A 64,943-nucleotide genomic window follows, 5' to 3' on the forward strand; every position below is an offset into this window, starting at 1 on the left:
TAACCGCGGAAAAAACCCTAGGTTAATCGAGGAAAAAGGAAGCACGTCAAATCGGGTACACAATTCACCAAGTTATCACTTCTTCGGATTAACTTTCGGAAGAACTCTAGATTACTCGCGGAAATAGAAGCACAGCAAATCAGGTTATCAATCCCCCATGGTTGTACCTCCTTCGAACATCTTTCAGAGAAACAAAGTTAAATTCTATAAATCACTCAAAAACTAAAACGACTGACGAAGACTAAACTAAGCAAAACGGGAGATCGTATCCCTCACTGCGAAAAAATTTTCTGAAACCTAAGATTTCGTAAGAATTCAATTATCACTTCTATAGTTACAAATTCCGCGAGTTGTCGATGTTTGTCACCTAAATAACCTTTACAAAATTAAGCTCGACAACATTTTGCGAAATAACCTTTACAAAATTAAGCTCGACAACATTTTACGAAACAACTTTCGTAAAATTAAAATCGATAACATTTTGCGGAATAACTTTCGTTAAATTAAACTCGATATTATTTTTTGTAATAACTTTCGTAAAACTAAAGTTGGCAACATTTTACGTTTCAAGACTGCTACTGATGGGCAGTGGTCGATGTCGCCTCTATATCTCAACCCTCTCTGAGAAGCTTCTGCATGTAGAGGATCATCAAGTATCCCAATGTAAGAACCCAAATACACACTTTATCTGGTGGGATAGGAAATTTAACTTCAGATACAGTGCATGGGACCACAATCTTCACAGGGTAATGTATCCTCTTCACTCTTTTGTGAAACCCAGTAGCTTCTTCTGCGCAGATAGGTGGTCTCAGATGTTCATGGACAGTAAAGTGTGAGACCTCAGACTTGTGCATCCTTTCCTCAATTGGTTCCATCTCAACTATGCAACCTGGTGGTTCTTCCAGCAATGGGCATCGATCGATATCAGGTGGGTGCTGTTGATCGGTAACTGGTTGGCGGTGTTGAATCCAAATCCAAATCTGATCTATATCTTCAAGCCATTCCTCCAGCTCAAAGAAGTCTTCTATAGTAACCTCTCTACTCGAATCCAAATCTCCAAGTTGTTCTCCATCCTCTAACTCCAAGAATTCTTCTAGCTCCAAGAAATCTTCCATGGTGATCTCTTTTTCTACATTTACGGCATGTAACAACTTGATACATCAATGCTCTTCTGTGTCGAGTCTGCAATGTCCTGAGAACAACTCGATCTTTCAGGGATTTCGATTGGTATCGATCGATGACAAAAATCTGTGTCGATCACTGCTGAGGTGCTGTGTTGACCGATGTTGAGGTAGTGGTGGTGGTCGATGCTGAGGTCGGATCATTAGTCTCAGCTTCTTCTGCTCTGCTCAGCTCTCCAGATCCATGTTGTTTATCACCCTCTACCATAATGTAGTCAAGCAACTGTCTCGGAATTTTATCTTCCCTCTTTATATGCAAACCTTCAACGAGCATGTCCCACTTATCATTCTTCTCCTTTTCTCGAGTTGCTTTAGCTTCATCAAGAAATTTGTAAGGGAATACTTTTTCAATGTCCCCCCAGCTGGTTTGAGATCTTGGCTGTAGTTGACTGAACCAACTGAATGCATCCCCAGAGATAGAATAGAGGAAGATCTTGCAGAGCATGTGGTATTCAAACACTTCATTCTGCTCACTCCTTGACACTAATCCTCAAGCTCTTCGAGGTGGTTTCTGGGATCTTGGTGAGGAAGACCTTGGAAAGGGTCCTGACCTACCCAATCATACCATTCTCGGCTCAGATCAAAGTAATTCATCTCAGCAACATCAATCACATCATTGATCATAGCACCCTGAGCATTAATCAATTGTCTTGCGCTGTTGTGAGTGCGACCTTCTTCGTTTTTTAACATCCCATTCTCATCAACTTTAAGTATGAGCACTCTGATCCTCTATGTCTTCCCGCAGGTGGTGACGTTTTTCACCGGATGAACAGTGTCACGGTAAACGGTGTCGTGGTGAACAGTGTAGCGATGAACAATGTCGCGATGAACAGTGTCGAACGACGCGGGATGAACAGTGTCGAACGACGCGGGATGAACAGTGTCGATCGACGTGGGATAAACAGTGTCGATCGATGCAGGATGAGCAGTGCCGATCGACGTGGGATGAACAGTTTCGATTGACGCAGGATGAACAGTGTCGATCGACGCGTGATGAACAGTGTCATTCGACGTAGAATGAACAGTGTCAAGATGAGCAATACCTCGATGAACAATACCAGGATGAACAGTACCTCGATGAACAGTACCGTGATGAACAATACCATGATAAACAGTGTTTTCGCCACAGGATGAATAGTGCCATTCGATGCTTGATTCACGCTGTCGATCGCTGCTGTTTGAAGGGTGTTGATCAATGCTTCCCTCGTAGGCTTACGGATCATCCGTGAATCATCAGGCTCCTCTTTGAAGAACCTATAAATCTTCTCTTCATTGTTGTTCCTAATACTAAGATGTATGTACCTGAAACAGAAGAAAAATATTTATCAGTTTTTGAACAATAGTAAAACCTAGACTAAATCTAACTAAATAAGATCTAATGGCGATCGAAGCTCTCTGGCAACAGCGTCAAATATGATATCACTCTAATTACCCTAAGGAGTGATTTGTACTCTCTCAAATAAGCGGTCGAGTTGTAGCACTTAGGGATCAAATTCACAGGGAGCTGGGGCACACAAAAGATCTAATAGTTATAAGATTAAGCAAGGTCGAATGATTTAAATGTAAATAGCAGTGGTGTGAGCAAAGTAATTGCTCGATTGATTGATTGGGGTTGGATAGAAGGATGGTTTGCTAGACTTAGAGTTTCTATTCAGGCAATCAGGATTATATTAGTATAGAGATTAAGGTTGGATATTCTATAACTCACACTAAGGAATAATATATCAACTCTCGCATGTTTAGATTATCTATTACTAGATCTAAGATCTCAACTCTCGCACGTCGATCTTGAGAAAGTGTCGATCGCCGATTCAATAGGAATGTCGATCGATATACCTTTTAAATCGTGATCGATACAACTAACGAATTGTCGATCAACGACCCTTCTAGCAAGATTTAGCGAGCGGGTTTGAACTATGTTCACTAGGTTCCTAGATCAACTCTCGTCTTTCTCTAGCAATTATAGCACAATATGAATGGTTCAGGCAATAGACCATGCTCTCGCTTGCGCCTAATTTTCCTAACAACATGATTCTAGTTAGCTACTCTTGAACACAAGAAGTAAGTTCAATTCAGTTGATGGATATCCCAACAACTTAGTAATTCTATATTTTGAGATAATTCCTCATCCTATCTGAACCCTAAACCTAACAGGTGGATCTATTCAGACATGAAGTTTGTCACAAAAATCATAGATGAATAGAAATAAAATAGAAAGCAACAGAATATAAAAACCAAAGAAGTTCCAGAAGGACTCTGAAGGAATCACTCCCTTCTCTCCTGATATCACTCAAATTACCCTAAGGAGTGATTTATATTCTCTCAAATAAGTGGTCGAGTTGTAGTACTTAGGGATCAAATTCACAGGGAGCTAGGGAACCTAAGAAATCTAATATGATTTGTTAAGCAAGAAGGTTTTAGAGATTTAAATGTAAATTGCAACTTTATATTGAACAAGTGTTTGTTCAATAGATTGGTTGAGGTTTTGGTGCTTAAAAGGAAATAGTTAGACTTATGGTTTTTATTCAGGAAACTTGAGATTATAATCCTACAGATGCCTAATGAGTTGCATGCATGATAATGTAAAGCTCAACTACTTGATCAACAAGTCAATCAGCTCTCGCATGTTTTGACTTGTCTATTAACTAGATCTAATGATCTCAACTCTCGTATGTCGATCACTAGAAAGTGTCGATCGATAATCCTATAGGGATATCGATCGATACACCTTTTTCTCCGTCGATCGATTATTCAATAATGATATCGATCGACGCGCTTCTAGTTAAGCTTTATGCGCGGGTTGAATGGTACCTTACTAAGCTCACTAGATCAGCTCTCGCCTTGCTCATAGCAAGAAACTTAGCTCAGTTAGAATGTTTTCAGGATGAGAATGAAGCTTCGCTTTTATCAATCAATCCTAGGGCAAGTTCTAGGTAGCTAATCTAGAAACAGACATTAATGAACAATCCTAACGATAATTATCACAACTCAACAATCTATAGTTGGGGTTAATCCCTCCTAACCTATTTAAACACTAAAATCTAACAATGGAACTACTCAGACATGGCCAAGCAATTCATAACAGCAATTAGGTAAGAAAACTTCATTAGAATAGTAAATAGATATTAATGGAGTTCCAATCACAAAATATAACTTTGGATCTTCTTTCCAATCTATCAAAATCCTAAAAACCTTTGCTGTGAAAATAATAAAACAAGAAAATCACACTTTGCCTCTAACATGGTGGCAAAACTTATATAATTAGATTAAAACTCGTCAGGGATAATCTTGTAAAATGGTGAAGACTTGAGCTTCAAGTCGGCTATGATCAAACGGGCTTTCTGCGCGCTTCGCTGTCGATCGATGTCAAGACATGAACATCGATCGATTATTCCTCTCCAATATCGAACGATGGTCGAGCTCGATGGTCATCTCGGGTGCTTACTCCAAATATCTCCAAAATGCTCCAAAATCATCACTTATCTCCAAATCACTCCATATCTTATAAATATAATAAATAGACTTTATAATATAATAATTATTAGTAAAAAAACCTATAAACTATTGATGAAAATGGGTCAAATCCATAGTCTATCAACTCCCTCAGACTTACCCTTTTGCTTGTCCTCAAGCAAAACAAACAGACAGTCTCTCCGAAAGAGGTTTAAAACAGCAGGGACTCACATGATTTAAAACTTAGAATCATCACCTCTACAATATTGCAATCCACATCTAAGAAGTCATAATCACAAAAGCATATTATACCATATCCTAACTTAGCAACCAAATTCATCTAGCCAACAACTTAACAAATATTGTCTGACATTCCCCTATACCAACCTCATTTCTTAGCATAAATAAAAGTGCATGCTTTACCTTGGGAGTATCGATCACAGGATGCAAGGATTTTCAAACAAGTATCTGGACCTGCAGGTAAACATTAGTTTATATCCTCTCTCTCTACTAATTTTCTCTCTTAGTCAAAGTCTGCTTATATGCAAGATCATTGACCAAGATTGGACAAGCATACATGAATCAAGCCTTAATGGTGGTTGCCACCAAGTCATGTTCACTTCTTTTTGACCTATATCCTAGGATTATTTGTGAAACAAGCCTTAATGGTTGTAGCCACCAAGTCATGTTCTAACCCTTTACCTATGGAATTCTTATGAAGCAAGCCTTAATGGTTGTAGCCACCAAATCCTGTTCGAATTCCTTCCTAATAAATCTCTATATATATTATAAAATATTTATATATATAATTCAAAAATAGAGAGAGAAAGGGTGATAAATATATCTACACAAGGCTTTACCTTCTAGACTTATTTGAAAAATATGATCCCATGTATACCAAGCCCCAAGACAAGCAGTTGTGTCAAGTTTAGTGTTGGAGGTCAGCTTTGGTTCCTTCAAAACAATCTCAGCAAGAGTGGATAGTTGACAGGTTGATCCACTTTAGTATCTTTAGTACTATATGCAATTAGTAACTCTAGAATGATGCGAATGAGTGGTTAGATATCAAGCAAATATCTAAAAGTTCATAATCCCCTTCTTGACTCAATAATAACTTATTTTTAAAAATATTTTAATAAGACTAATAAGTAAATAACCATCAGTAAACCTCCCCCAGACTTAAACTACACTGTCCCCAGTGTAAATTCAGTCGGAGTTATGGTTAGAACTAAATCATAAGGACTCAATGTAACAAGTAAGAACGATATACTAGACCGGAATGGATCTCGACCGATGTAAGGATGTTGATATCGGTCGCCGCATGTAAGGCTATGTCGATCGATGTCGACAGTTTCTCGTCGGTCGATACTCACGGCAATCGTCTACTCGGTTCTTTTTTTTTATGATCTGAAATAATTAAAAACCAATATAAATAGTATATTAATAAAAAATTAATAAATATTACCTAATAGTGGGTTGCCTCCCACTTAGCGCTTGTTATAGTCATTTAGCTTGACTTTGGAGGTGATTGGGCTAGTAGTGTTAAGAACTGGGACTTGTTGGAAAACAAGTATCCAGCTCTTCTTTGCGCTTGTTGAACCATGTACCAGTGAAGTCTCTCATTGCTTCATCCCCTCTGCGCCATTTTTCTTTCATTGTTGCAGTTGTGTTTTCCATCCTCTGCAATCTTTCACAAAGACTCTCAAGGTTGAACTGATGTCTTCTAATTGTGGCGTAAGTGTCAGATGAGATCTCCTCTTTATGGTAATGTGTGTCGGACATGTCTGATGTCACCTTTGGTACTAGCCGGCCTCGGTTTGTAGCGTCGTCGACCGATGTTCGATGATGAATGTCGATCGATTTGTTGTTGCGTCTGTCGATCGATGACGATGCTTCTGGTCGACGGGCAATGTAACTCTTAATCTCCACCAATTCCCCTTGTATAGCTTCAATCTTGGAAGTCAAAGCACTAATGTTAAGATCCATTGGGAAATAGATGTCATCACATCTCCCACCAAGCCTCTCTTCTGTAGTTTCCAGAGCTCTGTAGAGCCCTTCTACCAACTGATCTATTTCATCCCTGGTGTAAAAATTTTGTTGAGACATCATCGTATGTGGGCGTGGTGGATTGTCGTCGACCGATGCTGGCATGCGGTTGTCGATCGATGTGTGGTGATGCTTGTCGATCGATGTATGTTGTCTTCTGCCGATCGATGGAGGTCGAGCAACGTCGGTCGCGTGATGAATTCTGGCTATGTCTTGCTTCATCTCCTCCATGCAAGTAGTTAGCCAACTAATACTATCATTCAATGGATAGTAGACACCATCAAGTTTCATCTGGAAAGCTTCCTGGTTCTTCTCTTGTTCACCACAGACTCCATAGAACATCTCATTGATCTCATCCTTGGTGTAGATCTCTGGTACTAGTTTTGTCTGTGTGAATAGGCTAGCATGTTCCGGAAGACAGATATAGGCTGGCTCATCTCTTGAAGCTCTTTCCAGAAGTCTTCTGATATCCTTGTTGTGAACAGGAATGGTGTGTCCATCTAGATCTCTGGCGTATCTCTGATCATCTCTGTAAACTCCATACTTATCCTTCTCTTCCCAGTAGAATCGTCGGGTACTGTAGAAATCATAGGCTCTTCTGCCGAATTCTGGCTTTCTGTCGACCGATGTTGGGACGTCAATGTCGATCGATGGTTGAGTTGTATGGCGAGATCTTTGTATGAAGCCTTTGCTTATGCCACCAGTTGTATCATAGGACTCCTTTGTAGCCTTCTGTTCTGGATTGTTGCGTTGATGCATGAACAGATTGTGTGCTCCATTGGCTGTCTGAAGGATATCTGCGATATCTTCTCGAGATACGTATAGTGTGCGTCCGTATATTGCTTTTGCGTAGCCATCTGGGTCCCTGAAAATACCAAATTTGTCTGGAGTTAGATACTGGTTATCGAATTTATCTTTTTCGCTTACAGTGGTTTTCGGTATTGGACGGTTGTTGATCGATGTTGTATTGTTGATGTCGATCGATTGTGGACGACGGGTGTTGATCGATGGACGGATTGCCCTATCGATCGGATGGCTGAAAAGAGTTCTTTCCCAAGCACCTTCTGCTCGAATCTGATCTGTTTCATCGCGTCTTTGCATGTTGAGAAGCTCCTCGTCTGTGAAACCGTCTTGTAGTTTATCTCCTCCTGGTGCGTAGATTGATGTTTCTACTGCAAAGCTTTCGTGGTGGTGTTCATCTGCCCAACTGCCAATCGAGTAGTCTCCTTCTCGTGCACGGTTGATTTCAGTGTCGATCGATTTGTTGTAGGCAGTGTCGGTCGATGCTCGTTATCGGTTTTGTTGATGAGGTTGAGTGCCGATCGATGGCGATCTTGTCATGTCGATCGATGGTGCATTCCTTTTCCAGGAGGAATGATGTAGGAGTTTCTCTTCTCCATCAAGGATGGCTCTGTACTCAGTAGCTCGTTCCTCCTCATAGTCTTCATCATACTCGTCTGTATGCATATTTTGTTAGGTGTAGCAATAGTGGGGTTGTATTATTCGTTCTCCCAATCATCTGGACAAGTGTCGACCGATTCTTCCTTTATTGTATCGGTCGATTTTCTATTGGTACTGTCGATCGATGTTGCACTGTGAGTTTCGATCGACGCTGAGTAGTTCGTCTCGTACTCGGCTCCACCTTGGCAAGCTGCAATGATTCCTGGATCATTGATTCTTCTGGAGATCGTCTGTGGCTTCTTGACTGGAATAGGGTCGTAGTGGGCATTAGGATCGATGAGTGTTAGACACAACTGGTTGGTTTGCAAGTTGCACACTGCTCCCACTGTTGACAAGAAAGCTCTCGCAAGTAGTAGAGATGAGTTCCATTTTAACTTGATGTCCAAGACATGGAAATCAACTGAAACTAGGGCATTACCAATCTGCACCTCTAGGTCTCTTACAATTCCTCCTGAGTTCCTCTGGGAACAATTCGTGCAAAAGCTCGACCTGCAGACCTAGATAGTCTGCCATAACCCTAGGTAGGATGCTGACTGATGCTCATGTGTCGCACAAGGCATGTGGGAACTCAATACCCTTCACCGTGCATGGTATTGCAAATTGCTCAGGATCACTCTTCTTCTCCAATGTAATCCTCATCCTCATCTTTTCTCTAGCTTCACATAACATTCTCTTGATGTCTTCTTATTTCTCTCTAGTTTCTCTGAAGAACATCCACAATATGTGGGTATAATAAGCCTCTTCGAATGGCTTATGTAGAGGAATCCAAAAGACTCTCTTTCGGAAATTTTCCTTTTCCTTTTCATTAGCCCCCCTCTTCAGATGTTTCTCCACTTTTTCCTTTCTTCATCTTAGGGTTCTTCCAGTATGAACCCTATTCTCTTCCATAGGATCCTCTCCATCATCTGAAGGTGTCCTGGCGGTCTATGCTGGGTTTTCTGAAGGTTCGTGTTTGGGCCTGAGTGCATTAAGACGTGCAACATCTATCTTTGGCATATGCACTCGGTAGGTAATAGGTGCTCGTCGATCAATAGGCGCTGGAGGTTGTCGATCGATGGTTGCCGCTGTTTGTCGATCGATGGGGGTGTCAGCATGTCGATCGATTCGTACGTAAACATGGCTGGGAGGATGTGGTTGTTTTGCTGCAAACTCCTCGTGAGTTAGAATCTTCACGGCATTGCAAGACGCGGTTGACTCCGTAGGCGTCGTCGATCGATGCTCTGGAGTTCCTGTCGATCGATTAGGACTGGTGTGTGTCGATCGATGTTCGATGTCTGGCGTCGATTGAACCAATGCAATCCGCCAAAACTCATCAAACTTTCTACTTCGAAATCTCCTTCTTGCAGCTTCTCTTCCTTCACCACTTGCCAAAAATCATCCTCAATGATGGCATTCACGTGGTGTTTCATCACATCATCCCCTACCCCTCTTGTCGAGGCTTCCTGCCTCTTGATGGCATCTCCTGTCTGCACAACCTTCATTTCCAACTTCTTCACATGAGTGCTCAAAGTCTCAAACTTTGTGTTCAGGTTGGTGTAGACAAAATCAATCTTCCCATTGAAGTCCACAGTCATTCGCTGATGTGCCTCAAGAACCCTATCAAGCATCTCTTCAATCTTGCTCTCTTGAGTAGGCGGCGGTGGCTTCTAGTAGTAGGAACTTACACAACTTCTGTTGTTGCTGTAGTTGTTATTGTAGGGTTTCTTGTACTGTGAATTTTGGTTGAAATTACTCATATTTCCATAGGAGTTTATGTTTCAACCCTGGTTTCCAGAACCTTGGTATCTAGTTCCACCAATGTAGTTCACCTCTTCTTCTTCCTCTGCTCTACCCTCTACAGCCTATGCATCTTCAACCTAGCAAACCTGCTTCCTGAGAAGCTTGTGAACACTATCCAGCTTTGCCTTCACCTCATCCATCTGATCATTCCCAAGGATGGTGGCAGATCTTTTCCTCTCAATATCAGTGTTTTTGGTGCTGTTGATGGATGCTAGGTTTTCAATAACCTTTACTGCCTCCTCTGGATTCCTGGTGTTGAAGTTTCCATTACTGGAAGCATCAAGAGCCATCTGGTACTGCACCGCGATGCCTCTGTAGAATGTACTGAGCAGTTGTACTTCATTGTATCTATGGTGTGGACAGTCTCTCTGATAAGACTTGAATCTGATCCAAGAGCCTCTGAATGATTCTGCAGGCCCATGAGTGAATGTTGAAATCTTGCTTCTCAAGTCTTCGGCACGCGCTTCATCAAAGAAATTGCATAAGAATGCATTCTTGATGTTGCTCCAGGATGTAAGAGATCCCGGTTGTAACTGCTTGAGCCAATGCAGAGCTTCTCCAGCAAGTAAGTACCTGAAGAGCTTGCATAGTAGGTAGTCCTCAGAGACTCCTGATAGACCATGGATTTTACCTACTATTAGCCATGGTTTATAAGTGTTTTAAGATACATTTATTATTATATAGAGTCTATTTAGAGTATTTACAGGTCCAGATACAATTTGCAAGGAAATGATGTATTTGGAGCTATTTAGAGATCTTTTGAGCTTCACTGGAAGCAAGAGATGGTCGACGGTCGATGGTCGCAGCTCAATATCGACCGATAGTCATCACCAAATATCGATCGATGTCAAGTCCCTCGTATCGATCGATTATGAAGCCATCCGAGAGTTAATGAAAAATTAGAAGATTTCAAGTTTCACAAAAGTCTCAATAATTACATCATTAGTCCATGGCCGCCTGTTATGCTATTTATTAGGGTTTTGTATTGTTTTAGAGGAAGACTTGCCTAGAGACCTTTGAGACCTAGTTTGGAGGAGGCAAGAAGCCACCATTGAAAGAGAAGAGCTTAGGATTGGAGAGATAGATCATCTACTGCAAAACATAGAAGATCTTGAACTCCTTTGCTTTCATTATTTCTGTTACTTTTGCTATTTAATTTATTTAAGTATTATTCAGACCATCATAACCATGTGTTCCGTGAATATGTCTGAGTAGTCTAAACTGTTAGATTTAGGTTTCTCAAATAGGTTGATAAATGTAATACTGACACAACAATTGTTAGGATGTTTAGAAATATAGTTCAATTATCTAGTTATGCATTAAAGCTAAGTTTAGGATTGATCACCCTTTAAACTTAGATCCTAGGACTAATTGGGATCAAGCCATTGCTTGACTCAATACCTGAAAATAACTAGAATGATCTAACTGACTAGATACAGACGAGAGTTGGTCTAGTGAGTTAGAGAATACAAATCAAACCCGTTCGTAAAGCTTTCTGGAAGAAGTATCGATCGACACAGTGATAGCCCTGTCGATCGATATTTTTAAAGGTGTATCGATCGATATGCACAAAGAATTATCGATCGACACTTTCTCGCGACCAAAATAACGAGAGTTGAGGTCCGAGATCTAGATTTGATAATAAAAAAAAATATACCTTAGTTTGAATTCAAGAACAATTAATATTAATAAACTCCTAATTTCCTAAATTAAGTATTATTTATCATACCTGAGAATATACCTAAATCTAGCTACTTCAACCAACTGTTAACAAACTCAAAACAATCAATCGAGCAATAAACTTGCTCACCAACCAATTTACTGCTTTAAAACCCATAAACTATTCAATCTAGATTTAGTTATAGACCATAATCTATTGAGTGACCCTAGAGTGTCTGTGGATTCGATCCCTAAATAATACATCTGAACCTCTTATTTGAGAGAGTAATTCACTCCTTAGGGTAATTTGAGTGATATCAAATTTGGCGCCATTGCCGGGGACTCTTTCTTATTACCATTAGATTACGTTTAGAATTTAATCTAGATTTTGTTACTAAATTTGCTAAAAATTTTCTCTCTTTTCCTGCTGACACAGGAGCTGCAAGATGGAAAACATAGATTTCGGCCAGACATCGATCGACGAAGAGATAGGCATATCGATCGACAGAGCGAAAGTAATATCGATCGACAAATCGACAGGAATATCGGTCGACGACGCATATCAAACATCGATCGAGAACACCCCACCGGAAGCAGGTAAGTATTCTCTTACCAATGATGCTAATGAAAGAGTAGTCCTAGGAAAACCTAAAGGTCAACTAAGCAACGCAAATAACCAAATTATAGGTGAAAAGGGGACTGAAATCCCTGTTAAAATTAAATCTATCTCAGAAAGAGATAATGAATGGAAATTGCCTTTGCAAGACTATTTAAATCCTGGAAGGACCTATTCCAATAGGTCCGCAATTAGACTACCAAAAGATGATACCAAGAGATTTGGGATCAGCCCCGAATACTTAATCATGGTTCGTCAAAACCCTTTATGTGGGACCGTCTCAGTGCGACCACATGATCACATCGAATATCTAGAAGAATTGATAAATGACTAGTACAATCACTGTAAACTCTTTCCTTTTTCCTTAGAAGGTGACGCCAGAAAATGGCTGGACCAAATACCAACAGGATCTCTGACCTGTTGGAAGGAGATAAGAATAAATCAATTCTTCGATGAGGGGCACTACTGGGATGCAAAGAGGAAAATCTCCTCGTTCTGTCAAAATCCACGGGAATCATTCAGAAACGCCTGGGAAAGATTTAAGAGCTACCAACTTGAATGCCCCCACCATGGCTATTCAGAGCCGCAACTCATTAATACCTTTTATGGAGGGATTAACCTTCACTACCAGATCGTGCTCCACACAGCCAGTGATGGGAACTGTCATGTCCCCGATTCTGGATAGGATCGTCCGGACGGACTGCGGTGCGTGGAGATGCACCAGTATGGTCATATGTCCCAAATACAAGCGTGTCATAGCCTGGAAGTAAGGTTAAGGGAATCAGAAAACTAAGGGATAGCTAAACCACGAAGGAGACAAGTATAAAGAAGCTGTACTAAGAGTATGGCAGCTGGGCGGTGCGGTAAGCAAGCTCGACCAGCTAAGTGAAGAGTAGTGCAGCTCAGTGTAGCTCACTGAAGAATGTATCAGCTCCCTGAGGTAGATGGACTAGCTCACTCAGCTGGGTCAGCTGGGGATCAGCTCAACTCAGCTGGACTGAGTGTTCGAGTCTTGGGCAGTTGGTTCGGGTCTGGACAGTGACCAGGCCATGTGGATGACCCATGTGTACCAATGGGCTGGAGGGCTCTTGTGGTTGGGTCATGGGCGTGGGCAATCAGTCTGGGCCTTGTTTGGCCTTGTCCAGGAGTGGATTGGCAGTTCCAGGGCGTGTGGTAACTGCCATAGGCGAAAGGGTGCAATCTGTACCATTGATTAAATCAATGGCCAGAAATGATACCGAAGGGATGCAATGGTTAAGAAGTAACCACCCCTTCTCATATATAAGGAAGGCAAGTCCGTGCCTTTGCAGGCACACCAGGGCTTCCTTCTACACCCTGAAACACAAATAATCCAGAGAAGAATACAGAGAGTTGGTCGGATTCCCAATCCAAGACCCATGATGGTGTGAAGGCCATAAAGAGACAGTTTTGGGGCAGATCAAGGGGGAAGTTGAGAACGACCCTCTGAACGGTTTTGATCATTGTTGACAACACCCAAAGCCTTATCTGGAGCCTGTGAACACACGCAAATGGTGAGGAAAGGAGGGAGTTGGCCGGAATCCATTCCCAAGGGCCAATGCAGCCTTAAAGGGAGATTGGTGTGGAAAGCAGTTTCATGGGGAACAAAGAGGGAAGTGATGCACGACCTTTGGATGGTGATTGATCATGGATGATCATGTCTAAGGCTTCCTCTGTGTCTGGGGAACACACGCAATTGGTTAGGAGAGAAGGGGAAAGGCTTGACTCCACTCTCAAAGGCATGAACAACCTTGAAGATGGATGCAGTATAGAAACTAGTTTCATGGAAGTTCCATGGAAGGAGTGATGGGCACGAACCATGATTAGATCTTATCAATACTGGAAGTATGTGATAAGGGTTTGATGAAGGCATGCTAGGAGGAGCATTGACGCCCTTGATGAGGTAACAGGTGGGGACTGCGGACCATTGGACATAGTCTGGTACACTACGGGCTGATCTGGTCCTGCAGTTACACCTTACTCTATTTTATGATTATTAATCATATTTTTTCTTCTTCTTATGATTGAGATTGATGATTACACATAGTAGCACTGAATCATGGCTTGGCCGGTTCAGAAGAACCCTCCATGGCCTTGGTTTGGCAGCTAAGTCCGGATCTCCTACTTCCTGATAGATTTATGGCGATCTGACTTTGGAATGCTCTTAGTGGTGAATTATCATGAATTATCATGGTATTTGGGGATTTTTATCTGATTGATTTCGAGATGGTCAAGGTGGTCGGTGGGGCTGTTCTAGGTCGAGATTCATAGGATCGAGATCGGTTCTTGGAATTATGACTTGACCATTCTCTTAGTTAAGATTTATCATGAATTATCATGAATTCTAATGAGTTTTTAGGGATTGATTTAGATATGGTCCCTTGGGCCGGTTTGGCTGATCTTGGCCGAGATCTATGGGATGGAGGCCGGTTCTGGGAAATCTGATTGGACCATTCTCTTAGTTATGATTTATCGTGAATTGTCATGAATTTTAATTGATTTTTGGAGCAGGTTTGCTTGCGGTCGAAATTGCACCTGAGGGCATATTGGGGTCAGATCCTTGTGTTAGGATATCTGATCATATGTTTGTGTGCTGGAACATATTGTTACTTATGATATTGATCATAAGGAATTTCTGGTTATCAACCTTGGCGTTGGTAAGGCAGGCCGTGTGTGACCTGATCATGGGCAAGGATGGATGACCTGATCCTTGGATGATGGATCAAGGTGTCTGATCTGATTGATCAAAGGATGCACCGGTGGTAAAAGCAACACTAATCAGGTTCAGTGGGACATGGTTGCATGACTGATTAGGAAGTATGGAGACTCATCAGTTCTGAGTCATGTGGGGTGGTTGGTTGATTGACTCAGGATCTGATGGGCATTGTTAGTCCATGAGCTGGACTTGGTATCATAAGTTGATAAGGCAAAAAGGATGTGGGACAGTGCATGAGCCGGTAAGGGCCAGATGCATGTCCTTAGCTGTTTGAAGACTTCTCAAGGGTTACTTATGTCTGTGGGGATGGTTGGCTGAATGACTAAGTACCCAAGGGAAGAGTTTATGCAGATATAAGGGAGTTGGACGAGTGGACGGGGAGCTGGGCAAAGCTACCTCGCAGCTCGATCAGCTGGAACGGAGCAGCAAACCTCAAATGAAGTGGTTCAGCTCAACTAGCTGGGTGAGCTAGCTAAGACAGCTAAGTCAGCTGGGACAATGAGCTAACAAGCTCTGGGAATGTGGCAAGGATATGATCTGTCAATGTTGCATAGATCTAGATAGAATGGCTTAGGGGAACGGAACCTCTGATTGTATGACTTGGTCTAGGTTCAGGATCGACCTTGGAGCTAGCTGGCAGTTGCGTTTACTGACCAGTAGCTGAGGAAATCTGACCAGACAAGTGTTAGATTGGATTTAGTCCAATGGTTAAGTAGATACTATTCCGCTGCGTATGTATTGTATTGATCTAAGCTAGGAAAGACTATGGTAGTCTTGAGCTAAGATCTGAGTTAGCCCTCGCCTATGGGCAATGTTTTAAATAAAGGGCAAAAAATTTTAGAGGTTCGGTCCGGGTATGGACTGAGCGACGTGAGGCATCGACCGTGGCCTAGTAGGCCGGGATCGGGTCTTACAAGTTGGTATCAGAGCATGCTTGATCCTGTTACGGACAGTGCTCAAAGATGTTGAGTTCCAAACCGAAATTATTTCTGAAAACTGAGATGACTTGGAACCTTAGTTGTGGTGAGCCAAGTGAGAATTGAGGTAAGTTTGGGTTTCATGCTTGTGAACGGGGAAGTTCCAAGATGAGCCGGCTTAGCCAAGATACACTCTTCCACGGCAAGACCCTGAAAACATAAAGGTTAGTTTATCTAGTTATTTGGGAATAATGGACGGATTGGATGATGGACGCAATGCAAGATCTTTGTATGGACGACCTGGACAAGGGAAGTAACATGGACCAGAGAGTGGCTTAGGTTGAAAGAAACGTGCAGCACTCTCTTGGAGGTAAATGTTATTCCTTGGTGGCCGTTCAAAACAAGTGAGCATATGCAATGTTCATGTTAGTCTAAGGGAGACGCTACATAGCTAGTAAATGAGTGGGCTTGTGATCAGATGGATCAGCTTGGACTCAGTGTAAGTCAAGGTAGGATTCCTTAAGATTGAGTGAATGGAATGGATCAATTCCAAGAGGAATTGGAAACACGATGTTACGTATCTTAGTATGATGAGGATTGAGGTATATTATAAACACTTTTGTGGATGGTATGGGACGTTCACAGATGTGTGATGCTTTGGAGAATGGTATGGGACATTTTCCAAATGTGTGATCAAACCGAGATCCTACTCATCTAAGTACTTAATGATCGGTGGTGTGGAAACACATTATTTGATACTGGAGCTACACATAGTTTTGTGAGTCCAAGTATGATTGGAAAAGGTTTGTTCCAGTATGGAACATGGGATGGTCCTGAACGAGTGAGTGCGGCCGGAGGGCAAGTTATGAACTCACTCGGTCTGGTTAAGGACATCCCTGTGGTGATCTTGGATAGGCCGATGCCTATAGATCTGATTGTGGTCCCCCTCAAGCATCATGAAGTGATCTTGGGCATGGACTGGTTGGGAAAGTATCGGGCAACTCTAGATTGTCACCGGGGAAGGGTGCAACTTGAGAACGAGTTTGGACCCCCGATTAAGTACCAAGGAATCAAGCCAACCTCTTGTAGTTTGGTGGTTTCAGCAGTCCAAGTAGAACGGATGCTTGGAAATGGTTGTGAGGCCTTTTTGGCTACCATTTACACTGATGAGGTTATAGGGGCCTGTGACCCAGAGGGTATACCGTTGGTTCGGGAATTTCAGGATGTGTTTGGGGCACTACAGGGCATTCCCCCTGATAAGGCTGACCCATTCATCATTGAATTGGAACCTGGAACTGCCCCATTATCTAAAAGTCCATATAGAATGGCACCAGCTCAGATGGCAGAGCTGAAGAAGCAACTTGAGGAGTTGCTTGAGAAGGGGTTCATACGCCCTAGTGTATTGCCTTGGGGAGCACCAGTTCTTTTTGTGAAACAGAAAGATGGTAGCTTCAGGCTGTGTATTGATTGAGACGGTTGAGTCCCTGAGTGGACCAGAACCGTAATATGATCAAGTCCGGTGAGGGACGAAGATCAGGACATGACCTACTCGGAGATGGACCTATGGTCGGAATGCACGGTCGAGTCCCTGAGTGGACCAGGACTGGAATATGATCACGTCCTAAATGGACCAGGATCGAAATATGACAAAGTCCAGTGATGGACAAAAGTAAAGTTAAGGCAGTTTAGTCTTGTGGAGACTAAGATTGCAATATGGCCAAGCTGGAAAAGGTTGTGGCTGGTTAAGGAATGATCCAATAATTTCTGGCTGGAATCATAAACTTTAGTGTCCGGGAAGGACTTAAGGAAACAGAACAATCTGTTAGGACTCATGGTAGAGTGAGCAGCCTAAATATTGGGACATGTTCGCTAGGACTTGGCTGATACATTGAGTGGCTTGGAGATTTGGTAAATCTACTAAGACTCGGGTATGCAGTAAGTTCTTAGGGACTGAACATGATCTAGTCATGGACTAGGGTCAGAGAGTAAGAGACTTGGTGTCTACTAGGACCGCAACCTGGAGAGTTGGGTCTGAGACACAAGTCAGGTATTTGTATGGGTGCTTGATGGACCACTTGATAATATTTTTGGGTAAGTCTCTATCAAGTGGGGGAGACTTGTTTATATGATAAACAAGACCTCAGCACAACTGGATTCGAGGACGAATCCTTCGCAAGTGGGGGAGACTTGTAATGTCCCCGATTATGGATAGGATCGTCCGGACGGACTGCGGTGCGTGGAGATGCACCAGTATGGTCATATGGCCCAAAGACAAGCGTGTCATAGCCTGGAAGTAAGGTTAAGGGCATCAGAAAACTAAGGGATAGCTAAACCAAGAAGGAGACAAGTATAAAGAAGCTGTACTAAGAGTATGGCAGCTGGGCGGTGCGGTAAGCAAGCTCGACCAGCTAAGTGAAGAGTAGTGCAGCTCAGTGTAGCTCTGTGAAGAGTGTATCAGCCCCCTGAGCTAGATTGACTAGCTCACTCAGCTGGGTCAGATGGGGATCAGCTCAACTCAACTGGACTGAGTGTTCGATTCTTGGGCAGTTGGTTCGGGTCTGGATAGTGACCAGGCCATGTGGATGACCCATGTGTACCAATGGGCTGGAGGGCTCTTGTGGTTGGGTCATGGGCGTGGGCAATCAGTCTGGGCCTTGTTTGGCCTTGTCCAGGAGTGGATTGGCAGTTCCAGGGCGTGTGGTAACTGCCATAGGCGAAAGGGTGCAATTTGTACCATTGATTAAATCAATGGCCAGAAATGATATCGAAGGGATGCAATGGTTAAGAAGTAACCACCCCTTCTCCTATATAAGGAAGGCAAGTCCGTGCCTTTGCAGGCACACCAGGGCTTCCTTCTACACCCTGAAACACAAAGAATCCAGAGAAGAATACAGAGAGTTGGTCGGATTCCCAATCCAAGACCCATGGTGGTGTGAAGGCCATAAAGAGACAGTTTTGGGGCAGATCAAGGGGGAAGTTGAGAACGACTCTCTGAACGGTTTTGATCATTTTTGACAACACCCAAAGCCTTATCTGGAGCCTGTGAACACACGAAAATGGTGAGGAAAGGAGGAAGTTGGCCGGAATCCATTCCCATGGGCCAATGCAGCCTTAAAGAGAGATTAGTGTGGAAAGCAGTTTCATGGGGAACAAAGAGGGAAGTGATGCACGACCTTTGGATGGTGATTGATCATGGATGATCATGTCTAAGGCTTCCTCTGTGTCTGGGGAACACACGCAATTGGTTAGGAGAGAAGGGGAAAGGCTTGACTCCACTCTCAAAGGCATGAACAACCTTGAAGATGGATGCAGTATAGAAACTGGTTTCATGGAAGTTCCATGGAAGGAGTGATGGGCACGAACCATGGTTAGATCTTATCAATACTGGAAGTATGTGATAAGGGTTTGATGAAGGCATGTTAGGAGGAGCATGGACGCCCCTGATGAGGTAACAGGTGGGGACTGCAGACCATTGGACATAGTCTGGTACACTATGGGCTGATCTGGTCCTGCAGTTACACCTTACTGTGTTTTATGATTATTAATCATATTATTTCTTCTTCTTATGATTGAGATTGATGATTAGACATAGTAGCACTGAATCATGGCTTGGCCGGTTCAGAAGAACCCTCCATGGCCTTGGTTTGGAAGCTAAGTCCGGATCTCCTACTTCCTGATAGATTTATGGCGATCTGACTTTGGAATCCTCTTAGTGGTGAATTATCATGAATTATCATGGTATTTGGGGATTTTTATCTGATTGATTTCGAGATGGTCAAGGTGGCCAGTGGGGCTGTTCTAGGTCGAGATCCATAGGATCGAGATCGGTTCTTGGAATTCTGACTTGACCATTCTCTTAGTTAAGATTTATCATGAATTATCATGAATCCTAATGAGTTTTTAGGGATTGATTTAGAGATGGTCCTTTGGGCCGGTTTGCTGATCTTGGCCGAGATCTATGGGATGGAGGCCGGTTCTGGGAAATCTGATTGGACCATTCTCTTAGTTATGATTTATCATGAATTGTCATGAATTTTAATTGATTTTTGGAGCAGGTTTGCTTGCGGTCGAAATTGCACCTGAGGGCATATTGGGGTCAGATCCTTGTGTTAGGATATCTGATCATATGTTTGTGTGCTGGAACATATTGTCACTTATGATATTGATCATATGGAATTGCTGGTTATTAACCTTGGCGTTGGTAAGGCAGGCCGTGTATGACCTGATCATGCATGGGCAAGGATGGATGACCTGATCCTTGGATGATGGATCAAGGTGTTTGATCTGATTGATCAAAGGATGCACCGGTGGTAAGAGCAACACTAATCAGGTTCAGTGGGACATGGTTCCATGACTGATTAGGAAGTATGGAGACTCATCAGTTCTGAGTCATGTGGGGTGGTTGGTTGATTGACTCAGGATCTGATGGGCATTGTTAGTCCATGAGCTGGACTTGGTATCATAAGTTGATAAGGCAAAAAGGATGTGGGACAGTGCATGATCCGGTAAGGGCTAGATGCATGTCCTTAGCTGTTTGAAGACTTCTCAAGGGTTACTTATGTCTGTGGGGATGGTTGGCTGAATGACTAAGTACCCAAGGGAAGAGTTTATGCAGGTATAAGGGAGTTGGACGAGTGGACGGGGAGCTGGGCAAAGCTACCTCGCAGCTCGATCAGCTGGAACGGAGCAGCAAACCTCAAGTGAAGTGGTTCAGCTCAACTAGCTGGGTGAGCTAGCTAAGACAGCTAAGTCAGCTGGGACAATGAGCTAACAAGCTCTGGGAATGTGGCAAGGGTATGATCTGTCAATGTTGCATAGATCTAGATAGAATGGCTTAGGGGAACGGAACCTCTGATTGTATGACTTGGTCTAGGTTCAGGATCGACCTTGGAGCTAGCTGGCAGTTGCGTTTACTGACCAGTAGCTGAGGAGATCTGACCAGACAAGTGTTAGATTGGATTTAGTCCAATGGTTAAGTAGATACTATTCCGCTGCGTATGTGTTGTATTGATCTAAGCTAGGAAAGACTATGGTAGTCTTGAGCTAAGATCTGAGTTAGCCCTTGCCTATGGGCGATGTTTTAAACAAAGGGCAAAAATTTTTAGAGGTTCGGTCCGGGTATGGACTGAGCGACGTGAGGCATCGACCGCGGCCTAGTTGGCTGGGATCGGGTCTTACAGGAACTTCAGTACCAGTAACCCTGAGGAAGCAAAGCGTTTGATCAAAAATATAGCTACGGGTAGATCCTACGAAATGATGGACGTAGAGTTAGGAAGAAAAGCTGACCCAGTTGATGAGTCACCTTTACTCGAAATCAAAGAACATCTAGACTCGCCCCATCCTGCCCTTGAGGGACAGAACCAATTTGGTATTTACCAAATTGATGATGACACCCTATCTGAACTAGGGCGGCAAATAGATTTCGTAGATAGCCATACCTTGAAAAATAATTACCCTAACCCCGATAGCTTTACCCAAAATTACGATGCTACTGTTGGATCACGCCAGGGCAGAGCAAAATCTAGGCTAAACCAAGCTTTCACGGGAAATCGAAAGTTGGCCACTGACCTGAGCGGAAAGATAGACATAGTCTTCAGTGAGCCGATGAGGAAGTTCGACACTTTAGGTGTACAAATTAAGAGACTGGACAGTCAGGTCGCGGAAAATGCAACCACCATCAAAAGAGAGACATGACATCTTCCTTGGCGGACTGATGCGAACCCAAAACGTCAAGTTAATGCCGTGTTATTGAGAAGCAGAAAACGCCTCATCCTGAGAGCAATAGAAATCAACAACACAGAGAAACGTGCTGTAGTTGAGGAAACCGGTGAAAGTAGGTCACGCCCTATAAACCTCGATGATCCCAGTACCGAGTCCAACACTGAGGAAGAGGCCATCGAACTCGAGGAAGAAGAAGGAGAAATAGAAGAGGATGCCAAAATCGATCGACAAGAAAGAACAAGTGTCGATCGACAAACCACGGTGAATATCGATCGACACTCTGGAAACAATGTCGAACAACTCCAAACTCCGGCTGAACCGACAATTGAAAGAGTGTATATGACTCTACCACCCTTCCCTCCTAACAAGACTCAGACTAAGCGAGAGCTAGACAAAGCGATCTGCAAGAATGCATTCGATAAGATCAGGTTGGAAATGCCATTCATTGAGTGATGCAATAAAAGTATCGCCTTCAATAAAAAAATACGTAAAGGATATGGTATTCAACAGCTTTCCAGCCACTGAGTGCAGCGTCATGATTGTTTCTGAGGAAGTAAGTGCAATAATCCAAGGCGAGACCCCGATCAAGAGACCTGATCCGGGCAGTTTTGTTTTGGATTGCAATATACGGAAAAAAAATTTTCCTCGATCCCTTTGTGACCTAGGTTCCAGCGTGAACCTCATGCCACATTCTGTCGCAATATCCCTAGGATACGACAAGTTCAAACCTACCGAAAGAACTTTGGTTCTAGCTGATAGATCCGTTAGATTACCTGAGGGAGTGCTTGACGACGTGCCAATAAGGATTAACGGCTATCACGTCCCAACGGATTTCGTAGTATTGAAATACCAAAATGAACCAAAGGACCCCCTTATTTTGGGTAGACCATTCCTAGCCACTGCTGGTGCGATAATCAATGTCAAGGAGGGCAGGATATGTCTAAACAATGGAAACATTCCAATGACTTTCGACATGGACAACCTGATGAGACGACCCTTGATCGATAAACAGACATCTTACGTGGACGACATCAGTGAATTGGCCGAAGGATCTTTCATAAACTCATGCTCAGACGATCCTTTGGAAAAAGTACTCACAACTGATGAAGAGGAATCTTTTAGTGTTGATAGTAGAGCTGAAGAATACACGCTATTAATGGTCGTGAGCATGGAAACTGCAAGCGTTGATGACTTAGAGGACGACGCTTCGGAAATCAACGTCGATCGATACTTACTAAAATCTATCGATCAACAACCATCCTTCTCGAAGGAATGGGATCCCGAAAAAGCACTGAAGATTGAGTTAAAACAGCTGCCCGCTGGACTCAAATATGCCTTTCTCTATAAAGATTCATATCCAGTAATCGTGAACGCCAACCTCACAAACGGAGAACTTGCACTGTTATTAAATAAACTACGCAAATACAGGAAGGCCATCGGGTACTCTCTCGAAGACATTCCAGGCATTTCTCCATATCTGTGCACGCACCGGATTCACCTAGAAGACGATTCGAAATCGTCAGTAGAACACCAAAGGCGACTAAATACGAAGAAGTTGTTAAAAAGGAAATGACAAACTTCTAGATGCCGGAGTCATTTACCCGATTTCGGATAGCAATTGGGTTAGCCATGTGCATGTTGTACCAAAAAAGGGCGGAATCACTGTGGTGAAGAATGACAAAGACAAACTCATTCCCACGCGAACCGTCACTGGACATCGAATGTGTATCAATTATAGAAAGCTAAACGCTGCTACTAGAAAAGATCACTTTCCTTTACCTTTCATTGATCAAATGTTGGAAAGATTGGCCAATCACCAATACTACTGTTTTCTTGACGGATCCTCTGGATTTTTTCAAATCTCTATTCATCCTGACGATCAAGAAAAGACGACATTTAAATGCCCTTATGGAACATTCGCATACCGCAGAATGCCATTAGGTCTTTGTAATGCTCCTGCCACTTTCAAACGATGCATGATGTCGATCTTTACTGATATGATAGAAGACTTCATGGAAGTATTCATGGACGATTTCTCAGTATATGGATCCAGTTTCAAACACTGTCTCGATAACCTATGTAAAGTTTTGGCAAGATGCGAAGAAAAGAATCTCGTTTTGAATTGGGAAAAATGCCACTTTATGGTTAACGATGGAATCGTCCTAGGACACAAAGTGTCTGCTGCTGGAATAGAAGTAGATCGAGCGAAGATTGAGGTAATGACTGGCCTGCCGGCTCCCACAAACGTAAAGGATATGAGGAGTTTTCTCGGGAATGCCGAATTTTACAAGAGATTCATACAAGATTTTAGAAAAATCGCTAGACCTCTCACCTCCCTCCTCTGTAAAGAAGTTAAATTCGACTTCTCACCAGAATGCGTAAAGTCTTTCAAGGAAATAAAGAAAGCCTTGATAACTGCCCCCATCGTACAAGCACCAGACTGGAATCTTCCTTTCGAAATCATGTGCGATGCGAGCGATTTTGCTGTAGGAGCAGTTCTAGGCCAGAGGAAAGACAAAAAGATGCATGCAGTTTATTATGCCAGTCGAACTCTCGACGAAACACAAAGAAATTACGCAACAACAGAAAAAGAACTGCTAGCCGTGGTTTATGCGTTCGAAGAATTCCGTCAATACCTGGTCGGTTCGCGAGTCATCGTCCACACTGACCATGCTGCAATTAAATACTTTATGCAAAAGAAAGACGCAAAACCGCGACTCCTGCGATGGATCATTCTACTTCAAGAATTCGACATTGAGATAAAAGATAAAAGAGGAGTAGAAAACGGAGTTGCAGACCATATTTCCCGGATAAGGATAGAAAGAGACGTCCCTATCGATGATTTCTTACCGACTGAAAATGTTTACCAAACGGAGTCATTCATCGGGAATGTAAGTCTCACTTCAGAGGACCTGTCGATCGACGATGACGATCCAATGTCGATCGACGATGACGATCCAATGTCAATCGATTACGACAGTTCCAGGTCGATCGACAACAACGATTGTATGTCGATCGATACTACAGATATTCTGAACAAAGAGACTAATCCCAAAACCCTTACCTTCGGTATAAAGGTTAACATCGCGCACAACAAGCTATGCTCTGACCATGATTCTCCCGTGGATGAAAATCTGGATCAAGGAGTGCATATAGTCGGACAAGGTTCAAAGGACAGACCTTGGTACGCTGATATAGTAAACTATTTAGCTGCTGACATAGAACCCGAAGATTTGAGAGGGTACACGAGAAAGAAATTTCTAAGAGAAGTTAGGAGATATCACTGGGACGAACCATATCTCTACAAACACTGCTCTGACGGGATGTATAGACGCTGCGTTGCCGATACTGAAATACACGATATATTATTCCAATGCCATGGGTCCGATTATGGTGGGCACTTTGCAACCTTTAAAACGGTATCAAAAATTCTTCAAGCAGGATTCTGGTGGCCAACCATGTTTCGCGATGCTCATGCATTCATAGTACCATCCGATAGAAGCCAACGAAGGGGAAAATTTAGTAAAAGACATGAAATGGAACAGAAATCTATTCAGGAAGTAGAAGTCTTTGACTGTTGAGGAATAGATTTCATGGGACCTTTCCTTTCTTCGTACAGAAATAAATACATCCTAGTCGATGTTGACTAGGTGTCAAAATGGGTCGAAGGGGTAGCTTCCCCCAAAAACGACGCATCTGTAGTTATTAAGCTTTTCAAAAGCATTATCTTCCCGAGATTCGAAATACCCCGAATAGTCATAAGTGACGGTGGTTCTCATTTCATCAACAAAGTTTTTGAAGGACTACTCCGTAAAAACGGAGTACACCATAGAGTTTCTACACCCTACCACCCGCAGAGGAGTGGACAGGTAGAAGTCTCAAAACAACAAATCAAAGAAATCTTAGAAAAGACCATGGGCACATCGAGAAAAGATTGGTCTAGAAAACTAGACAATGCACTCTGGGCCTACCGGACTGCATTCAAAACCCCTTTAGGAACCATCCCATTTCATCTACTGTCTAGGAAATCATGACACTTACCAGTCGAGCTGGAACACAAAGCAGCCTGGGCCATTAAATTATTGAATTTCAACATCAAACCGGCCGCCAAAAGAAGGCTCATACAGCTTAACGAACTGGACGAGAATAGACATTTAGCCTATGAGAGTTCAAAGATATACAAAGAGAAAATGAAAGCATATCATGATAAAAAGATCATTTCCAGACGCTTCGAACCTAATGATCTAGTATTACTGTATAACTCTCAGCTAACGTTGTTTCCCGGAAAACTCTGATCTCGTTGGTCTGGTCCTTTTACTATTGTGAATGTCAATCCTTATGGAGTCATTATGCTTACAAATAATAAAGGAGACGAATTCACGGTAAATGGCCAACGAGTAAAGCATTATTGGGCTAAACCGCCAAATATCAAGCCCATTGACTTAGGCCAACTTCCCGATAATTAGAAAATTTGAATATCAAGTCAAGCTAAGGACTTAAAATAAGCGCTGAATGGGAGGCAACCCATTATTTCTAAATTTAAAATTTACAATTTTAGAATTTTTGGAATTTTTAGAATTATTAGGATCTTAAAAAAGAAATTAATTTAGTTATCCGAACAAAGAGCCTATGTCGATCGACAACGAGACTCGTCATCGATCGACTTTAAGTAGCCAGACACGGGCTCACTTAAATCGACACTTAAGTCGAGATTCGCATAAACCCGAAAACCCTACGAAAACATTCCCCTCTCTTTTCTCTCTAGTTTTTCACCTAAATCCGACGATTCCTTCACTCATTCCATTCGAATTTCAACCATCTCTCTGTTTAGATCACTTAACTCACGCATCATCATGGCATGAACACGACATTTTCTAAATTTTCGTTCTTCCTAGGGTTGAAATAGAAATCGGATTTGAACTGAGATTTTAGAGCTTGAATCGATCGATTCGTGTTGGGGAACAAAATAATCGATCGATTTAGCGGATTTTCGGTAACATGCAAATCGAATTGCATAATTTGGTTTTTGCAGGTTTTCGCGAATGATATATCGATCGATTCCCATTGGTTTTTATCGATCGATTTTCTCCAAATCCTGTCGATCGACATCGAGACATCTCTGTCGTTCGACAACGACCAATTAAAAGACGAGCCTCGCTAATCCTTTCTTGTTTGTGAACTTCGTTTACAGGCTGATGAGAGGAGAACAAAGAGGAGGTTCGACACCAACAGGCCAACTCATGTCCATGACAGAGACCCTTGGCCGAGACAGCCCGAAGATGGACCTATTCCACTCTTTGAGAACTTCCCCGACACGCGAAAAGCGGCGAAGATTTTAGAATACTGCAACCGTGCGATCGAGGACACCTGGGACGACTACGACAACATATTCTACAACACGTGGCTACAGGTTTCCATAGAACTGACGCGGTTCATCGACCCAGACGTGGTCCGAGCATTGGGCATCCGATCAGACCTCGAGGACTTGTTCGTGGAGTTGGGTATGGGAAACTTTGCTACCCACCCACAGGTCCTCTACCCAAAGCTGGTACGTCAGTTCATGGCCACCGTGAACGTCTACTACACCCACGAGAGGGCAATGAAGGCTAGCAAGGGTGTCCTGACTTTCTTCATCCGTGGCGTTCTCTACAAAGTCCCTCTTTTGACTCTCTGCACTATCTACGGGTTTGAGAGAACGCCACCGTACCCGACTTCCCAGGGATTGGGACATTTTGGAGCCTCATTGCTACCGGCTTCTTCGACCCCGCCAAGACCGTTCAGACGGACATTCGTCACCCGACTCTGTGTTACTTCATGAAGGCCCTTGCCAACACCTTGTTGTGCAAGATGGAACCTAGTAAGGTTCGGGTCCAGAAGCTTTCTCTGGTTTACTACGCGGTGAGGAGTCTGGTTCACATGGAGGGCATTGAGGAGCCCGCGGACGACGCATGGCCCAACCTTGGAGCCATATTTTCTGAACATCTGACCAAGCTCAAGATGAAGCCTTTCTAGTCAACGGGAAGGAAGAGGGAGAAGGTTGGGAGCCTACTCACTCCGATTTTCGTCCATTGTGATGTCCCCCTAGACGACACTGATATGGACGATCGGATCCTTTACATGGACACAACACATCTCACAAGCGCACAGTGGCTCAAGGACGACCGCGACTGGTCCTTTAAAGACGGGGACGGCATACGCTTGGTGAGGCTTCCACTTCGGTCACTTACGGACTTCTTCCATGGCCTTAGCAGCATTCAGTTCCGACCTGACCCTCGCCTAGTCTGAGTCCAAGTAGCCCAGCCGCGCCGCTACACGGTCCAGCGAACCGCAGGACCCCAGCCGCATCAGCCCGAGGACACACTACCGCCTTTCCCTCCTATGCCAGACATGTCTACACGTCCTGAGGGAGACTTCCAGCGCGTCGTAGTCGATGCTCTTACTGCCATCTGGGCTAGAGTGTCGAGATGTTGTTGCTCGAGCAGGCGGAGTGTGCGAGCCAGCTCACCGTCAGTAGCAGGACCGTTTCGCCAGCGCAGATGCACCTCCAGCGACGAGACCACCGATGAGGACTAGTCCTCATATCTCTATCCCTATCTACTTATGTTTTTCTTTATTTTCGAACTTTTAGGATTTACTTTCGAACTTATTATTCTATGTTATGACTTGAGTTTACTTATTTTGCTAATCTTGCATGTGTTTGGATTGTCTAACAGAGCTAACCTAGCTGACTGATGCTAATTATATGATGAGTTAGACACATGGATACGTTGCAGCTAGCGCAGACATTTTGTGTCTCTGCGCTGTCGATCGATAGCATGAAGGTTATGTCGATCGACAGCGATGCGCCTATATCGATCGATTATGAGGTGTACATATCGATCGATTCTCAATACAGAGGGTAACAAATTCTTTTATCTTCTCTAACATCTAACCAATATTTATTATTTTCTAACCAACCGATCTTAGACTAATTATCACTGGGGACAGTGCAATTTAAGTCTGAGGGAGGTATTTCCTGATATCAGTTTGCTATATGATTTCAAAAAAAAAAAAAAAAATTAAGTTATTATTGAGTCAAGAAGAGGATTATGAACTTATAGATTTTGCTAGATATCTAACAACTCTTTAGCACCATTCTAGACTTACTGATTGCACATAGTACTAAAGATACTAAAGTGGATCAACCTGTCAACTATCCACTCTTGCTAAGATTGTTTTGAATAAACCAAAGCTTGCCTCCAACACTAAACCTGACACAACTGCTTGGCTTGGGGCTTGGTATACATCAGATCGGATTCTTCAAACAAGTCTGGAAGGTAAAGTCTTGTGTATATAGATTTATCACCATTTCTCTCTCTATTTTCGAAATATAGATTATATAAATATATATATATATATATATATATGTATATATATATTTATTTTATTATTATAGAAATTTATTAGGAAGGAATTCGAACAGGACTTGGTGGTTACAATCATTAAAGCTTGCTTCATAAGAATTTCATAGGTAAAGGATTAGAACAGGACTTGGTGGCTACAACCATTAAAGCTTGCTTCACAAATAATCCTAGGATATAGGTCAAAAAGAAGCGAACAGGACTTGGTGGCAACCACCATTAAGGCTTGATTCATGGAAGCCTGTCCAATCTTGGTTAATGATCTTGCATATAAACAGACTTTAACCAAGAGAGAAAATTAGTAGAGAGAGAGGATATGAACTAATGTTTACCTGCAGGTCTAGATACTTGTTTGAGAATCCTTAAATCCTGTGATCAATACTCCCAATGTAAAGCCTTCACTTTTATTTATGCTAAGGAATGAGGTTGGTTGAGGGGAATGAAAGACAAGATTATGACAAGATTATGGGTCAAATCCATAGTCTATCATCTCCTAACATAAACTAAGAACAAGATGTAAAGAAAGCGTAGCCGTCAACAATGGCTTAGAAACACACATAAATAGGGTTTTAGGTCGTCCATGAGTATTCTGGTAATTTGTGGTTGCTTCTGGGCTTAAGCCGGCATTGAAACATACTCGACCCATGTTCTGGAATCACCATCGATCGACACCAAGGGTGCACCATCGATCGACGTTCCTTAATCTCCTCGACAGCTTCCTCTCGCCAGGCAGACTGACCACTCTTCAGTAAAACGGATATAACTTCTGCTACATGATGCTGATTGACCTCAAACCGGTAGTATAGAAAGCTAACTCAAATTTATATCATGTGTCAAAATATCATCTCAATCTCACCTTGGACAAGTCTCCATGCATAGCTAGACATCTGACATGTATGTGCAGTTCTGCACTCAAAAGGCTCCAAAGGACTCCAAAATCACCACTTTCCTCCAAAACGTACATAAACCCAAAAACATACTAAAAAGACTACAAAACAACTATAATGTATTTAAAAACACCTATATATAATGGTTACAAGTGAGTAAAATCCATGGTATATGAGCTGGAGACTGCTTGGGAAGTCTACAAAATGTCAGTTTTGCATTTGACCAAAATTTTGACTTCGTTGAATATGTTGGTTTTGTATTTGACTTAAATGTTAAAAAATTGACCAAAAGAAAAAAGTCTACTATTTTATTTTGATCAAATGCAAAACTAATTGGTCGAATTTGAGAGTAGACTTCAGGTGAAGTCTATACATGTGTAGACCTTCGTCTCAATCTATAAAAACTTTAGAAAATATAATTTATAAGATAAAATAGTAGTAAAGTAAATTCATAGAGTTTGAATATGTAACTTTATTTAAATATAAATACAAAAAATTAAAGTCACCCTTGTTTTTGTAGATTTTTTTTTTTTGTAGACTCTATTACTATATCAGATAATTTTCAGATCTGAAAAAAACATGAGAATTAGATTTTTTTTTTTTTTTTTTTTTGCAACAAACAGTATTCTATTAGCTATTCTCGTATTCAAACTTGAAAAGGTCTAGATAAATAGACTGGAATAGAACAATCAATGTAACAAAGAGTCCTATGAAAAGATCTCGCACTTAGCTAAAAAATCTGAAATTCCTTTTTTGTGTCCTTGGGATATGAGATATTTTGAAGTCTGGAAAACATATTTGCAGCGTCTTAATAGCATCCAATTCTGTTGCAAAACTTGGCCAAGCATGAGATATTTTATCAAGGCGATCAGATCCTTGCAGTCTATTTCAAAGTGGTGACATGACGAATATTGTAGCATACTCTCCATTCTCCAACGCATTGCTTCTAATTCTGAATATAAAGCAGTCTCTCGCCTCCTTAACTTTCGTGTGCCTATGAGCTAAATCTTTCCAAAGCAATCATTCCAAACCCATCCACAACCACTGAACTGTGAGGTGGCGGTCCATTATCCATCCACCATGCATATATTATAACATAATTTTTTTTGTATTTAAAAATATAAAATATAGCTATTAGTATTTTTTTTTTATAAAACAGGTTTACGTGTTTTTGGTGATATAATTTTTATTTTCATTTTCAAAAAATAATATTTCATTATTAATACTATTTTATGTTATTTGCATATAAACAAAAAACCAAATTTCAAATTTTAAATTCATCATTCGACTTTTTAAGAGATAAGTAAAATCTAGAAAAAGTCAAAATCTAAAAATTGAAAACCAAATTCGTTTTTTTTTTTGTCGCAAACTGAAAACCAAATTTTAAAAAGTAAAAACTATACACCTTAAAGTCTGCTTTGGTGATAGTCTGTGAACGTGAAGACCAAAACAGCTGGAAGTTATGGACACGGGCATGTGGCTGTTTATATAAATCGGTGAGAGAATAGTGACTTCATTAACTGCATCCATATAAAGTTATAGTTCTTTTTTTTCTTTGTCAAAAAATAGTGGCTTAATTGTGGAATTGTGGCTTCATTCACTGCATCTATACGTAAAGTAATACTATATCTTTATACTAAGTTATTAAGATCTGTACTTTGCACAGAACGGAATGTATGTTGTGTATATAAATAATTTTAGGTTTTTTTTGCAAAATAATTTAAAATTTGAAGCAAATATAAAAATAATCTTTTACTTTTTTTTATATATTTTACTATTTATCCAAAAGTTCAAATTATTCACAAAAATACTATTATGTATTATTTCAGAAAATTATTTTTTACTCTCTCGTCCCCATCTTTTTTTAATATTGCTATTATCTTTAATATTGCTATTATTATCAATATATCAACCACCATGAACAATTAATTTCAAACTCTAAGTACACCTAAAAATTAACATTTACAACTTCGTATCTTCATTTTTTATACACACAAATCATTTTTCTTTCATTTTTTTCTCTCGTTTCATTTCAAAATTCCAACTTTTTTTATTTCAAAATTTAAGTTTATTGGAATTAACCAATTCATGTTTCTTGATCAAGAACGAGTAAGTAACTTTTATTAAGTAATATGTGTGCTTGTAGAAGTTAAACATAAATTTTACTGAATGTAAAAATGATATTTGATTTTTTTCACATCTGTTTCGTTAAGAAGACTTTTTCATCTAGAGAAGTTTCATCGCTAATGTATATGTTAGTTATGCAGTTGATTATTTTATGTATTTTTCATAGAAGTTTTTTTTCTAAGTCTTTTAACTATTTCTTGTAACAAAAAATTCGATTATATTTCTCCAGAAGTATTTTCTAATAAGCACGTTAGGTTTTCAATTGAAAGAAGTTTTATAAATATTTGAATTTTCCAAATTAAGAATTTTTTTTTTACATTCATATGAAATCTCCAAAGTTTGGCAAAATATATGGGTATTTAAAATTGACTATGTTTTATTTTTTGATAAAAGACTTCTAGAATAATAAATATATACCAAATTAAATATTCAATAACTATTATGTATATAATTAAATTGGCATGAATACATAAATCAAAACAATCACCCTCGTTTATTTACGATCATTTTATGGTAAACAAATTTAAAAAATCAATTATATATATATTATATGATATATAACTAGATTTAAATGATATCAATGTGTATAGTAAATTTTAAATATGGTTATCTATTAAATAAAGATTAATATTCTCATGGTTTTATAAGCATTTATATTTTTTTAACCATGGATGACCGAATTTTCGATGTGGGAATTTTTATATTTTAGTAATTTATATATTCTTAAATATTCAATTAAATTTGTGAAAATAAAATATTAAGTTCTAAGTATTTGTTCAATGCAAATTTTGAAATTAAAATATTATATACTTTTATGTGATATATTTTTTAATTTAAATAATAAAAATATATGTATATACTTTTAATCAAAAAATTTATTAAATGAGATTTCCTAACTACTCATATAGTTGTATTTTTATTTTCTTAACTAAAATTTAAACCACTAATCACATAAATTTTAAAGCTAGACTTTTAACAGTTTTAGTAAATTATAGTCATTTTAAAAATCAAAATATAACATATATGAAAAATCTATGTTTTATTATATATTTAATGCTATTGTTTAATTTATTTTAAATATATAATTTTTAAAAATAATATAAAATTAAAAAAATGATAGAGGATATAATAATTGTTATCAAATATTTTTTCATTCAAAATCACTAATTTTCATATATCTTAATTACATTAGTTAATTATGTATCTTTCATTTAAAGGTTAAAAATTATTGTTCTACATTTTTAATTAATTTTATAATTATTTTAATAAAAAAATATAGTATATATTTACATGGTTCTTTATTATAGTGATAACATTCTTTTTAACATACATTATTATTTATTTATTTAAATAATAAATAATATTGTCACTGTACATATATTACTTTGTGAAAAAAGAAATGTATGTCGTCGTGGAAAATATTAATATATTTCCTATATGCTGCCTTATCAAATTCGTATAACACGTGTTCTTGCTTTAATGCGTTCAAATGCTTTCCGACGCATCAACTGCCAACTGAATACAGTAATAATATATATAAAACATGGCGATTGAACTTCTTAAAAAATTATTGCTAAAACCTAGTCTGGTTTGGATAAAACTCAGAAAACTACATATCTAACGCAAAATATCTTCGAACTAATTTTGTTTAATGAATTTATATAATCTAAGTACACTACCGGTAAAATATGTTGATGTTAACAGTAACTTTCAAATTTAGGAATTTTTCTTCAAAACCAAGTTAAGTTGAAATTTTAGCATTAAAATTCCATAACATAGTTTAACACAAACAAAACCTAAAAAACTTAGAACCGAACTGATATCTTATGTATAAATATTCGATATGAGTCGGAGAAGGATGTCCTAAATAGTTTCCTCACGGAGAGACAGTATCCTGTCAAATGTTTTTTGATTCTCTTTCTTTTGTTGTAATCGCCAGACAAAGTATCTTTCTCTAAGTACTCGATGATGGGAGTCATCCAAGTCTTGTAAGACTTGACTCAAATGCTTGTCCGAACCAATCTCACACAACTCGAGCCAATTGGCGACCCGAGTCTAGCCGGTCAAATTTTAGATTCTTATCCCGTTTAAATGTAATATTCAAGTGTGAGAGTCTCAACCAAGAATTCCCTAACTACTCAATAAAACGCGGAATCATAAAGGATTCGATACATTATAGTTCAAATAGAATACTATCGATCCTATATAATACTAGACCCAAATGACTCGAACATCACTCAGACCCATCAGCTGCCTGTCTAACGTCAACCCAGACCATCTTTAGAACCTGCCACATTCAATGATGCACAATGAACTCTATAATTGCTATGTGAGGAGAATCATTTCTCCTACATGGTTAGTTCCAAAAATATATTCCTAACATATCAATCATCCTAAGTCTCTTAAGCATTGATAACATCTTGACCAATCGATCTAAGAAACACCCAGCCACTTAGTTTAGATCCGCTAGGTATGGTTCATTACCAAGGGAAGGCCTTGGCGAATTCCTTCAATCCATCGGCTGCCTTAACCAATTCCCTAGCATCTCATACAAATGATCTCCCCATTAGCCTTGCCCAACCATACGACCATACTTAGGGTCTATATATAGCTGGTTTGAGTAATCTACATGAATCCACCAAACAAAGGTAATACACTCGGCCTCAATGCCTTATTTATCGATCACACTATAGTTAATAAATCCAACACACAATTCCTAATCGAACCAAAGGCCATGACCACTAATAGGCCAGTCATAGACCCTCGATTCCAAACCTGCATCATTGCACTCACCGTATCCCATCAGTAAGAAATAATTAAAAGGAAGAAAATATCTAAACACAAAGGAACTCTTTTGGTCTTTTCCACAAACCGCCAACCTACCTTGCCTGACTGCTTCACGGGTCCATCCGCCCACTTGCCAGGTTGGGTCGACCACCAGGCCTTAACCGTTTTCTGGTTAACCCTCTCTCGCTCCCTCTTTCACCAAACTCTCCCTCTCTTTATCTCTCTTTCTCTCTTGATTTCTATGGTGGTTTCTAATAGGAATTAATTCCAAAAGAGAAAGTGGCGATGAGTATTATAAACAAAGAGAAATGCACAATGGGACACCATTGGCCAAGGGCCAAAATGGTGTGAGTTACACTGGTGACCATTCGGCCAATCTTTGTGTCCTTTCGGCCATGCACTCACAAACCTTCGCTCATCCACTCGTAACCCTTAGCCCATAACTACCCAATCGAACCTTTACCCCCACTAACCACCTCGTCTAAAACCTAACATAGCCTAAACTACACTAATCCAGACCACCCTAAGCTAACAGCCTAACCACTTGACCGCACCGACAAGACCCAATGGTAATGGTTGAACCGACCATAACTGGCTAACTACGAAACCCAACCGCCTCAGCTCATTAAGCTGCCGATCTGGTCGACGAGCTGGTTTAGTTGGTCGAGCTGCCTACCTAGCTGCTCCGATCTGGCCTACTCTATAATGAGATAACCTCAGCTGCTTACACTAATTCTAAAATTAAACTATATTATTTTTAGCTAAACGAGACCTTATTTTTGGTCGACGAAACTACCCAAGCTTCCGACCTGACCTCTCGACCACGCCTAAATAGTATCCATGTCAATGTTTTATCTCAACTTCGATTACTATGGCGTATATCTGGTCATATGAAGGACTGATGGTGTTATAAGTCTCCCTACCTTATTTGGAGATGTCCTCAATTTGCATCAAGATCCATCGTACTTCAAATAACTCAGGATATTCTAATTTCAACTTCTCCTCTGTTTCCAAGGTTCTTTCCATAGACCCGTTTCATTCCCAACGTATCAAGACCGTCTTGATTACTTTCCTACGGGTTTGCTTTTCCATCATATCCAGGTTTTGGACAGGTGGAGCCTCCAAGGTAAGGTGCGGGTTCAAATCATGAGGTATTGTGGTAACGGTTACATCGTGTTCTGCCAGACACTTTTTAAATTGGGACACATTTAATACATTGTGAAATGCTTTCATGGTTTCCAGAATGTCAAGCTTGTATGTACCTCAGATCTAACTCACCCCTCTTAGAAATTCTCGCCCAACCCAAAAAAGTTATCGTTGTTAGGTAGACCCTATCTCTTGTTGGGGTCAAAATCGGTCACGACGGAATCAATGTCTGAAAGTCCGTAAAAATCAGCATGAACGTTTTTACGAAAAATAAATCTTAGAAAAAGATTTATTTTTACGAAGAATCTTGCGGAGAAAACACATTCACGAAACATCGGAGAAAGACGCGAACAAGGTTGCCGCGTAGAAACCAGCGCAAAAGTTGGTCGCTACGTAGCGACCGAGCTCTCACCGAAGCTCGGTCGCTACGTAGCGACTGTTGGGGTCGAAAACGGTTGCGACGAAGTTAACGTCCAAATCTCCGAAAAGAAAACGTAGAAACCTTTTTCGACAAATACTTTTTCGAAATAGATTCTTCTTTACGAAAAGCTTTGTGGAGGAAACGCGAGTCATCCGACAAGAGCTCGAAAAGGATCGTTACGCAGCGACCGAACACGTGCTCCGCTCGGTCGCTACGTAGCGACCGAGTTCGAGCCAAGGCTCGGTCGCTACGTAGCGACCGAGCTCGAACCGAAGTTCGGTCGCTACGTAGCGACCGAGCTCCTCCGAAACGTCGATACGACATTAGTCCATGCGTTCTCGTCTACCCTTCGATGCTATCTCCCGAAGACCATAGCGAACCCATTTCACGACTCCCCGCCATTCTAAGTTATCGATCAAACTTTACCGTAAAAACCGCGAAAAGTTTGTTCTTTATCGAAGGAAGCCATAATAAACGCTTCGAGTCGGAAGACGGCCCAAAGGGACCTAAGACATGACTCGAGGCCCAACTTACGATTTCTTAACCAACAGCCCGTAAGCCGCATGACGATTTACGCTTGGTTCGCAAGGAAAGATAAATGTCAAGTTTCCGCGGATAAATACGAAATTTTGAAGATAATTACGAAGATCGGAAAAAATGGAATATCTCCATTTTTATGCTATGGCGGCTTAAGGGCAGAAGGGAAAAAGCGTAAACTGACCTTGGAGCCAGTATATAAGGAGTCCTAGGCGAGAGGCATGGAGGAAGGACTTTTCTCAGAGAAAACTTAGCACTTAGAGCAATTAGGCAACTTTTCGTTTTTGTTATATCGAGCTGCGACTCAACTAGGTTTTGCAGTCATAGGTTGTTAGAACTAGGAATCTCGCCGACAGCTCTCGTAGCCAAGGCTTCTACCTTGTTGTAACGCTCATACGCGGATTCGGAATAAAACTCCTTTTGCTCTCTTTTACGATTTCTTATTTCTTTTCGTCTTTAATTGCGTGTTCTGATTGCTCGGCGTGTGGTTTAACAGATATCCGGGACCTCTGGGAAATTAGGGTTTTCCTAACTTTCCTAATTTAAATGGAAATCGACAGTGCAAAATTCGGTTCCCACATCTCTCACCTCGAACACAAGGTCTTTCGACGTTGGTCTGCATATCTCTTCTCCATATCATGGGCTTCCCTAATTCAACCCCACAGAGACTTAATTTGCTCCCGTGTTTCCTCTAAAAGAAAGATTCAAAGCCAAGGCTTCTAAGATGGATTATGCTTCTGCAAGTGTTCGACATTGAGATTAAGGACAAGAGAGGCGTGGAAAATGGAGCCGCTGATCATCTTTTGTGAATTAGGATTGAGGATAACATACCCATAGATGACTTCTTACCTACTGAAAATGTCTACATGTTGGGATAAGAATTTGTAGGGGGTTGCTCGACACTCTTTACAGACGAACCTAGTTTCTATTAGAGGTCAAACTTCAATTATGGGGGTGTACGCGTTAACCAGGGCTGACTCATATAGACCATGGTATGCTGATATCGCAAATTAACTCGCTGCTGAAGTAGAGCACGATGACTTCAAAAGATACGCCAAAAAAATTCCTAAGAGAAATCCGAAGATATTATTGGGATGAATCATACTTGTAAAAGCACTGCTCAGATGGAATATACAGGCGCGACATCGCTGAATCGAAGGTTCCTGGTGTTTTGTTTCACTATCATAGTTCTGACTATGCTGGCGATTCGCCACATTCAAGAAAGTGTCTAAAGTTCTACAAGCAGGTTTCTGGTGGCCTACCATGTTTCAGGACGCTCAATAAATCTCAGTATGATGCTTGACAGAGGAAAGGAAAAATCAGCAAGAGACACGATATGCAGAATAATTACATACTCAAGGAAGTTTTCAACTGCGGGGTATTTATTTCATGGGCCCTTTCCCTTCTTTTCAAGGGAACAAGTACATCCTTGTTGCTGTCAATTATGTATCCAAGTGGGTAGAAGCAATAGTAAGTAAGAGAAAAAATGTCATTGTTGTTTTAAAGCTGTTCAAGACCATCATTTTCCCAAATTTGGAATACCTAGAATTGTCATAAGTGATGGAGGAACTCACGTCATCAACAAAGTGCTTGAGAAACTGTTGAGAATGTATGGATTTCATCATCGAGTGGCCACTCTTTATCACCGTAAAACCATTGGACAAGTAGAAGTCTCCAACCGTTATATCAATGAGATCTTAAAGACTGTAGGGAGAACTAGGAAAAACTGGTCTATGAAGTTGGATGATGCTTTTTGGGTCTACAGAACTGCTTCAAAACACCACTTGGGACTACACCATTCATCTTTTTCACGGGTAAGCATGTCACCTCCTAGTGGAGTTAGAACACAAGGTAGCATGGGCTATGAAAATGATTTTTTTTTTACATCAAGCCTGCTGCGGAAAAGAGATTGACATAGCTGAATGAATTAGATGAGATAAGGCATCATGCCTATGAAAACACAAAATTGTACAGGGAAAGAACTAAGGCCTATCATGACAAGAATATCATCTCGAGGCACTTCAAACCCAATGATCAAGTACTTCTGTATAACTCTCGTTTAAAATTATTTTTTGGAAATTTGTGTTCTCGTTGGTCGTGTCCCTTTACCATCAAGGAAGTCAGACCATACAGAGCCATCGTTCTATTTAACTCCAGAGACCATGAACTCACTATAAATGGACAAAGGATAAAAGCACTATTGGGAGATTCAAGACAGCAACTTTGTGCCTCTAGAAACACCTACCCATGGTTGATCAGGCATGTCCGTCAAGCTAATGATATTAAACAAGCGCTTGATGGGAGGAAATCTACTTGTAAGTATGTACACTTTAAGTTTTTAATCTTGTTCTATTTGATTTTCTGAGTTTTTGTTCGGATTTGAGAATTAATTTTTTTAAAAATCGAATAGCGTTGATCGATGCTACTCTAGTGTCATTAATGTTGGTATCTCAAGACACGGGCTCTTTAAAAAGCCTAGTCCTTTAATTATTTTCTCAAAACTCCTCTTCCTAAAAAATTAAAAGGGTGATTTCTCCCTCAATCTCAAGTCGATTTTGCTGATTTCAAACCATAACCCCCTCAATTTTCACTCATATACTTGTTTAGTTCACTCATTCATCCGATCTACAAGGTATGTTCTCAAAATCTCATGATTTTTGAAGGATTTAACTTGGTTAGAAAATCTTAGGGGAAACTTTGATCTAGAATTGCTTAGCACGATTTAGGGTGTTGAAATAGTTAAGATGGTAGCATCGTTCGACGCCATTGATAATCAAAATCGTTTGAGCGGGATGAATTTTGATCTCGCGACTGATGAATCGAGAAAACTGTGCAGCATCGAGAGATACCCTGGTGACGTCGTTTGACGCTCCTTATTCCAAGACGAAAGTTACTGACTTTTTGCGAGAGCTCGTATGTACATGGGCGAGACGTCTAGATCAGCAGCACTGACACCACCTGTCAACACCTTAGCCAACAGATTTTCTCATTCATGGCCTAAAGACGAGAATGAGAAGCTCGCAGTTGAGCGTAACTAGGGGATAGCCCCAAAGGATATATAGTCTTTTCCAAGGGGTGGGAGGATTATGACACCATGTTCTACAATGAGTGGTTTCGGTTGAGATTCACCCCACTCGGTTCGTTGACTTTGTCACGGTATGGGCACTGAGAGGGACGTAGTGGCATTGATCAAGAGGCTTGGACTGAGAACCATGGCGACTAAATTCTATGATATATACCCTGATATGGTGAGATATTTATGGTTTCTGTGTGGGTTTACTACAAGAATCCAAACCTTAAGAGAGTGTACGAGGGTTCCATCACTTTCTGCATCCAGGATATATGGCATACGTGTCTATCCCCGACTTGTGCGACATCTAACGTTTTCCAGACCGTCATGCTGTTGGCATCACCATACTAGACTCATTCCATTGTTAGTATAAACTCTGAAGTTTAACTGGGATAGGAGACTATACGCCCAGTGGGACTAATTTGACAAACATTTGGCATCTCACCTTGGGTTTCTTCGTGAAAGTAATCAACAACACCATTTGCTGCAAGATGGAGCAAAAGAAGGTGAGAGTTCACAAATTGTTTCTGTTGTATCTTTCCATCAAGCCTCTCATTCAGGATCAACTATAACCACTGTAGTTTTTTCACATGATAAACTTGGAAGCCCTTTTTGCTGAGTACTTGGTTTCACTAAAGACCAAGCCTTTTACCGGACCAGGTGCAAGGAAGAAGTTTGTTGGGAGTCTTCTTACTCCCATCTTCATGCACCTTGGGATTTCAACAGTAGGATACCTACAAAGAGGGAGTGCTAGATGATATTGGTGATGATGCAAGCCACACACCAGAGAACGCTCCTAGAGCATTAGTATGAGCCAGCCACGCACCAGAGCACGCTCCCCATCACCAGCTGCTGAAGAGTCTGGAGATAATCCAGAGGAGTCATATGAGGTGGATTAAGAGGAGTAGTCCAATTTGTTTTTCTTTCCTTATGTACTTTTTATGTTTTTATCAAATCAGTTGAACTTCATCTATTTTTACTTCTACGCTTTAGGATGATCAAAATTTGGTATTATCTATGATTATGTTGCTATTTATTTAAGTTATAGTGATTTGCAGAGAAGTTCTTGGAGATATTCATGTTTGAAAACATTGGAAAAACAGAAAACATTCTAACTTAGAAGCATCGATCGATGCCATGTTAGTGTCATTCGACGTTGGTTAGAAATATGAGGTACAAGTTTTTTTTTCAATTTCAGGCCATCTCCGATTTATTTCCATCACCAATCTTTGATTGTATAACACCAGGGACGTGTTGTTTATGTCTAGGGGAGGCAGTTACTGACATTGTGTTTTGCTTTTAGTGTCACTGAGTCGTTTTATTGAGTCAAAACCTAGCCAGTTGGGGATGAGGAAAGTTTTCCTAGAACAATGCCGCCTAACCACTCTCTAGCACCATTATGAGTTGCTGATTTGCAGGTGATATTGAATGGAACGTCAAAGGGATCAACATGCCTCTAACATCCACATTTGCTAAGAATGTCTGAAGAAGCCGAAGCTGACCTCAGACATAATCAATTCAAATCTCTTGTCTTGGGGCTTGGTATACAATGGATCGGATTCCTCCTCCAGGTTTGGAAGGCAAAAGACCGTGTGTTTCTGGTTCCTCTCTCTCCTCTCTTCAGCATCTAAAGAAGAAAGAAAAGATTGAGATGATTCCTTGAGATGTAGAGAGATTTGGAAATTTCATGTGACCCCACTATTCTAACTCAAAGGGATGATCACACAAAACTGGAAGCGAGAGGTAGGAAAATTTCCTAAGAACCCATTATTCGTCTACACTTTGCAGAGCTGAAAAAGAAAATTAAAAAAAAAAAAGATACAACAAGAGAAAAAAGAGGAAGGGAAGAGAGAAAGATGAAGGGAAGATACCAGAGAAGACTACCTATGTGTTCAAATACTTAATGGAGTAAAGAGTCCATGTCTCCATTGATCGATACTCCGAGAGTAAATCCTACACCTTTTTATTTGAGAAATGAGGTTAGTAGAGGGGTATGTTAGGCGGTATCTGCTAAGTTTTGGTATGACAATGTTGCTAAGCTAGGGCTGAGAACATGGAAATGCCTCAGATGTGGTTGCAACATTGTAGAGGTGATGGTGGTGTTCTAAGGAGCTGGTGAGTCCCTATGTTTTCAATGACACATGGACTCTTTACTCCAGTAATTATTTGAACACATAGGTAGTCTATGTTTTTACTTCAGGACAAGAAAAAATATAAGTTTGCGGGAGTTGATAGCTCCTAAAATTTACTACTTTTAGGCCATATATTACGCTATATTTAGAGTCTTTATTATTTTCTTCTAATCTGTTTTAGGTTATTTACAGGTTTAAATGTGATTTGGAGCACTTTGGTGATTCTGGAGCAAAATGGAACTTAAAAGGAAGGAAGCCCGTAGCTGTGCAGAAAGGAGAAACGTGACTAGTTTGTAGCGTCGCTCGACGTTTCCTTGGCGTCGACCGATGGTGATGCGAAATTGCAATGCGGCTCGATTCTCAAGAATTTCACTTTTTCCTATAAGTTTTTAATTTGCAAAGAAGCCCCTACACTTGTTTAGCCTATATATTAGTTTATTATCCGGCCACTATTTAGGCTACACATCATTTTGGAACATATAGATTAGAATTGGAGAGAGGGATATGAACTCCTTCAAAGAGAAGATTTTGAATTCCTTTTTTTACTCTATTCCATTCATGCAGTTTAGTCAGATATCTATGATGTTCTATGTACGAGTAATTCACTTGTTAGATTTAGGAGTTCTTTAAGGGTCACTAAATGGATTGTTAAACTGATAGAAATACTAAGGAAAATAATAAGTTCTTCATATGGTTAATCTTAATGCAAAGTTTAGAATTGATCCTCTTAATCATTCTCCTACATAAACTCCTCATCACGAGAGTCCTCATCTACGAGATCATTCTCCTCCAAGTCCAAGAGACAATCCTCTTCCTATTTCAAGAGACCCTAAGTTCTCGTCCAGTCTTCTTCATCATCGAAGAATGTATTTCCTAAGATTTTCCCCGAATCATGTCCTTCACTCACTTTTGGATGTTTCTGCATCGTGAGGCATGTATTGTATTTGAGCTCCTCTCCTTCCTCTTTAAAGGTTTGTTCATACTAACTCTTCTATGTGCCCTCAATTAGAGCAGTAATTGTAGGTTGAATTGGGATTGCATTTATCAATCATGGGCTTGAGATTCTCAAAATTTCAGATTTTCTTTGCTTTACTTTCGGTCTCTGAAACCTCCTCCCGATCTGGTAATTTTTCATTCATCTTTTGGTATGTTGATGATTTTTTTCTCAAGATTCAGGAAAAAATATCTTTTATGACGATGCTCAACTGAGATTGTACTCTGCTTCGGTGTCTAAAGATTAAGATCAGGAACATTTTTGTGAGTGTCCAAAGACTGGAGAAAGATTACAGCTCTCCCTCAATCCAGTGGATTGCCAGTACCAATCTCCTCTCGTGCAGAAGCCTCACCCCCAAGCTTTGCCTTATCTATTATTTTTCTCAGTGCAAAGGAGTCTTCATACTGTCGTTTGCGGGTACACCTCCTTACAACTCATCCTTGTTTGGAGAACGGAAGTGAAGTCTTTTGAAAAAGTAGATTTTGTTTTCACGTATTTTAGCTGCGTCGAGTTTTGTTTGTTATCCACATGACTTTCCTTCTTGAGCTATCAACAATTCTTGGATATTCTTCCCGTTTGACAAACCGTCTGTTTAGTTATCTCTGTCAAGCCTCTTTGCTTGTATTTGTTCTTCAGATAGTTGAGGGCATGAATCTTTCTCATGAGAGATATGAAAGCATGTACGACTATAGCTATGGAGGTTAATGTATACCAATGAGACATGAACAATTTCTCCAGTAGATAGTTGCGCACACAAAGAAAATTTCAGAGGGAAGTCACCGTTTCACTCAACTTGGAGTTTTGCCTTCTTTTCGTCAACGTCGTTGACGGCTCCCATTCTTTTTTCTAGGGTTCCGGAGATAGGTTTTAACCAGAATTGCGTCAGAATTCATGTGGTCTGAACCCACAAACTCTCGGTGTTTGGGAAAGAGGCACCCACATGAGAATTCCATCTTTCAAGAGAAAATACCATTTGATAAAGTGGCAAGGCCTCTTGCTGAAGACCATAACAAGATCTTCTTCTTAGTCAAAATCAAAATGGAATATGTTATTTCTGAGGTCTGTGCCTGTAACCCTTCCTTTAACGTCTCATATATTTGCTTCTTTTTTTTTTGACAACGAAAGACTATTCTATTACTCAAACTTGAGGTGGTCTGGGTAACCAGACCAGAATAGAACAACCAATAAAACATAAATCTCTATAGAAAGACCTCACAGTCCTAGCTAAAGATTCCAAAATATGATTTTGCGCTCATGGAATATGAATGATCTTGAAGTTCGGAAAGCATATTTGCAGAGTCTCTTTCCTCTCCAATTCTGCTGCAAAGCTTGGCCAAGCATGGGGCTCCTTAATCATGGCGATCAGATCTTTGCAATCCGTCCTAAAGCTCTGACATGTTGAATGCTGAAGCATACTCTCCCTCGCCCAACGTAGTGCTTCCACTTCTGAATGCAAGGCAGACTCTCGCCGTGGGTAATTTCGTGTCCCCATAAGTTGAACATTTCCCAATCTGTCTAGCCAAACCCATCCACACCCACCGAATTGTGATGTAGATGTCCAAGTCCCATTTATCATGCATATATTACCCAAGCTTAAGACTTGGGGTTCCTCAATAATGTGATCTTGTGGAATAGATGGCACCATCTCATTTGCGTTGAACCATGCTTGACACTCACTTTTGCATAACGAACTAGCTCCACTGGATCCCTGTTTATCCCCCTAAAGAGCTTGTCATTTCGGGCCTTCCAAATATACCAGATTATCCAGGGATAAGGATCCCTATCTAATTCTGGCTCGACAATGCTATTCTTTCTCCAGAATAGATAATTCATATTAGCATAAACACTCGGCACCGGAAATATATCAGGACTTGTGGGTGTTGCTGATAGGGACCAAGCTTGTAGAGCTGGCGGGCCTTCGAAGATGGCATGAGTAACAGACTCTTCTGGTTCTCCAAATCGCGGGCAATAGTTATCGCATCTCATATTACGCTTGTATCAAATTCCTCGTTACTGCCACATGACCTGTTATCAATTGCCATATAAGATGACATATTTTCTGAGGCGCTTTTATCGTCCAAGCAAAGGCTTGAAGCTTAGTTATACTGGACTGCTCTAGTACCTCCTTATCTTCTTCAGCCTTCAATAAGTTTCGAGCTACCCAATAACCAGATTTAACTGTATACTGACTATTTTGGTGTAGTTCCAACAGAATGTGTCACGACGATGAGCGTAGCTTATGGCCAAACTTCTTATGAAAGGTTTATCAACAGGGGAAACATAATCCTCTAGTAGTCGAACATCCCATTCTTTCGATTCCTGATCAATAAGGTCGCTGACTATCATGTTCGGGTGCAAGACTGGGGCTGAAGGGCGAGCCGGTCTAGCTGGTGTTGTAGGGATCCAAGGATCCTCCCACACTTTAACCTCATATCCTGAATATGTCTTCTGCCTGATTCCCAATAGCAGTTAGCTTTCGAGCAGTTGAAATACTGGTCCACACATATGATGAACTGCTTACAGAGATTATTTGTAAAGGCGAACTCATTCTGTAGTATCTTCCCCTCAAAACACGAGTCAGTAACGAATAAGGGTATTGAATTAACCTCCATAGTTGTTTTGCTAGTAAAGCCATGTTGTACTCATGGATCATACGGAAACCAATTCTGCCATCCTCCCTTGGTAAACAGATCTTCTCCCATTTGGCCCAATGAATTCCCATCTTTCGCATCACTGCTTCAATGAACGAGCAATCCATCCTATCATATGCTTTACTCATATATGTCTTAATGGCCATCCGTTTATTTCGCCCACTAGGTTTCATTCTCAGTGTATGGAACATTTCTTGAGCAATCATAATATTATCTGTAATTTGTCTTCCAACAGCAAAGGATGACAGGGTTTCTGAAATTCTATCTGGTAGAACTATCTGGTAGAACTTTCTTCAATCTCTGGCATAAGACCTTAGATATTATCATGTAGCTGACATTACACAGACTAATGGGACGGAACTGAGAGTCTCAGTTGGCTTAGTTATTTTTGGGATCAGGCAGATATTAGTATCATTCAGTCTACTTGCCATCGATCCTTCGGAAAGGAATTGATTAACCATATGGGTTAAATCGTCGTTTACAATATCCCAGAATTTCTGATAGAACAGAGCTGTCATCCCATCTGGCCCTGGAGCCATTTCTGGATGCATACAAAGAGAGCCAATTTCACCTCCCACTCAGTGACTGGGGCTGTAAGATCATCATTTATCGTCTCATTGATTGTTGTTGAAACCTCGGATAACACTTCCCCTATCTCTTATGGGTTAAGATGACTCAAAAATCTGCCTAAAGTAACTAGTAGCAATGGCTACCAGTCCTTCCTCATCCTCAACAACATTCTCGTTTCCGTCTAGGAGTTGTGTGATTCTATTCCTCTCTCTCCTTTGCTTAGTCAAAGCGTGAAAAAACTTTGTACTTCTGTTGCCTTCTCTTAACCAAAATACTCGACATTTTTGTTTCCAGAACTCCTCCTATGCCTTAATAGCATCATCAGAGAGTGTTCCTTTAGAGCATCTGCTATCTTCTCAATGGTAGCATCATCATTAGAATATAGATCGTCAACCTTCTCTTTAAGCTCCTCCACCAGTTTCTCAGAATTGAAATTATGTTGTCTCCTCCACTGGCTCAAGGCTCTGCGACAACTCGAAATATGCACCATAATATTTGCTTCAGGAGGGAGATCCGAAGACTTCCATCCCTCGAGGATAACTTGCCTCAATTCCTCATTATCTAGCCACCTTTTATCAAATTTTAATGTCTTAGATTTCTTTGTTGGTTTTTTGAGAATATTTGTTAGGACCGACAATGATCTGATCCCCAAAGTCTCATGTATTTTACAGCAGTGTGAGGAAACTTCTCATGCCAATCTTCCATGACAGCATATTTTCGGTAAAAGGAAACTCCAACATGCCACAGTCACTCAACATCTGTTTAAAAGGCAAGAACGAGCTATCAGAGCGTTGCCTGTCCTACCTCCTTTTTCATTGGGCCTTGTTATCTCACTAATATCACCGATCATAAACCATGGTCCAGATCGCGTAGTGGCAAAACGTGTAAGACGTTAGGATCCCCGTAAACAAAAGTCATAAATACTTTTACTCCATCAATGACTGCTTCAACGTCAATCATTCGATTATTTGAGAACAGAACATTAACACGGAGATTGTCCATTAATAACAGAGCTAACCCTCTGCTTTGGCCAATTGGTTCAACAGTGAACAATTGATCATATCCTAGATCAACTTGAAGGTTCTACAACAAAGACTTTCTATTCTTCGTTTCTGAAAGAAATAGTATTTCTAGACGATGTTTAATTTCTGATGCATCCTCTTTGAGACGCTGAACTATGAGGTCATTTCCTATCCCTAGACAGTTCCAACTAAGTGGCTTCATAAGTGAAGACAAGATAGTACCTGGTATGTCATGATCCCAAAATCCTCAATGGATGAATGGTTCTTCATGTTCTGTGTGTCCATATTTTAAAGTGAATTCAATGAAATTATCTTTATAATATAAACTCATAAACAATGCTTAGTAACACAGATTAGAGCAAGTCTTTCATTTTCTTTTAAGAAAAAGAATTGCCCCAAAGCAGAGCTATATCAAAGGCTAATAACTCGCAAGCTCAATAGCAAAGTAGGTTCTTAATGTTAAGACCAAAGATATGTAGCAAAGGCTAACATATATTATTGAGAAGGTAATCTCATCACCACCCCTGTATTAACACAGATGATTCATGTACGAAGGAAGGAGCTTGGTTTCAGTTGAAAGGAGAAGCAATGATCCTCCGATGATGTATCCACAAAGACCGTACGTTAATAAGCACTAGCAAAAATGATCCACCTTAGAATGCTGATTCAGGTCTGGTAATGTGTTACGCTATGACGTTGGCCGTCGTGAGATTGTGAGCAGGGAAACGGATACACCAAGTAGCGATCCCACCGTAATTGAAGCCCGAGACAGAAAACGTAAGGATCAAGAGATCAGAACTAGCGGGTTCTTACCAAAACGACTCTCAACCATCATAACGCAAGGACGCCATTTAACAGAAAGCAAGAGACAATGATGAAAACAGAGATGATCGATCTGGTACAAGCGAGTAACAGAGGAGGACAGTGAAGAATAACAGCGTCGGACCGCCGAGTCTCAAAGATCTCAATGGAGATCTACAAAGGATTCGCCATACTCATCGCCATTTGGGTTTAGATCGACCAGATCCACCAAACTTTAGAGCACAACGTATCAAGACCAAAGTATCCTGACACAAGAAGTCTACCGAAACGTTGAATATGCTAAGAGACGCCTTGAGGAGGTGGAGAAACAGCAACTACGATGATGAGTGTTTGAGAAGCAACGGATTTGAATGTCTGTACCGTCAAGGAGAGGAAGCACCGGCTGATTACTACGCAAATGGACGTAACGATCAGATGAAGATCGAAATTTCAATGAAAAATCTGATCTGTAAGGTTACCTCCATGATCGCCTAGAATCGCCTTCGGGAGCCCTAGCCGCAATACGTGCTCATTAAACAATACGTCTCATATATTTGGTCTAGGGAGTTATGAACAGAAATCCATATATTTTGTCGGTAGGGAAATTTATTTGTTTGATTGTTTCCTTCCCAACCATACATTGAATAGATAAATTAAAAACTCACAGTTTTTGGAGTATACGAGAAGTTGCCCAAAATTAATAAAAGCAATTTTAACAAATTTAGAATTATAAAAAGAGGGTCGGTGGTAGTTATAAACACGCATTAATGGCACCTAACTAAAAACCTACTATAATATAGCATTGCTCCGCTTACAAGGTTTGATACACAAATCCTCTCTCACACAAACGCGAAGAACAATGACTAACGTTGCAGTAATAGCCGCTATTCTGATTACAGGATTGTTATCAGCTAGCGTGTCAGAACAAATGGCTCCATCTCCTTCCTCAGGACCTTCGGGTGCACCAGACTGCATGACGAATCTGTTGAACATGACCGACTGTCTTTCGTACGTTCAGGTTGGAAACGGTGGTGGTGCGGCCAATCCAGACAAAGCTTGCTGTCCGGAGCTTGCCGGCCTAGTCGATAGCTCGCCACAATGCCTCTGTTACCTGCTCGGCGGAGATATGGCGGCTCAGTATGGAATCAAGATTGATAAGGCAAAGGCTCTCAAGCTTCCCGGAGTTTGTGGCGTCGTTACTCCGGATCCCTCACTTTGTTCACGTAATCTTCAACTTTCACTCTGAATTAAAAAAAAAAATCCTCTTGCATGCAAAAAAACTTAACCATTTTATTTTCTGATTTTTTTTTTAATTAAGAAGCTAATATGAGTAAATATATAAGTCTAAATTTAAGGAAACTTTTTAAGAAAAATTTATAAGTTTTTTTTAATAAAAATTTTATAAGTTGAAATGTTTGGATCTATACATTTTATGTTTATGTTATAACTAGGCCGGACATTTAATCTGGATCTGAAAACATGAATCAAAAGCGATCCAAAAATACATATTTTGGTTTGGTTCCAAATCTAAAGTACCGGTTGAGTATATACTTTTGGACCCATAGGTCTTGGTTCGGGTTTCATGTATTCTTTTGGGTCTTCAGTTTGGGTCTAGCGGATCTTTTTGTATCTTAGATATCCGAACCTACCAAAACCCAAAATATACCACAGAATTTTAGGTATTTAAATTATAGCCATGAACCAACCCGGACCAGACAAAAACTGATCTGAACCGAAAATTTCTAAATATCTAATTGGGGCCAAATGCCTAGTATCGGAATGACCCAGAAAATATGAGAATCGACCCCAACCTTATACAAAGACCCTACTAGAACTCCAAAAAGGCATTATGTTAATTGATTAATGATTTTGATAGCCAAATTTACAGAAATCAAAATAATGTGGCAGGTGTAAACTATATATAGAAAGAGATCTGAGAAATGATAATTTTTTGCTTTTCAAAAAAAAAAAAATGATAATTTTTTGTATGACTCATTCATTCATACCAAGACATTGGAGTTTACAACGAATGAAATACCAACGCAATTGCCTTTGTTTTGGCGACAATAGTGTTTGGAATTCCAGTTGGGGCACCGGAAGCTATGGGCAAAGAGGAAGCGTCCCCAGCCTTCGCTCCAACTTCAGGTAAATGTTCTACTTCATAGTTTCAGTTTAATGTATGAATATTTTGTTTTTAGATTCTACTGGGTTTCAGTTAGTACGGTTACAGAACAATAAACCCAGTTAATACCAAATCAAGTTAAATTCATATAGCAATTCTTGGGAAAACAATAAACGTCAAAATACTAATGATTTAATTTCGATAGGTGCGGAATCACCCGAAGGATTAGGGTCGGGTCCATCAGCTAGCAAGACGAGCGATGCGCCAAACACACCTTATTCTCTTTTTCTCAGTGTCATAATTATTCCATTAGCCTTTGCATTTCATCTATATTCCTGATTTATTTTTCTTATTAGCGACACCATTATTCGTATTGTATTTTCTTATAAAACGAGTAGTCTTGCTTTTGCAGGTTATTTTCCTGCATTTATTACTTTGTGTTTATGGATTATATATCTTCATTCATCTTACTAAATAAAGGTCGTTGTCTTAAAATTAATCGAATTCGAACCTCTGTTATAATAAAAAACAAGGTTTTCTCCTAAGTTTTAAAAACACGTATTTTTTATACAAAATTTAATGGATTTTTTACAAAAATGACTCAAAAAAAAAAATCAAATGTAAAACTAAACCATGATTTTTTGAAACTTTCTTTTTTCCTATTCACCCTATAAATTCGAATTATTCACAAAAATGCCGTTATTTTTTGTCTATTTTTTTCGAAAATGTTAGTTTTACTCAATCATCTTCGTCTTCCTTTTTTATTTACAATATTGCTATTGTGATAAATACATTTACCACTATGAACAACCAATTTCAAGCTCTAAATGCACCTAAAATCAACATATACATATTCATACTCTTATTTTTTACACACAAAAATCATTTCCTTTTCACTTCCTTTCTTATTTCATCCCAAAATCCCAAGTTTTTATTTAAAAATTTTAAGCTTATTTGAGTTACTTAAGTTCATGATTCTTGGTCAAGAACAAGTGAATAACTTTCATTAAGAAGTGATGTGTGCTTGGAAAATGTAAACATGAATCTCATTGGATCTAACAACGATCTTTTAATTTTTTAAGATCAGTTCACCAAAGAAGACTTTCGTATAAGTCATCTTGTCAGAGAAAACTTATAAGGAAGTCTTATGGTCAATGCATATGTTAGTTTTGCAATTGACTTTTGGTGTGGTTTTTAGAAAGAACTTTTTTTAACATAAAAATGAGAAGACTTACCGGGAAGTCTTCTCGGATAAACATGTTAGTTTTGCAATTGACCAATTGTGACTTGACATTCTCTAAAATTTCTCTACATAAGACTTCCTGGAAAATCGTCTCAACTGTCAGTGAAAGTCTTATCACTGTCGTTGGAAGTGGTCTTAGGTTACTTTTACAGTTGATAAATAAAATTTAAATATTTAATTTTTATTAGAAGACTTATATGTAAGCCTTCTATGGGAAGACTTATTGGAAGTCATCCCGATTTTTATTCTGATAATTGAGACGACTTCCCTGGAAATTTTTTATATAGAAATAATCTAGAGAAACTAAATTTTCTGATACAATTCGGTTAGTTGCATTTTTTTGAAAACAAAAGTAAACCAATATTTACAAGGAAAGACTTCGAGAGAATTCTGATCTAGAGTAAACTTTTTTGGAAGTCTTTCTTTGTAAATTTTTAATTGAAAAAATGACCTTAATGGAAGACTTCCTAGAAGTCTTCTACGTCAATGTTTAATATTTCTCTAAAAGTATAAAGATTTTTTAACATTTTCTTTTTAATTCATGTATATTAGTCACTATTGGGGCTACTGAATTAAATTGATAACTTAATTGGTGATAATCATGAGGTACTAACATTCATGTTTATTAATGTTTTCAGCTAATCCAAGAAGATTTATTAAGAAGTCTTATGGGAGAAGACTTTCGTGAAAGTCTTCTTTGTTACTTTTTGTAAACTTGTATTTTTAAAAGTGTTAAATAACTTTAAGATATTTTTTTAACTTTCAAAAGTGTTAAATAATTTCACGAATATCAAGTCATGTGGTTTAATGTGCTGCTTAAATTTTAATTTCTCGCTTTAATTTTCTGCTTAAAATTTAAGTATTTCGAGAAGACTTCTGAAGACTTCCGAGAAGACTTCCGAAGACTTCTAGTTAATGTGTTATATGTTCTTCTCTTATGTAATGTTTGATCTTTGGTGAATTTAACTATGTTTTTTAGAAGTCTTCTCCCTTAGTTTTATAAATTTGACTAAATTTTGTGTTATTGTGTTTTGTTATCAAAGTTGTACAGTAAAAACTCTATAGATTATTAATGTTGAGACTATGATATTATATCAATTTATGGAGTTATTAATTTAAAAAAGCTTTTCTTTTTATAATTTTTATGTTGTTATTTATAAAATAAGAAAGTATTTTATTTTATGTATATACATTAATTAAATTTTAGAAACTTGGCTTTCATCTTGTTTTATTATATTATTTGGTGTATATTTTTATGTTTCATAGAATTTAAATGTGGTTTTCATTATATTTTTTCTAAATTTTATCAAAATATACTGAAATTTTATGAAAAATATATGTATTTTCATTGTGAATATAAAACCAACAATATAATTTTTAGTTTGTACTTATATAAAATATATAGATAGACATATTATTAATTTATGATTTTAATGGGACCATATATTTACATATGACTTTCCAAAAATTAGTGTCGTATTATTTTATCGATTTTTGTCATATTTTGAACCGGCCCAACTCGGGATCAAGAAATTTTATTAATTTACAGTGTTTATTAATTTATCGAGTATTAATTCATTGAGTTTCTACTGTATATAACTTTAATAATGTCAAGTACTTTTAGCAAGATACTATTGTAGATATTAACATATTTACCTAATTCTTTTCACTAACATCTCTTCAAATTTACAAAAGAATCCATAACTAAAAGATTACACATACAAACCACAAAACAAACCATAAACAAAACTATTACACTTGGAGTTAGAGATCATTCCTCAACATAGAAAAGCTTGTACTACATTTAACATACACATCATAAAAATTGATAGTCCTCATGTTCAGGTTTCAGATTTTTGAAGACTTCATGGCCGACTTCCAGGAAGACTTTACATGCATGAAGTCTTCGAGGAAGTCTTTCAGGAAAACTTCGCGTGCATGAAGTCTTCAAAAACCTGAAACCTGAAACTTTCATCAGCTTCAACACACTCAGATATGTTTACCGGATGATCAGACAGCTCCTTCGAACATAATTTGGAAAAAAGTAAGAGCTTTAAGAAACGAGAGGTTACCAAATGAAAAAAAAAATTAGACATGAAAACTTACCAAAACACTCAGATCTGTTGATATACCCAAATTATCGTAGAGCAATTTTATTCTCTAAAAAAAGAGGTTTAGTTGTAGTACTTAGGGATCAAATCCACAAGGAGCAATGGCACACAACAGATTTAAGTTATCTAAGTCCAATGTTCCACTTGAATTCTGATGTATAGATATCCAGCTTCCACATGTGAGTCTAATAAGTTATCCAAGTCCAATGTTCCACTTGTCGCATGTATCTAGGAACCTAGCTCAAAAAATCAATTCCAGTGAAGAATCCACCGTCGTAGTTGTCTACAATCCAAAGATCAGGGTTTTAGCTAACTACTATACAGTACCAGCACTAACATAAAGCTGGGTAAGCTGGTGCTTTGGGCGCCAACTTAGATTAATATTGTAAGGGCGCTACAATTGTCAAAGTTTGTGTATAGTCTAGTGGTTACTGTGGGAACCAAAATTCGCACTGCCGATTTCTGTTTAAATAAGGAAAGTAGGAGAACCCTAATTTCCCAGAGGTCCCGGATATCTGCTAATACCACACGCCAAGCAATCAGAACACGAAATAAAGACGAGAAAAGATAAGAAATCGAAAAGAGAGTAAAGTAGATCTTATTCCGAATTCACGTTTGAGCGTTACAACAAGGTCAGATCCTGGGCTACGAGAGCTGTCGGCGAGATTCCTAGTTCTAAAACCCTAAAGCTGCTAAACCTAATTGAGTCGCAGCTCGAATAACAAAAACGGAAAATTGCCTAAATTGCTCTAAGTGCTAAATTTGTTATTTCTCGAATCCTCCTTTGCCTCTCACCTAAGACTCCTTATATACTTGCTCCTAGGTCGGTTTGCGCCTTTCCCCTTCTGCCGTTAAGCCGTCATAACTCAAAAATGGAGATATTCCAATTTTCTCGATCTTTGTGAATATCTTCGGAAACTTCACATTTATCCGCGGACACTTGACAATTATCTTGCCTTACGAACCAAGCATAAACCTTCATAAGGCTTATGGGTTTTCGGTTAAGAAATCGTAAGTGGGCTTCGAGTTACGTTTTAGGTCTCTTTGGGCCGTCTTTGACTCGAAACGTTTATTATGGTTTCTTCGATCAAAACAAACTTCCCGCGGTTTTTATCATAAAGTTTGACTGATGACTTCGAGTGATGAGAAACAAAGAATGGTTCAAACATGGCCTACGGGAGATAGCATTAAAGAGTAGACGAGAATGCATGGATTCGTGTCGTATCGACGTTTTGGGAAAGTTCGGTCGCTACGTAGCGATCGAGCCGTGTAAGTGCTCGGTTGCTATGTAGCGACCGAGCCGTGTGCGTGCTCGGTCGCTATGTAGCGACTGAGCTTGGCTGGAGCTCGGTCGCTACGTAGCGACCGAGCTTGGCTTGTGCGTGGTCCGATGGCCATACTTGAGCTTGTCCGTGTCCGTTGCCTCAGGACAATTGGTATTTAGTAGTTCGATTGAGATTTGAACAAGATTTTACCGCAAGGCTCTTTGTGAAGATTCTTTTTACGAAGAATAACTTTCGTAAAAAATGTTTAGCTGATGTTTATGGAGATTTGGACATTAACTTCGTCGTAACTGTTTTGGACTCCAACAGTTAGCCCCCCAGTCCGTTAGAATCGTGGATTTCCGACGAGATTCTAGCGTTTGGTATGGTGCGTTAGACAAGATTGGCGTATTTGAGCGAAGTTTATATCCAAAAGTCCGCATGCAAATAGTAATTTCCTATGCCTATAAGAAGGAAGGTAACTTTCCTCATCATTTTCACTTACTCATTCTCATAAGAAGTTGTTTGAAAAAAAAAATTTCCCTCATCCTCTTTCTCTCTTTCTTCTTGTTTTCTTGAAGTTTACAAGATGTCTAGCAAAAAGAAGACTTCGAAAAGAGGTACCTCTCGCGGTTCCTCGTCCGAAGGTGTTCATGACGAGATTCTTGTACCGAAGGTCGAGTTCGTGCCTCACTCGATAGATCAAGCCGAAAATGCGGCATGATGGACATCGAGATATGGTTCGATGACTCCTCCTATCGAAAAGTTGTTCCCTGTCATGAGCCAGCGTTCGGTCGAGAGAGGCGCGACGAGCAGGAGCACTGGTGAGTTTCTCAAGACCGTCCGGACGTTCTGTCGTATTCCAGACGCGGTAGAGTTTCGAATTCCTTGTCGTGGGGAAGATGCTGATAATCCTCAGGAGGGTTATTTTACTTGCTATGAGTCGTTCTTGGTGCGCTGTCGTTTGTTGTTTCCGATTCCTGAAATCATCATCCGTGTGTTGGATCGTTTCGAGGTATCGATAAGCCAGCTGAATCCCACCAGTTTCCAGCATCTCATTGGCATCGTGATCCTGAGCTATGAGCATGGTCTCTCCCTTACCATCGACCACTTTGAAGCGCTCTTTAGGCTGCAACTGGTTTCGAAGCAGGATAATTACCGGTTGTCCCCTCGGAACTACATGTCGGTGATCAAGGGGCTTATCTCCAACTCTAACTTGTTGAAGAAGTTCTTCTTTTTTGTCCGTATAAGCGCTGCATCTGTCGAAGAGAGTTGTATCCCACTGTTCCGGAGTAAGCCGAATGACAGTCCCTTCATCAACCCGCTCCCTCCATTCCCTGAAGACGTGGTCGAAATGAGGGATCTCCTCAGGAACGGTCCGTTTTTCTGGACCTCCTTTACGCCGAGGAGAGTTCGCAAAGCTTTGAGGCTCGTGCATAATGATTTCGAAGTGGGCGTGGGAGAGGACAGTGGTTCTGAGTCCGATGGTCCTGCTCCTTGCGATGTTTCCGCAGAGGAGATGAACGTGAGGTCCTCGAAGGGCAAAGACATTGACCTTGGTGATATAGATTTCTCCGTAGATGATTCTATCCTCCCAGGATGGGACCCGGACCTTACTTATGGTGACGGCAGCGGTACGAGCGAAGCGCCGATCCCAGATTTTGACGATTTTTTTGCCGGTCTACCCTCGAGTTTCGATCCTCCCTCATCAGTGGATGAAATGAGAAGGTCTAAGATAGTCGCGAAGGATTTCGTATAATCAATGGGGTTAGTTGCTCTCTTTTTTTAGAAATTTTGCGGATATGATCATGCGCTTTTTCCTTTTTTATTTTTTTTATTTTTTTTTTTAACGCGTTGGTCATTTTTGCAGGGTCTGAACTTGCTCGGCTCAGCTCTTGAGGCGAGCCACAGGGATGCCATGGTTTATCGCTTCAAGGCAGAGAAAGCTAAAAAGGACCTTGCGTGTATGCAGAACGAAGTTTTAGAGCGAGATTCGAAGCTTGCCAAGGATTACGACAGGGCCATCCGTCGAGCGGAGAGGAAAGGTAGAGAGAGATTGTCGAGGTGATGAGAAACCATGCTTCGCAGTTCAAGACCGAGTATGGCAACCTTAAGGAGGCTTATTCCTTGGTGGGCGATTTTCGTGAGTGTCGTGGTTCAGTCGGTACCCTATGGAAGACGCAGATGGATGACTTTGATTTCGGGGATGAGATGGCGACCATGAAAGATGGCATGGATGATCATGCCCATGCCGAGGAGCTTATTCCCCCGATCGACAAGAGGATTCAGGGATTCTGGGATCCCATCCCGGTTTCTCCCGACACGGAGGAGATCGCGACCGAGGTTGCTGGTGATGACGAGGAAGTGGACTATCGCGGGGACGCATTCGGAGCCTCTATGTCTGGGAATTTTAACTTTGATATGTGAGGATCGAAGTTTGCATTTGTCGGGAAGCGGTTTCCCCTTATCTTGTGTTTATGGCCGAGTGTGGCCTTTATTATCTGTATCTGGCCGAGTGTGGCCTTTATTCTGAGACTTTGTGTGGGCCTTTTTGGCCGCTTTGTTTTTATCGGGACTGGCCGTTGGTGGCTTTGAATCCCTAACGCTCTGCGGTTTTATATATATGACGAATTTTTATCGAAATACCTTGTTCTGAGTATGTATGAAATAAGTATGAGTTGTCAACTCATAATTACTTCTAACGAGACGTTCAATCTGATTGTTAGCTTGAGATGTAAATTTTCGTAAAAGTCGCTTATTTACTTTTACGAAGTTTTCGTGAACGTTAAGATATGGACGGAGAGACATGGTTTAAGATCTCGTATCACTTTTAGATATCATGTCTTGAGATGTTAGAGACCAGTGTGTTGGGTTTAGGGCAAGACCTAGGTTTACTTTTGGTTTTAAGGTTTTATGCGGTGACTAGCAGGCTATCGATTTTCCTGTTGCGATTTTAACCTGATTCGTACCGATTTAAAGTCCGCGATAGGTTCTCGGCTTATACGACTTGTACGGCATGAAGCGAGCATCTCTCTAGAGACAATTTTTAAGCCAACTGGAAGTGCTTGACCAAAATTTTGGATTTTTATGTAGCGTGCTTTTATCCTTGTGTCGGATGTCTGAGGATCAGAATGAACATGGTGCGTTTGTTTAAGACGGCTGATGTGTTCGTCGGGGCCAATCGACGAGCAGGATGTAAATATTCGTTGAAATTTTTTTCTCGCGTTTGGACAGTTGTTCGTATAGTTTCGATTCTAACTTTGGCGACGTCTCGCTGTTATTTCGAAGACTATACATTCGTTTTAAGTTCTGAAAGGTTTGCGAATGTTTTGCGATTTGGACCAGATACGGCCGTTGACAAGAATTTAATGTTTGTAGATATTTTTGCGTAGCTGAAGCGTAAGAGTTCATAACATGCGTAGTGTAGTAAAAGTTTTAAAATGTTCGAGTACAATAATGCATGTTTTAAAACGTGGGAGTATACGAGTATACATACCCACTCCCCCCCCCCTTTTTAGAGAGGGGGATAGCTGAACTCGTCTTTCGACGAGCTGCCTACGTACCCCCTTCAAGGATCAAGTCATCTCGAAGTTCTATTTCATGCCGCGAGTGTTTTTACTCGGCGGTTGGTGCTGTGTTGACCACCTTAATCGTCGCGACTGTGGCTGGATCGATATCTTTGTCCGGGTTTTTCTTTTCCGGTTGAGTGGTAGCGTTGACTTCGGAATCAGGCTGAGTTTCAATGTCCGAGGTGTTTGCTTCAGCAGACGAAGTCGGGTCGTCTTTCTTTGAAGTGTTTTCGGCCGAGGGCTGAGCTAACTTCGTGCGTTTGCGAGTCGCCATTGAGGTAGTTGTGATCTGTCTTAACTTATGCTCTGCGGGAAATCAAAGTCGCGACTGTTTCTGACAACCCCAGATGGCTGCGACCCCGCTCTGGGTCGGGAATTTGATGCCCAGGTTGTATGTAGACGGAACTGCTTTCATGGCGTTCAGCGATGGGGTTCCCATGATCATATTAAAGATGGCGGGATGAGCGACTACCGCGAAGTTTACGATCTTGGTAACTTCCTTGGCCATGACCGGTAGCTGGATCGATCTGAGAGTCATTGACGTTTCGCCTGAGAAACTCGTCAATGGTTTCGGTGTTGGGGTATCTTCACCGAGTTTGATGTTCATCCTCTTGAGAGTATCGCGAAAGATAACATTAAATGTGCTCCCCGTGTCGATGAGAACTCTTGCGACCTCTAGGTCTCGTGTGACGAGCGGATCGCAGTGGGGTGGATCGATTCCGCCGGCTTCCTCTTCCTTTAAAGTTATCGAGTCGCTTTGACCATCTCGGGGAGGAGACCATGTGGGCCAATTTGCACTTGACTCGGCTTTTTGCTGGTAGGACTTGATGGCCGAGATTGTGTTGTTGCAGTACTGTGATCCTCCGATGATCATGTTCACTCTGCGACGATTGTTATCGTTTCCTTTGTCGTCCGATCTCCTTCCGTGTTTGTCCCCTGCTTGACTTCTCCGAGGAGAATTTTCCGCATGGGGGATTTTTGTCGGTCTTTAGAGGACTATCGGTCTCAAGGATGAGATCATTGATGCTGGTTATTTCGGAGAGTTCTCCGGCTAGTAGCTTTGCGGCCAGCCTCGCTCCCAAGACTTTGCAGTTGGTCGTCGAGTGCCCTCGGGTCTGGTGGAACTCACAGAAGGTGTTTTCGTCGTATCCTGGATTGCAAGTCCATGTATTGCTCGAGGTTCTGCCTTGTTCCGAGTTGATTTCGTAGTTAGGCGCGCCTTGAAGCTCTTCTCCCTCTTGATGGACGTATTTGTCGTTACGAGAGTTTTTTTTTCTGGTCTTTTGGTCTGCATCTTTCGAGGACATTTTTGTCGGCTTATGTTTTTGCGACAAAACTTTTGTCTCCTCTTTGATTATGATGTAGTCCGTTGCCTTGTGAAGCGGGTCCCGGATCGTTCGCGGTGTGTCGAGGGTTATCCATTTTCTGAATTTTGGCTTGTACCACAGCGTTTTTCTGAGCACGTCTATGGCCACCTTGTCGCTTATTCCGCTAACCCTTGACATACCCAGCTTGAATCGGCTTATGAACTCGCGGAGAGGTTCGTCCTCCCTCTGGGATAGACTCCATAGATCGATATCGGACGTTTTTCTATCTATGAACATAGAATATTGTTTGAGAAAATTTCGATGCGTGCTGGCGGAAACTTCCGATGGAGTTTCGCTTAAGGCGTGCGAACCATTCGAGAGCCGCTCCTTCCAGATTTTTGACGAACAGACGGCAGTAACCGGCGTCCTTTTCGCTCTCCTTCAGTCTGGCCCTTCCCATCGTGATATGGAAGGCTTGAAGGTGCGCTTTAGGATCGGCCGTACCATCATATTTTGGTACTTTGATTTTTCTAGGGTCAGATACCTTGGTATCTGAGATGCGAGCAGTGAAAGGTGTTTTCTGAGCTCCCTCGAGTAATCTATCGATTTCTGGGGCGGCGCTGGTATCATGATGGATCTGGGATTTCACGGCCCTTACTTCTGCTGCAGTTTTAGTTATGTAATGGCGAAGGTCGCGAATGTCCAATTTTTTCGCCAGCAGATTTCCGAGCTTGTCGGCATTTGCTGCGTGTGATCTCGGTTTGTTTTTCGGCTAACTCTTCCTGTTCGACCCAGTAGAGGTTTTCCTCCTCTTCCATCATTGGTTTGTCAAACGGGGAGTCTTCCCGAGCTGATCGGCTTCTGGTTCTCCTTGGATGTATCGTTGGAAACGTCGCTGGGATCCAAGTTGACATGTTTGACTTCATCGACCTATGTGTCCTTTGCGGGGGATAGAGTGTTTTTAGAGTTCAGTTTCTCAGCAGGGGATGTTTCACTGGGATCTTGACCCGAAGGACGTTCCCGCGATGTTCCAGGACTGTCGAGTAGGGCTGCGAAGTTGAGTTTTCTTCCGCGGATTTTCGTAGATCCGTGAGGGAGGACTGCACGGGTCCTTACCGTCAAGGTTTCGACCTGTTTCGTCAAGGTTCCCACGAGCTTGTCCTGTTCTTCTGACCTCTTTTCGTAGGCAGAAAACATCTTTTTGAACTCCTCGAGTGTTGCGGCGTTAGCTGTTGCGTTGGCCGCAGACACGGCTGCTACTGGAGTGTTTTGGTCGCCGTTACTTCCTGCGTTAGGAGGAGTCTGCATGTTGTTCGTGTTGTCAGTTGACATGTCTGATCGAGCGTGTTATGGCTGAGAGTTAGATTGATCCGTACCCCCCTCCTTCTAGCGCCAAACTGTGGGAACCAAAATTCGCACTGTCGATTTCCATTTAAATAAGGAAAGTAGGAAAACCAGAATTTCCCAGAGGTCCCGGATATCTGCTAATACCACACGCCAAGCAATCAGAACACGAAATAAAGACGAGAAAAGATTAGAAATCGAAATGAGAGTAATGTAGATCTTATTCCGAATTCGCGTTTGAGTGTTACAACAAGGTCAGAGCCTGGGCTACGAGAGCTGTCGTCGAGATTCCTAGTTCTAAAACCCTAAAGCTGCTAAACCTAATTGAGTCGCAGCTCGAATAACAAAAACGGAAAATTGCCTAAATTGCTCTAAGTGCTAAATTTGCTGTGTCTCGAATCCTCCTTTGCCTCTCACCTAAGACACCTTATATACTTGCTCCTAGGTCGGTTTGCGCCTTTCCCCTTCTGCCCTTAAGCCGTCATAGCTCAAAAATGGAGATATTTCAATTTTCCCGATCTTCATGATTATTTTCGGAAACTTCACATTTTTCCGCGGAAACTTGACATTTATCTTGCTTTACGAACCAAGCATAAACCGTCATAAGGCTTATGGGTTTTCGTCCATTGTAGAAAGCACCCTCAATCACTAAGTTAATAAAAAGTTTATTCAGTTTTTATCAAAGATTGTTCTTTGTATAAAATATCGGTCTTTAAGATTCAAAGATAGATTCTTTGTTGTTCTATTGATTTCGTGAGTCTAGTTTGTTTGTGCAAATCAAACAAGCTGAGTACACAGATTGAGAGAGTCAATCATATCGTTTCCATCATCCATCAGATTGAGAGATTCAATCAAACATTCTTCCGCAAAACCACTTCAATCCATCATTTGATCAAGCTGAGAGTGATACACATCTAGCAGCTTGATTCCGCCATATCTATCCTTTTCTTTTCTTTTATTTATTTATCTTAGTTTATTCTTCATAACATTCGTATCTCATTCATCTTACATTTGTTTCAGGTTTTACAATCGATTTCAGACCATATCGACCAACCGGTCATATCTTTGGTTGATCTGATTTGAACCTCCAACAACCATTTGGCGACCCAGCTTTCAGCCTGCAACATTTGGTATCAGAGCTCAAAGCTCCTGAATCAGGTCCATTTTATCCTTGCATTATATTTGTTTGCATTTGTTTCCATTCATAAACCGAAAATCCATAAAACTATCTTTTGTTTCAAGTATTGTTTCTGCATTTGTTCTTGTGTTCTTGCTGTTCATACTTTTCAAAAGCCACGAAAAAGAAAAGAAAAAAATTGTGTTTGATTCATTAAAAATCGAAAATCCCAATAGCTATATGCTTACTGAAGTTCCAAGGAAGGAACCAGACCATAAGTTCAGTCATCAACCACCTCACAAGTGGAAATCAAAATCTGAACAATGGATTGTTCAAATCCAAAACCTATGGTAAAATTCACTTTAAACCAGAATGTTTTTATTGATTCTATGACAAGATCAATGCAATTGTCTTGTCCAAGGAAAAGTGAAATTGGTACAGGAAAGCAAGGTGAGTACAAGGCAAACAAAGAACAAGAAGTTTTTACTGCCACATTTGACATTAAGGTTAATTGATCTATGTTTTCTTTAGTTTATAAATCCCTATACTTTTGTATAATACACTTGTCTTTGCCAAGATGTTTTGATTCAGGGATAAGTCAAGAAGGACATAAAAACCGAGCTGAGCTATCACAAGAAGATGGTCATACCAGCCAAGGTAAAAAGTTGCAAGAAATGCAGCCATCTAACCAAACTTGTCAAAAGAAGAATATCATTCTTCATCATGCTGAAGCAACCAAGGTAAAATCGACCATAACACATTCTGCTCATAAAACTTCAATATCAGATATAATTCACTTGGTCTTTGTCCAGAATGTTGAGAATTTTTCAGGTTGCAAAGAAGCAAGCTTCAAAGACATCCCACCAGATTATCTTATGTTGCTAAGAGGAACAACTCCAAAGAGGACCAGAAACGTGGCCACCAAAAATTTGAAGGACCATCCACTCCAGAAGAGATGCAATGGCCATAAACATAGAAGAGGCATGATCCTTTCATATAAGTCCAAAGAAGAGCCACCAGATGCATCATGCATCACCAAACCGAAATTATACCAAGGTAAGGTTATAAACTCTCAAAAGAGAATGAAACCTGACTTTCTCTATCTTGGTGCAGGTTATCCAGTTTCGAGGTTGAAACTTTGTCAAGAGCCATCAAACCAGTAGCTGAACCGGAGGTTGACCCAATTCCCTACTCGACCAGCCAAGGCGCCAACCAGGACATATGTGCACTACAAATACCATATCTTACAAACCAGGAGGGTTTAAATCACGAGGCTAATTGTTATGGATTCCACACTCAAGAAGAAGTCCAGGCCAATTGGAGTCGGGCCAAAATATTCGCGGAGACAGAAGTTATAAATTTTACAAGTCAGAGGTTTCTCAGCCCATCCATCTGCGAGTACCCGACTTTAGAAAAATATTCAAGCTCAAGTAAGGAGTGACCTGAAGCAAAGCCCATCATAGGAATCAATAGGGGTTTATCAGCTTTCTAGAAAGCCCAATATCAGGAGAAATAGCCAAGGAATTATGAAGTTTTGATCCAATCTCCAAAATTGGCCAAACCAGTTCTACACTTGCCTCAATTGAAAGCTAACAGGTTCAATCAGCTTCAAACCAGACATTGGCGACCAGGAGATATATCTATGCATTCCGAAAGTCCATCCAGTGTTCCATAAGAGTTAGACAAGTTTGTTCCATGCACCAGCAACCATAGGATCAAGAGGATCCTCATTAACACCAACTTGCCTTATTTGGAGCATCTTGCATTCAAACTCCAACAGCTCTTTTCTCATTCATTTCTGGGCGAGATCAGAACCTTTCAAGCCATCCAGAATATCCAAAGGAAGAAATTTTATCTATTAAAACCATCCAGGTTCAAGAAGAATCAAGTTTCTCACTTGGAGCCAAAATCCCATAAAAGGCTCCAATGGCTAGTTTCCGATTTTGTTACTTTGCTTGATTTGTTTCCTTTTCTATTTATTTTAGAACGTTAGGACCTTTGTCTCTGAGCCTTATATAAGCTCCCAGACGTCCATTATAAAGAACACCCTCAATCACCAAGTTAATAAAAAGTTTATTCAGTTTTTATCAAAGATTGTTCTTTGTATAAAATATCGGTCTCTAGGATTCAATGAGATATTATGTGTTGTTCTATTGTTTTCTTGAGTCTAGTTTGTTTGTGAAAATCAAACAAGCTCAGTACAAACACTGAGAGAGCCAATCACATCGTTTCCATCATCCATCAGATTGAGAGATTCAATCAAACATTCATCCACAAATCCACTTCAATCCATCATTTGATCAAGCTGAGAGTGATACACATCCAGCAGCTTGATTCCGCCATATCTATCCTTTTCCTTTGTTTATTTATCTTAGTTTATTCTTCATTACATTCGTATCTCATTCATCTTTCATTTCTTTCAGGTTTTACAATCGATTTCAGACCATATCGACCACCCGATCACATCTTTGGTTGATCCGATTTGAACCTCCAACAACCATTTGGGCGACCCAGCTTCCAGCCTGCACCATTTGGTATCTGAGCATTATATAAGGTCAATGTCGTCCATTGTAGAAAGCACCCTCAATCACTAAGTTAATAAAAAGTTTATTCAGTTTTTATCCAAGATTGTCTTTGTATAAAATATCGGTCTTTAGGATTCAGAGAGAGATTCTTTGTTGTTCTATTGATTTCGTGAGTCTAGTTTGTTTGTGCAAATCAAACAAGCTTAGTACACAGATTGAGAGAGTCAATCA

At 40.4% G+C, this 64,943-nt stretch overlaps 1 protein-coding gene and 2 long non-coding RNA genes across 3 annotated transcripts; 2 read left to right on the forward strand and 1 right to left on the reverse strand.

Annotated features, from left to right (window-relative positions):
* Positions 1–39,202: 39,202 nt before the first annotated feature.
* Positions 39,203–40,987, forward strand: LOC111202333. Its single transcript, XR_002655300.2, has 2 exons — positions 39,203–39,504; positions 39,709–40,987. It is a non-coding gene; the product is annotated as an uncharacterized LOC111202333 (long non-coding RNA).
* Positions 40,988–47,609: 6,622 nt separating this feature from the next.
* Positions 47,610–48,813, reverse strand: LOC111202334. Its single transcript, XR_002655301.2, has 2 exons — positions 48,592–48,813; positions 47,610–48,522 (listed from the first exon to the last, which is right to left on the reverse strand). It is a non-coding gene; the product is annotated as an uncharacterized LOC111202334 (long non-coding RNA).
* Positions 48,814–48,905: 92 nt separating this feature from the next.
* Positions 48,906–50,733, forward strand: LOC106376595 (non-specific lipid transfer protein GPI-anchored 2-like). The gene is made up of 3 exons (XM_013816685.3): positions 48,906–49,335; positions 50,183–50,257; positions 50,440–50,733. The coding sequence occupies exons 1-3, from the start codon at positions 48,972–48,974 to the stop codon at positions 50,571–50,573; spliced, it is 573 nt and encodes a 190-aa protein (XP_013672139.2). The 5' UTR covers positions 48,906–48,971; the 3' UTR covers positions 50,574–50,733.
* The last annotated feature ends 14,210 nt before the right edge of the window (positions 50,734–64,943 follow it).

Source organism: Brassica napus, chromosome C1 (genome assembly GCF_020379485.1).
Source record: "Brassica napus cultivar Da-Ae chromosome C1, Da-Ae, whole genome shotgun sequence".
Classification (NCBI taxonomy): Eukaryota; Viridiplantae; Streptophyta; class Magnoliopsida; order Brassicales; family Brassicaceae; genus Brassica; species Brassica napus.

Excerpts from the sequence above, each read along its gene's own strand:
- LOC106376595 (XM_013816685.3), top strand. The coding sequence starts at position 48,972 with ATGACTAACGTTGCAGTAATAGCCGCTATTCTGATTACAGGATTGTTA. Across the intron at positions 49,336-50,182 it reads GGATCCCTCACTTTGTTCAC|TGTTTGGAATTCCAGTTGGG; the intron begins GTAATCTTCAAC and ends TGGCGACAATAG. Across the intron at positions 50,258-50,439 it reads AGCCTTCGCTCCAACTTCAG|GTGCGGAATCACCCGAAGGA; the intron begins GTAAATGTTCTA and ends TAATTTCGATAG.